This window comes from Cheilinus undulatus, linkage group 6 (assembly GCF_018320785.1).
Source record: "Cheilinus undulatus linkage group 6, ASM1832078v1, whole genome shotgun sequence".
NCBI classification, from domain to species: Eukaryota; Metazoa; Chordata; class Actinopteri; order Labriformes; family Labridae; genus Cheilinus; species Cheilinus undulatus.
This window is the reverse complement of record NC_054870.1, coordinates 889,732-961,820: the sequence shown is the minus strand read 5'-3', so window position 1 is coordinate 961,820 and position 72,089 is coordinate 889,732. Positions and strand designations below refer to the sequence as shown.

General features: G+C 43.5%; 1 protein-coding gene across 1 annotated transcript; it reads right to left on the bottom strand.

Moving 5' to 3' along the window:
• Positions 1–35,084: 35,084 nt before the first annotated feature.
• Positions 35,085–37,246, bottom strand: LOC121511160 (leucine-rich repeat extensin-like protein 3). Its single transcript, XM_041789749.1, has 6 exons — positions 37,111–37,246; positions 36,858–36,934; positions 36,693–36,802; positions 35,657–36,483; positions 35,305–35,469; positions 35,085–35,194 (listed from the first exon to the last, which is right to left on the bottom strand). Exons 1-6 carry the CDS (start codon positions 37,244–37,246, stop codon positions 35,085–35,087), a joined length of 1,425 nt encoding a protein of 474 aa, XP_041645683.1.
• Between the last annotated feature and the right edge of the window lie 34,843 nt (positions 37,247–72,089).

Sequence of the window (72,089 nt, the reverse complement as noted above, 5' to 3'; positions counted from 1 at the left end):
AGTTACATTTTTATCAAAGTAATCAGTTATTAGTTACATTTTCATTAAAGTAATCAGTTATGAGTTACATTTTCATCAAAGTAATCAGTTATTAGTTACATTTTCATTAAAGTAATCAGTTTTTAGTTACAATTTCATTAAAGTAATCATTTATTAGTTACATTTTCATCAAAGTTATCAGTTATGAGTTACATTTTCATCAAAGTAATCAGTTATGAGTTACTTTTTCTTTAAAGCAATCAGTTTTTAGTTACATTTTCAATAAAGTAATCAGTTATTAGTTACATTTTCATTAAAGTAATCAGTTATAAGTTACATTTTCATTAAAGTAATCAGTTATTAGTTACATTTTCATTAAAGTAATCAGTTTTTAGTTACAATTTCATTAAAGTAATCAGTTATTAGTTACATTTTCATCAAAGTTATCAGTTATGAGTTACTTTTTCTTTAAAGCAATCAGTTATTAGTTACATTTTCATTAACGCAATCAGTTATTCGTTAAATTTTCATTAAAGTAATCAGTTATTAGTTACATTTTCATTAAAGTAATCAGTTATTAGTTACATTTTCATTAAAGTAATCAGTTATTAGTTACAATTTCATTAAAGTAATCAGTTATTAGTTACATTTTAATTAAAGTTATCAGTTATTTGTTACATTTTCATCAACATAATCGGTTATTAGTTACATTTTAATGAAAGCAATCAGTTTTTAGTCATTAGTTACATTTTCTTTAAAGTAATCAGTTATTAGTTACATTTTCATTAACGCAATCAGTTATTCGTTACATTTTCATTAAAGTTATCAGTTATTTGTTACATTTTCATTAACGCAATCAGTTATTCGTTACATTTTCATTAAAGTAATCAGTTATTAGTTACATTTTCATTAAAGCAATCAGTTATTCGTTACATTTTCATTAGAGTAATCAGTTTTTAGTTACATTTTCATTAACGCAATCAGTTATTCGTTAAATTTTCATTAAAGTAATCAGTTATTAGTTACATTTTCATTAACGCAATCAGTTATTCGTTACATTTTCATTAAAGTAATCAGTTATTAGTTACATTTTCATTAAAGTAATCAGTTATTAGTTACAATTTCATTAAAGTAATCAGTTATTAGTTACATTTTAATTAAAGTTATCAGTTATTTGTTACATTTTCATCAACATAATCGGTTATTAGTTACATTTTAATGAAAGCAATCAGTTTTTAGTCATTAGTTACATTTTCTTTAAAGCAATCAGTTATTAGTTACATTTTCATTAAAGTAATCAGTTATTAGTTACATTTTCATTAAAGTAATAAGTTATTAGTTACATTTTCATTAAAGTAATCAGTTATTAGTTACATTTTCATTAACGCAATCAGTTATTCGTTACATTTTCATTAAAGTAATAAGTTATTAGTTACATTTTCATTAAAGTAATCAGTTATTAGTTACATTTTCATTAACGCAATCAGTTATTCGTTACATTTTCATTAACGCAATCAGTTATTAGTTACATTTTCATTAAAGTAATAAGTTATTAGTTACATTTTCATTAAAGTAATCAGTTATTAGTTACATTTTCATTAACGCAATCAGTTATTCGTTACATTTTCATTAAAGTAATCAGTTATTAGTTACATTTTCATTAAAGTAATCAGTTATGAGTTACATTTTCATCAAAGTAATCGGTTATTAGTTACATTTTCATCAAAGTTATCAGTTATGAGTTACATTTTCATCATAGTAATCAGTTATTAGTTACTTTTTCATTAAAGTAATCAGTTATTAGTTACATTTTCAATAAAGTAATCAGTTATTAGTTACATTTTCATTAAAGTAATCAGTTATAAGTTACATTTTCTTTAAGGTTATCAGTTATAAGTTACATTGTCATTAAAGTAATCAGTTATAAGTTACATTTTCAATAAAGTAATCAGTTATTAGTTACATTTTCAATAAAGTAATCAGTTATTAGTTACATTTTCATTAAAGTAATCAGTTATAAGTTACATTTTCTTTAAGGTTATCAGTTATAAGTTACATTTTCATTAAAGTAATCAGTTATAAGTTACATTTTCATTAAAGTAATCAGTTATAAGTTACATTTTCATTAAAGCAATCAGGTAATGTTTACATTTTCATTAAAGTAATCAGTTATTAGTTACATTTTTATCAAAATTATCAGTTTTAAATCACATTTTCATTAAAGTTATCACATATTAGTTACATTTTCATGAAAGCAATCAGTTTTTAGTCATTAGTTATATTTTAATCAAAGTAATCAGTTTTTAGTTACATTTTCATTAAAGCAATCAGGTATTGTTTACATTTTTCATTAAAGTAATCAGTTATTAGTTACAATTTCATTAAAGTAATCAGTTATTAGTTACAATTTCATCAACATAATCAGTTATTAGTTACATTTTAATGAAAGCAATCAGTTTTTAGTCATTAGTTACATTTTCTTTAAAGCAATCAGTTATTAGTTACATTTTCATCAAAGTAATCAGTTATTAGTTACATTTTCATTAAAGCAATCAGTTATTAGTCACATTTTAATTAAAGAGATCAGTTATTAGTTACATTTTCATTAACGCAATCAGTTATTAGTTACAATTTCATTAAAGTAATCAGTTATTAGTTACATTTTCATCAAAGTTATCAGTTATTAGTTACATTTTCATTAAAGCAATCAGTTATTAGTCACATTTTAATTAAAGTCATCAGTTATTAGTTACATTTTCACCAATTTTATCGGTGATCAGTTACATTTTCATTAACGCAATCAGTTATTAGTTACATTTTCATTAAAGTAATCAGTAATTAGTTACATTTTCATTAAAGTAATCAGTTATTAGTTACATTTTAATTAAAGTTATCAGTTATTTGTTACATTTTCATCAACATAATCGGTTATTAGTTACATTTTAATGAAAGCAATCAGTTTTTAGTCATTAGTTACATTTTCATTAAAGTAATCAGTTATTAGTTACATTTTCATTAAAGTAATCAGTAATTAGTTACATTTTCATTAAAGTAATCAGTTATTAGTTACATTTTCATTAAAGTAATCAGTTATTAGTTACAATTTCATTAAAGTAGTCAGTTATTAGTCACATTTTAATTAAAGTTATCAGTTATTTGTTACATTTTCATCAACATAATCGGTTATTAGTTACATTTTAATGAAAGCAATCAGTTTTTAGTCATTAGTTACATTTTCTTTAAAGCAATCAGTTATTAGTTACATTTTCATTAAAGTAATCAGTAATTAGTTACATTTTCATTAAAGTAATCAGTTATTAGTTACATTTTCATTAAAGTAATCAGTTATTAGTTACAATTTCATTAAAGTAGTCAGTTATTAGTCACATTTTAATTAAAGTTATCAGTTATTTGTTACATTTTCATCAACATAATCGGTTATTAGTTACATTTTAATGAAAGCAATCAGTTTTTAGTCATTAGTTACATTTTCTTTAAAGCAATCAGTTATTAGTTACATTTTCATTAAAGTAATCAGTTATTAGTTACATTTTCATTAAAGTAATAAGTTATTAGTTACATTTTCATTAAAGTAATCAGTTATTAGTTACATTTTCATTAAAGTAATCAGTTATTAGTTACATTTTCATTAAAGCAATCAGGTAATGTTTACATTTTCATTAAAGTAATCAGTTATTAGTTACATTTTTATCAAAATTATCAGTTTTAAATCACATTTTCATTAAAGTTATCACATATTAGTTACATTTTCATGAAAGCAATCAGTTTTTAGTCATTAGTTATATTTTAATCAAAGTAATCAGTTTTTAGTTACATTTTCATTAAAGCAATCAGGTATTGTTTACATTTTTCATTAAAGTAATCAGTTATTAGTTACAATTTCATTAAAGTAATCAGTTATTAGTTACAATTTCATCAACATAATCAGTTATTAGTTACATTTTAATGAAAGCAATCAGTTTTTAGTCATTAGTTACATTTTCTTTAAAGCAATCAGTTATTAGTTACATTTTCATCAAAGTAATCAGTTATTAGTTACATTTTCATTAAAGTAATCAGTTATTAGTTACATTTTCACCAATTTTATCAGTGATCAGTTACATTTTCATTAACGCAATCAGTTATTAGTTACAATTTCATTAAAGTAATCAGTTATTAGTTACATTTTCATCAAAGTTATCAGTTATTAGTTACATTTTCATTAAAGCAATCAGTTATTAGTCACATTTTAATTAAAGTCATCAGTTATTAGTTACATTTTCACCAATTTTATCAGTGATCAGTTACATTTTCATTAACGCAATCAGTTATTAGTTACATTTTCATTAAAGTAATCAGTTATTAGTTACAATTTCATTAAAGTAATCAGTTATTAGTCACATTTTAATTAAAGTTATCAGTTATTTGTTACATTTTCATCAACATAATCGGTTATTAGTTACATTTTAATGAAAGCAATCAGTTTTTAGTCATTAGTTACATTTTCATTAAAGTAATCAGTTATTAGTTACATTTTCATTAAAGTAATCAGTTATTAGTTACATTTTCATTAAAGTAATCAGTTATTAGTTACATTTTCATTAAAGTAATCAGTTATTAGTTACAATTTCATTAAAGTAATCAGTTATTAGTCACATTTTAATTAAAGTTATCAGTTATTTGTTACATTTTCATCAACATAATCGGTTATTAGTTACATTTTAATGAAAGCAATCAGTTTTTAGTCATTAGTTACATTTTCTTTAAAGCAATCAGTTATTAGTTACATTTTCATTAAAGTAATCAGTTATTAGTTACATTTTCATTAAAGTAATCAGTTATTAGTTACATTTTCATTAAAGTAATCAGTTATTAGTTACATTTTCATTAAAGTAATCAGTTATTAGTTACATTTTCATTAAAGTAATCAGTTATTAGTTACATTTTCATTAAAGTAATCAGTTATTAGTTACATTTTCATTAAAGTAATCAGTTATTAGTTACATTTTCATTAAAGTAATCAGTTATTAGTTACATTTTCATCAAAGTAATCGGTTATTAGTTACATTTTCATTAAAGTAACCAGTTTTAAGTTACAATTTCATTAAAGTAATCAGGTATTAGTTACATTTTCATCAAAGTTATCAGTTATGAGTTACATTTTCATCATAGTAATCAGTTATTAGTTACTTTTTCATTAAAGTAATCAGTTATTAGTTACATTTTCAATAAAGTAATCAGTTATTAGTTACATTTTCATTAAAGTAATCAGTTATAAGTTACATTTTCTTTAAGGTTATCAGTTATAAGTTACATTTTCATTAAAGTAATCAGTTATAAGTTACATTTTCTTTAAAGCAATCAGTTATTAGTTACATTTTCTTTAAGGTTATCAGTTATAAGTTACATTTTCATTAAAGCAATCAGGTAATGTTTACATTTTCATTAAAGTAATCAGTTATTAGTTACATTTTTATCAAAATTATCAGTTTTAAATCACATTTTCATTAAAGTTATCACATATTAGTTACATTTTCATGAAAGCAATCAGTTTTTAGTCATTAGTTATATTTAAATCAAAGTAATCAGTTTTTAGTTACATTTTCATTAAAGCAATCAGGTATTGTTTACATTTTTCATTAAAGAAAGTTATTAGTCACATTTTAATTAAAGTTATCAGTTATTTGTTACATTTTCATCAACATAATCAGTTATTAGTTACATTTTTATCAAAATTATCAGTTTTTAGTCATTAGTTACATTTTCATCAAAGTACTCAGTTATTAGTTACATTTTCACCAATTTTATCAGTGATCAGTTACATTTTCATTAACGCAATCAGTTATTAGTTACAATTTCATTAAAGTAATCAGTTATTAGTTACATTTTCATCAAAGTTATCAGTTATTAGTTACATTTTCATCAAAGTACTCAGTTATTAGTTACAATTTCATTAAAGTAATCAGTTATTAGTTACATTTTCATCAAAGTTATCAGTTATTAGTTACATTTTCATCAAAGTAATCAGTTATTAGTTACATTTTCACCAATTTTATCAGTGATCAGTTACATTTTCATTAACGCAATCAGTTATTAGTTACATTTTCATTAAAGCAATCAGTTTTTAGTCATTAGTTACATTTTAATCAAAGTAATCAGTTATAAGTTACATTTTCATCAAAGTTATCAGTTATTAGTTACATTTTAATTAAAGTCATCAGTTATTAGTTACATTTTCACCAATTTTATCAGTGATCAGTTACATTTTCATTAACGCAATCAGTTATTAGTTACATTTTCATTAAAGTAATCAGGTATTAGTTACATTTTCATTAAAGTAATCAGTTATTAATTACATTTTTATTAAAGCAATCAGTTATTAGTCACATTTTAATTAAAGTCATCAGTTATTAGTTACATTTTCATTAAAGTAATCAGGTATTAGTTACATTTTCATTAAAGTAATCAGTTATTAATTACATTTTTATTAAAGTAATCAGGTATTAGTTACATTTTCATTAAAGTAATCAGTTATTAGTTACATTTTCATGAAAGCAATCAGTTTTTAGTCATTAGTTACATTTTAATCAAAGTAATCAGTTATAAGTTACATTTTCATCAAAGTTATCACGTATAAGTTACATTTTCATTAAAGTAATCAGTTATTAGTTACATTTTCTTTAAAGTAAGCAGTTATTAGTTACTGTTTCATTAACACAATCAGTTATTAGTTACATTTTCATTAAAGTAATCAGGTACTGGTCTCATTTTCATTAAAGTTATCAGTTATTAGTTACATTTTGATTAAAGCAATCAGTTATGAGTTACTTTTTCATTAAAGTAATCAGTTATTAGTTACATTTTCATTAAAGTAATCAGTTATTAATTACATTTTCATCAAAGTAATCAGTTATTAGTTACATTTTCATCAAAGTTATCACTTTTTAGTTATATTTTCATTAAAGTAATCAGTTATTAGTTACATTTTCATTAAAGTAATCAGTTATTAGTTACATTTTCATTAAAGTAATCAGTTATTAGTTACATTTTCATTAAAGCAATCAGTTATTAGTTACATTTTCATCAACATAATCAGTTATTAGTTACATTTTAATGAAAGCAATCAGTTTTTGGTCATTAGTTACATTTTCTTTAAAGCAATCAGTTATTCGTTACATTGTCATCAAAGTTATCAGTTATTAGTTACATTTTCATTAAAGTAATCAGTTATTAGTTACATTTTCATCAAAGTTATCAGTTATGAGTTACATTTTCATTAAAGTAATCAGTTATTAGTTACATTTTAATGAAAGCAATCAGTTTTTGGTCATTAGTTACATTGTCTTTAAAGCAATCAGTTATTAGTTACATTTTCATCAAAGTAATCAGTTATTAGTTACATTTTCATCAAAGTTATCAGTTATGAGTTACATTTTCATTAAAGTAATCAGTTATTAGTTACATTTTCATCAAAGTTATCAGTTATTAGTTACATTTTCATTAAAGCAATCAGTTATTAGTTACATTTTCATCAAAGTTATCAGTTATTAGTTACATTTTCATTAAAGCAATCAGTTATTCGTTACATTTTTATTAAAGTAATCAGTTATTAGTTACATTTTCATTAAAGTAATCAGTTATTAGTTACATTGTCATCAAAGTTATCAGTTATTAGTTACATTTTCATTAAAGTAATCAGTTATTAGTTACATTGTCATCAAAGTTATCAGTTATTAGTTACATTTTCATCAAAGTTATCAGTTATTAGTTACATTGTCATCAACATAATCAGTTATTAGTTACATTTTAATGAAAGCATTCAGTTTTTAGTCATTAGTTACATTTTCTTTAAAGCAATCAGTTATTCGTTACATTTTCATCAAAGTTATCAGTTATTAGTTACATTTTCATCAAAGTCATCAGTTATTAGTTACATTTTCATTAAAGTAATCAGTTATTCGTTACATTGTCATCAAAGTTATCAGTTATTAGTTACATTTTCATTAAAGTCATCAGTTATTAGTTACATTTTCATCAACATAATCAGTTATTAGTTACATTTTAATGAAAGCAATCAGTTTTTAGTCATTAGTTACATTTTCTTTAAAGCAATCAGTTATTCGTTACATTGTCATCAAAGTTATCAGTTATTAGTTACATTTTCATCAACGTAATCAGTTATTAGTTACATTTTCATCAAAGTTATCACTTTTTAGTTATATTTTCATTAAAGTAATCAGTTATTAGTTACATTTTCATTAAAGTAATCAGTTATTAGTTACATTTTCATTAAAGTAATCAGTAATTAGTTACATTTTCATCAACGTAATCAGTTATTAGTTACATTTTCATCAACGTAATCCAATCCTGACAGAGAAATCATTGTTCTGTGATCGGTAAGGATCTTTTTGCAAAGGCTGAGTCCTGAACATCTTGTCTAGTTTGAGTCTGATTTATGCAACAAATAAAAACATCTTCAGCAACATTACCAGGGTGTGTTAGTCTGACTGCAAAGTCCCATTCACAGCATCATCTGAATTTGTAATATTAATGTTTTTGCGTTGATTTGTCTTCACTGTGAATGTTGTAGCTCATTCATAATGCTGACAGCAAATATCCCAGCACTGCAGTATTAGCATGAACATATCAGGGTGTAATGATGGTGGAGCTTCATGAAGGTGATGCTGTAGAAATGTACTCCAAAAACACCTGGGGGAATTCCATTTTGTACGCTTTCAGACTGACCAACAGGCCACAACTCCCTTGTAAAAGAGATTTTTGTATCTCAATGGGAATAAATCCTGGTTAAATAAAAGTTAAATCAAATAATAAGTAAAAGTTCGTTGTTTGAATGCAATGATTCAACTTTCCAACATGCATGTGACTGCACTGTCACAGGTTTGCAAAAACTCAAAGCAGAGGACCCAAATGCAGGTAAACTAGAAAATGATTTAATAAAACAAAGGAACTTACTGAAAACTAAAACACTGGAATCAAAGTCAGTGAAACAACACAAAACCCACAGGAGCACGAGGAAAGCACGAGGAGTAACACGGGGAATGACATCTACAACTTGACAGTTTCCTCAAGCGGAAATAGCGAGAGGGGCTCGGGGGCGGTGCCGGTTTCATCACAAGGCCATTTATGACAATAGCCCGACTTGTCATTACAAGGTCATGTCCAAGTCCAAGCTGAAGCAGCATGTAGCTGGACAATGACACGGTGAAATGGTTGAGAAACACTGTACATGACAGGAGACTTCATTCATGTGTTTTAGTCATGTGGCCTGATTAGCTGATGCTGATCACCTGGCAACTGAGCCTCAGCTGTTTTCTTGACATACCTGGTGGTGTTGACCCTCCCTATGAAATAGAGTCCTTTATTTGAATTTTATACAGACATGCAGTTCCTGTCAAGGTCTTGATGAGAGCAGGTGCAGAAGAGATGAACTTTGTTATTTCCAGCTCCATTTGAACACACACACACACATTGCTTGTGAACACAGTCTCTTTCTCCTCTCCGTGTGCGAAAACCGTAAATGGTATCATCAAACGGATTTCGGCGTGAGCATCTGCAGGCTTGGAACTAGCTGTGATGTAATTTTGGTGTTGATTGTGCAAGAAATGAGGCCAGGAGGGCGATCTAAAAATGGGCATCTTTTTGACTTTGAAATGAAATGGATCCGATTCGGTAACATTGCAGCAGATGGCCGAGATGTCCATTTTCTTGGGACAGTTGGTCCTCTCACGCCAAAACTGCACATGATATGGCTTTGGTTCTTGGTTCCACAGTAGCGGGACAAGATTTCCTCCATTTTGATATATTTTTTATGTGTGTGGTGTTAGATTTGTGGCCGTAGTCACAAGTTGTTTGCAAAAGTCTCAGTTGATGTGTTGGCTCTCTCACACTCTGGGGTGATGACATCACCCACTCTAGCAGGGTGATTTTTCATGATTTTCACTCAACGCACAGGAGATTTGAAGACTTGCCTATCAAAAACCGTAAACCTCATCATCATAACAAAGACATTCCTGAAGACAGGACAAAAATACCTGCGTTTTAAAGTTTGAATGATCTCTGTAGGTGAAAGTATGGCGAAGCAGTAGGGGTGGTAAAAAACCCTATTTTGGGGGGTTCATTGTCTCTCTCCCCATTCATTTCAGATGGGACATTCTTCGCAGTTTTTTGCAAATAACTTTGCGAAAAACTGGGGAATCTCTTAGAAAAGTCATATCACACCGATCGGGAACAAACCACACGTTTTGATGTATAATTTGCAGGGGTTTTCTCAAAGCCCTAGGAGGAGTAGCGCGGCGAATTTTTGTCCGTAAGATGAAAACGGAAGAACAATAGTGGCTCGTGGCTATACCACGAGCCACTCTCCTCCCATAGCTTTTCTATGAGGAGGAGAGTGGCTGGTGTCGTTGCCCAGAGCCCCTAATGAACTGACACAGACACAGGGAGACACAGAGACTAAATACACTGGGAGTGATTGCGCTGTGGGAGACAGGTGTGGATAATGAGACACAGGTGAAACTGGTGAGGATCATCAAAGTGGAGGGAAACTCAGGCAGGAAGCAAAACTGGAATCACACACAAGGGAAGGCAACTACAAAGTAAAACATGGAACCTAACACTAGAAGCACACGAGGACTGAATGACAAAACTAAACACTAGAAGCTGAACAAAGGAAACATAGGAGGATACAAAGAACCAAACACAAGGAGGGAAACTAAAACACAGGGAGGAAAACTGAACATGAAACACAGGGAATAAATCTAAACATGGAATAACTAAACAAGAAGCACAGGGAATAAACTACACAAGAAACACAGGGAGTAAAACTAAACATGAGACACAGGAATTAACTAAAGATGAAACACAGGGAATGTAAAACTAACAGGAAGCAGGGAATTACTAAACATGAAACACAGGGAGTAAAACTAGACATGAAACAAGGAATAAACTAGACATGAAATACAAGGAGTAACTAAACATAAAACACAGGGAATAAACTAAACATGGAAATCACAGAACAAGGAAAACACGAGGACTCAAGAACTAAACTTAACTATACTGAATAAACCCAGGAAAAACACTAGAAACAGAACAGAGATCATGACATGCACTGAGTGAGCCGAAGCCTTTCTGCTGTTTTTTATAAAGATGAACATGTAGAAGATATTTGCAAAATTAAAAATAGCAAAAGGACAAAAAGTCACCAAATATTATTTCCCTCTATATTGTTTAAAAATGTGTGTTTAATTTAAACTATCAGACAAATGTGTCTCTTAAATAAACCCACTGAAACTGCAGTGAATACCAACACTACATGTGACCGTAACAGTCGTGACAAACTCTTTACTCTGGCCATATTCCAGCACAAAGAAATGTTCTAAAACTGAACTTTATCCACGCAGACATCATTATACACCAGTTTGCAGCCCTCTGTGTCAGTATTCAGTGTTCAGAGAAACTCCCCCAGCTGCTTTACTCAGGAGAAGTCAGCTGAGGTAGCAGAGAGATGGATTACGGCTCAGATCAGTGTGGCTGCATGGATTTGACAAAAAAATGCAGGATTTTCCCTCAGGGGGCGGGGCTCTGCTCCTGGGTAGAAAAAAGGTAATTATGAGTTATTATTTTTTACAAACACGCCATTGTATTCCCTGAAAAAAAACAAAAAACAAAAAACAAAAAAACCAAACATGTTACAACTGTTTGGCATTAAAAAACAAAAATGGAAAAAAGTTTTGAAAACCATTTATATAAAAAAAGACCTCCCAAAACTAAACAGCTCATGGCCCATATGGATGATAACCAACTACAGATTTCTTTCATTGTAAAAGCCATATGTCATGTTACCTGGTTAAAAAAATAATCTTCCCCAACACTGCACACAAGCAAGGGTCCAGTGACCTTGAAATTTGACCTTTCACCTCCACAATCTTATTACTTCATCACCAAGTCCGTGTGGATATTTCTGCAAAGTTTGAAGCAAATCCCTAAAAAGGTTCTCATGTTCACAAACATGACAGAGGCACAGAACCCCGTCAGTCTGACCTCCAGAGTCTGGTTAGTTCATCCTTCTGTCAGAGGGCACATTTGTGCCAAACTGAAGACAGAGACATCTTGAGAAATCACTTATACTACTACTGTGAGACTACTGTGAGGCGCGATGACCTTGACCTTTGACCTTCAAATAGAGTGAGATCATCCTTTTGCCAGAGTGGACAAGGTTCACTCAAATCCTAAAAAATGCTGTTGACGTATCACATGAACAAAGTAGGGGTGCACATTAGGCCCGGGGTACCTTGACCTTTGACCTTTGGTTATAATGGTTTCATCCGTCAGTTAAAGTCTGAAGTCTGAAGAAAAGCACTCAAACTTTTTTGAGCTATTGCATTTGCAAGCAAGAGCACATGAGGCCCAGTGACCTTAACCTTTGACCTTTCATGAGTCATCTTTGCAAAGTCCACAGGACATACGGGCAAGAAAATCATCTTCCAAATAACATTGAAGAGGTGTTCAGGGATAGGATAGGAGGATAGTATTGAAGAGGAAAATCACATCTAAAACAGCGTACTTTATCATGTAAAGTGAAAATAAATCTGCATTTAGGTTAAGTATGACAGCTCACTGTGTTGTGAACCTCCAGGTCGAATTTCAGTCAAATCAAACGTCTCTAAGTTTATAAAATTAAAATCAAAATCTTGAAAAATGAGGCAGTTAAATCTGCTCCAGGATGGTGTGGGCGTGTCTGTTGAATGAGCTGAAGCCACACCCACTGAGGAGAAATATGATCCTCTCAGATTTAAAAAAACACTACAACCAGATTAGAGGAAAGCACACTGTAAAAAATGTCCATAGAAAATACGGCAAAAGACTGTCAAATAGCAACAGTAAAAGACCGTAAAACAAATAAACATATATTACTGTATAAAATACACAGAATTGCTGTAAATCAAGCAACGGTATGAAACATAAATTTTTACAATTAAAGTACGTAAAAATTACAAAATTGTACCGTTTAAACGAAAGAAGATTGTGAAAATAAAGGAAAAATACTGTAATCTTCAAGACGGGCAATTACTCTAAAAATTACAGTAGTATTTTGTTAAAATTAAAGACTTTTCTCTCATGTACATTTAAATTCACAGTAAAAATCTGTGAAAAAAATTGCAATCACATACCGTAATTTTAGCAGGGACAAGAGGTTAAAAATCCTGCATGATCAGGAAAGTTCTGTAGAAAATACAGTAAAAACCTGTCAACCTGCAAAACCTGTGAACAAGCACCAATTTGTTGTTATGTTCACATTTGTTTCTCAGTGCTACACCACATGATGCTGCCTTGTGAAATAAACGGACAGTTACAGTTAATATGAAAACCTTATTGAAACAAGAATGGTACCAAAAATCATTTGTTTGTTCTTAATTTGATGGATGAAAGTGGTCAATTATTTTAGTTTAACTGATTTATTGGAAAAGATTGATGTTAATTGCTCTCACAAAGGATGCCATTGCATTTGTAAAGCCATTCCACTTCCTTTAATGCATCTAACACAAAATACATTGATGTACTTTAATGTTTCAGTCAATCTTTCAGAACTGAAATTGGATGACACATATTACCGATAGGAAATATAACAAGAACTATTTTATATATACATAAAGAGAGAGAGATACATACTGTATATATAATATGTATATAATACAGTTGAATATATAGTATATACATTATATAAATACAATAGTTATTTTTACTGGTTAAATAACTTAAACATGAATGCAAATAGAATGACAAGAAACCCTCCATAATCAGTTTTAAAAATGAATGGGAACTGTACATATAGTCTATCAAATTGATTTCTAAGGGAAAAAAAATTCTTAAAAAAAAAAAAACAATATGAAACCATGGTTTAGTTTCTGAAATTTTAATTTACTTCTCATACCTTATGTAATTTAATCTAAACTTCTCTTTACCTGTATGTGGGGTTATTTATGTCTAGTAAATACGTTTTGTTTCATGTGCCAATGCTGTATTAACTATTGGAATCTGTTCAATAAAGTTGTATAAATATAAAAAAATAAATATATAAAAATAATTTTGAAAAACTGTTTCTCGTCGCCATTCAACCCTGTCTACACAGGAACGATTTCTATTCTGTCTGTACTAGAACAGCGATTTGGGTGTTTAAAATGGAACAATTTGGAAACGAGCTCCAGAGTGAACAGTTTTCAGTCACCTCCCTCCATGTACACTAACAGTGCTGCTTTCTCAAAATGCGTTTGCGCACTGTGGTTGCAGTCAATTGCCATGCGCGAATACGGTTTCGCGCAGGCGCGGGGAAAGAAGGACCTTATACGCATGCGTGTGTGGTTCGTTGGAAAATCAAACCGCCAACGGCTGCCTGGTAAACTACAGCGTTTTCGTGTCTTCTGTGGTCTCGTGTGCGCGGAAATATTTCATAAAGTTGCTGTCTGCTCGCAGAACGAGCTGCAAACGAAGATGGAATACAAAGCAGGACATTGGCGTGTATTAATTCGACGTCACCGGGCATCAGCCTACGAGCTATTGGTAAGGTATGTAGAGCTTCTTTTGTCGTAGTGTCAAATGTTTCTGGAGTTCTTTTCATTCAGTAACACCACGTGTTTATAGGTAGAAGTTAAATGGGTCAGGAGGCATTTTGTTTCAGTTCTAGACCAGCCAACATTGCTGTTTGATTTGTATTTTTTGCTGTCATTTTAGCGTGGAGAACGTTTAACACTTGCTGTGTTGGGGACCATAAGTGAACCCCAAGCTCAGAGCTAACTCCGCCCACTTCAGACTTTTGAAAAATGCACAAAAAATGGGCGGTTGGGTACTGGGAACACTGGGAAGAGGGTAAGAAAAAGGACGGAGTTTTCCAGATGAGGTGGGAGTGACCGTGAGGACCGTGATGTCCCCTAGCCAAAAAGTGAGAGTCCCGCCGCAGGACTGATGCTTCAGATGAAGGATTTTTCCCCTTCAGAGTCACATTCATATCTGTGTTCAGAGTCACATTCATATCTGTGTTCAGAGTCTCATTCATATCTGTGTTCAGAGTCATTCATATCTGTGTTCAGAGTCACATTCATATCTGTGTTCAGAGTCACATTCATATCTGTGTTCAGAGTCTCATTCATATCTGTGTTCAGAGTCATTCATATCTGTGTTCAGAGTCACATTCATATCTGTGTTCAGAGTCACATTCATATCTGTGTTCAGAGTCACATTCATATCTGTGTTCAGAGTCACATTCATATCTGTGTTCAGAGTCACATTCATATCTGTGTTCAGAGTCATTCATATCTGTGTTCAGAGTCATTCATATCTGTGTTCAGAGTCACATTCATATCTGTGTTCAGAGTCACATTCATATCTGTGTTCAGAGTCACATTCATATCTGTGTTCAGAGTCACATTCATATCTGTGTTCAGAGTCACATTCATATCTGTGTTCAGAGTCATTCATATCTGTGTTCAGAGTCACATTCATATCTGTGTTCAGAGTCACATTCATATCTGTGTTCAGAGTCACATTCATATCTGTGTTCAGAGTCATTCATATCTGTGTTCAGAGTCATTCATATCTGTGTTCAGAGTCACATTCATATCTGTGTTCAGAGTCACATTCATATCTGTGTTCAGAGTCACATTCATATCTGTGTTCAGAGTCACATTCATATCTGTGTTCAGAGTCACATTCATATCTGTGTTCAGAGTCACATTCATATCTGTGTTCAGAGTCACATTCATATCTGTGTTCAGAGTCACATTCATATCTGTGTTCAGAGTCACATTCATATCTGTGTTCAGAGTCATATTCATATCTGTGTTAAGAGTCCCCTGAGGCAGGCTTTCCAGCTTATTCCTACCCCTCCATGAATATGGGCAACTTCCTCCGTTCTATCTAAATGGGACTTTGGAGATGCTAAAACTATTAAAGCAATTTTAATACCAAACTACATAAACTTAGACTGCTTCACCTCAGGCGGGATAATATTATTTCTCTAGCCTCTACCGGAGAGTTCAGTATAAAAGATACATTTCTAGTTTGTGGAGTTGAAACTAATCCCTCTTAAATATATAAAATTATCCATGACTCAAGTTGCCAGCTCTTCATTTTGGTAAATGTCAAGTTTTGTATTAAGAATTAATGATAAATTAATACTAAAAGAATCACATCCCCGATGCACTTAGACAGTGGACAGCATGTTGTGAGAGACATATTTAACTTTGTCATAATATTAGTACCATGAACATAGCAGCAGGTACTGAGCATTACTGAAAATATGATTAAAACATTTCAGCTCATTGATTTAACAAAAATGAAGCAGTGTTTATTACAGCAAATATTTATTTATTTCAGAACAACCACTGTTGACACTAAATCACTTTAGTAAGCCTTTGGAAAAATCATGTTTTTGCTATTATTGTTACTGTACTGGAAGTTCCACTTCCATTCATAGCTTAGACCCCAGGAATAATGTGGTATCCTCCTTATTTACTTATCTACAGCTTATAATACAAACAATGTGAACATGTGATAACAAAAATATAAATATTTACAAATTCCAGAAAGATTCCTATTGAAACAACTGTGGTTCTTTGTTAGCGTCTATAGTTAGCTGCTGTACTAGAATACATGTATTTAATGTAGCCTACTTCCGTTTTGGCACCGGAAGTTTCACCCATATTCACATTTACAGTAGCGGCCCCAGGAATAAGGGGGATAGTGTGGTGTGGACTGTGGTGGTCCTGGGCACTACCTGTTGGCTCCAGCACCTCCTAAATGCACAATGGGGATATGTGCACGTCAGTGTCATGGCACTAAAGATTTAATAGCTCACTTGATTTTTGCAGGATGCCACAAAGCTCAAGATTCAGAGAGGACAGTTGGAGGGCTGCTCAGAGGACATAAAGGGTATGGTGTTTTTCTCTCCTGTTTCGACAAAAAGAAGACAACCTCTTTTGCCTTGTTGAAACATTCTTGCCAGATGGGGTACCAGTGGAAAGCCTGCCCCATGTATTGTTGTTTGTAGTAAGTGGATCTCAGAAACACTTTAAAGACTCATTTGGATGGTAATGGATGATTTGCTTGTAATTCTTTTCTACTTTTATCATCCTCCCAGGAGCCTCTTGCTAGGCTTCAAGGCAGCTCATGCTATGCATTGACCAGCAATGGGATCCACTCAGGAGTTCCTACAGAGGTAATAATTTTTCCTCTTTAGAGGTAGTTATGTGGTATAGTGTAATGCTGGCAATATGTTTTATTTCCTTCCAGCTGTGCCTCATCTGATACAATATCAGTTATTTGTATAACTGTGTTATTGTCACCTGTAACAACTGCTATCCTGAGGAAGACGGTTCAGGACAATAAGAGCCAAAACTAACAGACTGAAAAACAGCACATATCCCAGAGCAGTTGCAATAATAAACTAGAAAAGCACTCAGAGGCGCAGACCTCCGCCATTAGCCCTATCTCCCAATAGTGAAGAGTCCTTTAAAAATTCCTAGATCCAGACGATGATCTGGATCAGTCCCAAAATCAAATCAGTTCTTCCTTTTGCCATTTCTGACATTCCCTGGAAATTTCATCAGAATCTATCCATAACTTTTTGGGTTATGTTGCCAACAAACAAACTAACAAACTAACGAACCCTGCCGATCACATAACCTCCTTGGCAGAGGTAATAATAATTGCACTGAATGGAACTGTGCAAAATTTCGTTGTACTTGTGTACAATGACAATAAAGATTCTGGTTCAGATTTTTAGGTTTGATAGTATCCAAATTTTCAAATTTAAAAAACAAAAAAGAAATAGATGTGCAGCATTTTTTTTCTAAACCAAAACTGTTGTGAGCAGAAAAAGCGCAAGGGCAAGCAAGATGACTTACAGAGCTGTGGGATCAACACACACTCTAAGTGGAGAGGGTAGCACCAGTCACAGCTTAGTGTTGATTTTAGAAGAACATATAAACACAGCAACACCCGTCTGATAACTGCTTAACAGCTGGATCACTCTACATGTATGTCTGCATTTTGTGTCTGCTGTAGCTTCTGCCACAAAACACAAGGGATGTGACAAGACATTCAGCTCACGGGACAAGAAGAGATTGGGTCCACTCTTTTTTGAGTGAATTCAAAAATTGGATAGTACTTTGCAATCAGTGCATACATAAGTGTTTAAAACTTCTAAGTTGACATGATTTGGTGCTTTACCTTGTCTTTCTATTTTTCCTTACTGTTTTTTAAGGTCCTGTTTCTTCTGCTAGTGGTGACTAGGACTCCATTACTTTATACTGTCTCCGGTATTCCACTCTTCTAAAAAGACGCCAGTTATCAAGGAAAAATAATGGTAAGCCTTGCACAGCATTTGTACATACCTCAATAAATTCTTTAGATTAATCTTTCTTTAAGCAACATGAAGCCATTTTATGTTTATTTTATGTAGTTTACACCAAGCACTGCATTAATCTGGTCATGTAGAAATACCCAGAATACTGCCATGCCACTGCTTTGTCCAGCTTGTTCTCAGTGTTCTGATGATCACACCATATGGGGGCCAATACAGTTTTCTGTGTGAGTCATATGTTTTCATTATGATTGATTTAAAATTCAGCGCCCATCATCTTTGTTACAGCAAAATCCTTTTGTACCCCAAAGCATTTAGGGTAAGTGTACCCATTAGGCCCACAAAATCTAAGTTCACGTATTTTCATAGATACTAAGATGGTTTATAAACATGATCATTTGTTAGAATGAAGGATTAATCCCTCATTTGAAGGTATATTTATTTACTTATGCATATTTTAGAGAACAAATTAAAGAAATGTTATGAATAAAGTCAAAAGTCTGGCATGGGCTTAATTGGTACCTAAGTACCATTTAAGCCCACGTGTGTTCCAAATAAGCCCACAACCACGTTTATTGACAGAAATTTAAAAAATTATTACATTTTTCAAGTAGTAAACATATATTAATTCAGTAACATGTTATACATGTTAAACACAATTTATTTTTTGAACTTGGCTTTAATGTTTGGCTTGTAACAATGGACCACCACAAACATGACTAAGTAGGCCTACAACTAATTTTCATTGGCTTCAGTATTTAACATTTCATTGAACATTTTATTTAATATTGACAAAATTTGATTCAATATTGACAAAATAAAAAAATGTGTTTGTTTTTAAAAGTATTAAATGACATTACAGTGAATCAACAATATCTTATTGAACTTGGATTTAATGTTTGGCTGTAACAATGATGATTTTAGGACAGTTGCTGTAATTCCTCTTTTTTGTTGGCATTTTTCTCACTATAAACAAATGATTATGCAAAATTAACTGACATAACAATTCTTCTGGTCAGTGTGATCTGTGATGTACTCGTGTTAATGAAGTTAGTATAACAACATCCAACACAGGATTACAGCGAAAAGCTATCAAACCTCAAAATTTCATTTTTTTCTATTGAAACACATAAGATGGGCTTAAATGGAACACACTGGGCTTAAATGGTACTACAGTGACTACCAGGAAATGAAGATAATATGTTCTCACCAAAATTAAACAAATGTTTAAAGAAATGCCTGTAGCCTAAATATGCTGTAAAACTTGCCATCACAGTTATCCTCTTCTTCCAAACTTTCTGAATTATCAAGGAATTCTTGTTCAAAGTTTTATGTAAGATTTATGTAAAATGAATCAGAAAACACTTAGTTTGTGTACTTATCATTTTTAATCATTAAGCAGTGTATCTATCAGTAGGGCTACATGTATTGACTAGTGATTAGCTTGCTACGCTAGCTAGCATGACTCATCTTTTCACATAAAACTAAATAGTAAGAAATTACAAAAAACTACCTGTTTATACACAAAAAAAACAAATCAATAATCTCTCAAATTACATAATATGAATGTACTTAACAAGTCAGTGGCTGAAAATGGTTGAAAAGAGGTTCTTTCTGAGGGGTCCCAAAACACCAAAGTTTTGAGGCGACTTTATCTGAGCCTCCTAGAGACTGCACAAATGTAGGCGGGCCTTATTCAATATCTACAAATGTGATTGGTGTCAAACAAAAACTGACATATAATTAAGAAATTGTGTGATTGGACAAAATAATGTATAGCATTAGACAGGCCCCTCTTTTTTTTTTTTTTAAATTGACTTCAAAGTCGCAAGTGGGCTTAAATGGTGCCTGGGCTTAATGGGTAGGCTTACCCTAATACAATACAATAATAACTTTATTCATCCCTGAAGGGAAATTATATAGAAATTATATATAAAATTATATATTATATTTACATGTAAAAGCAAATTCTATATTTATTTGGGTGGTCTTACAAGTAAATATATAAATAAAGAGCATAGTTTGCAAATATTTATCTTGTGGTTCAACTACCTAAAATCACAATATAACCCTTATGAATGGTTCATACCAAGGTCTTTTGCTAACACTTGTGGTTTGGGCTATTGTGTGTAGCTTTTAATCAGTGTTAATTTCGTCGACTAAAACTATGACTAAAAATGTTCGACAGCTTTGTTTTCCATGACAAAAACTAGACTGAGACTAACAAAAATAGATCTGTGATGACAAAAACTGACAAAAACTAAGTTTAGTTTTTGACTAGAATGTAATGTAGTTTTCGTCAGACATTCAAAATCCATGATATCTCTCCACTGTGGGTAATTCTGTCAAAAAACAATGCAGCTGTAGCTCTTCTGTCTCTCAGCTGTAGAAAGCAGGGACCCCAGGTTTGGCAGGGTGCAGAGAACATCCCACTATGACTTGGTACCAGATTTAAGCAAGACAATAAATGCTTGGACTAAAAGTAAAACCTAAAATGTGAGGACTTTTTATGGACTAAAACTAAATGGACAGAAATTACTAAAATGTGACTGAAACTAAAATTCATTTCACTTAAAGACTAAAACTAAGACTAAAATTAAAAATATCTGCCAAAATTAAAACTGCTTTAAATAATGACATCAATTCAAATTTATGTTTAGTTTTTACAGCAATAGCTATGTCACTGTTTTGTGTGGGTCCATATCTTCTTGGATATGTGAAGGAGGGGGGAGCTCAGTGGATACAAGCCTGGGCACCACAGCTCTAAACTATAAAGGAAAAGCAAATTGCAATTAATATGTCATAACTGTCTCATTATAATCAATAACGGAAAAAGTAATTGGCTGTTATTAGGTGATTGCTGACTTAATAGCTGGCACTTGTGGGTACATTTGCGTTTCTTCACCATATTCTATTATAGAAATGATCTGTATGTACTGTACACACTGTTTATTTTATTCTGTTGTGCTGATTGTAAGCATGGCTTATTAGAGCCTAGTTTTCTCAAATTTACATCTGTGTAGGCATTAAACTGAAGCACTGAATCACTCTAACTTTGCTTTGTATATGTACTTCCTGCAGAGAGGATGGAGCCAGTCCAAAGTAGAACACCTGATGAACTGTGCTCGAGTCTTCAAGAAGATGAAGTTTCTTGGCCATGTGAAGCTTCCCAAGTGGAAGGCCTTCTTCAGTCAAGACTGGACTCATTACTCTTGAATCATTTAGGGGCAAGTGACTTTGTTTCATCTTCATGCATTACACCAAGGACTACCTGTCATACATATGGACACAAGCTTTTTTCCAAGATCTAAACTGCTTTGTGAGTATACAGACAAGTTATCAGATGTGTTGAAAGGTTTTTTATTGCAAACATATAACTGCAGAGTTTCTTACTGTTTATCAGAGAGCTTGAATCTTTTGTTAAAAGTAGGAGTATTAGGGCACTACTGCAAAAATCTAGCAAATTAACTGAAATTTCACATGTTTTGTACTGTATTTTTTACAGTAAATTTCTGGCAACCACAGCTGCTGGTAATTTACCGTAAAATTTAAAGTAAGGCAGTATTAAGCTACTACTGTAAAATCTGCAAACATCAGCTGTAATTTCTCATGTTTTGTCCTGTATTTTTTACAGTAAATTTCTGGTAACCACAGCTGCCAGTAATTTACTGTAAAATTTAAAGTTGGGCAGTATTTTGCTACTACCGTAAAATCTGCAAATATCAGCTGTAATTTCTCATGTTTTGTACTGTATTTTTTACGGTAAATTTCTGGTAACCACAGCTGCCAGTAATTTACTGTAATATTTAAGTAGTTATAATAAAATACCGTTTAACATTATACGGGTCTACTGTTTTTATTACTGAGATAGATTGTATTTAGGTTTACAGGATTTCTGGTGTTTTTACAGTAATTTACCGTAAACAGGTTTGTTTCATTATCTTTATTTTTACAGCCAATCCCTGTAGAAAATGTTGTAATAGAGCTGTAACTTCTACATCAAATTACAGTAAGTTGTACAGCAAATTACCGTAAATATGGTTACAGTATAACTGTTATTTTTACAGCAAATCCTTGTATAAACGGTTACAATATTGTATTTTTTTAACAGAAATTTACAGTTAAAAAAAAACAGGTTTGAACTGTAATATTTACAGTTGTAGAATGAAAACACTGTTTTTTCTCATACATTCTCACCGTAATTTTTACAGTAAATCTCTGGTAACCACAGCTGCCAGCGTTTTACCGTAAATTTAACGGAATTTTTTTTACAGTGCACTCACACCAATATCCCGCCCCCGACCTTATGTTGACCTTATGATCAGCTGTCTGGCTCTGATTCAGAGAAGAGACAAAGTCTATTTTCTGTCTCCAATCTCTGTTCTGATGCTTTCAATGATCTGCAGACCACTGAGGCTGATAGATTTGGTAAATTTACCTCACGATGAAGAAAAAAACAGCATTTAACTGACTGTAACTTTAATAAAGGCAGAGCCATCAGCTAACAACAGACTGGACTGAGATGAACTGCTCTGGGATTTTAGATTGGAGTGTTAGAGGGGTGGGGCCATTCCCTACTTTGGGCCCGTGACATCACCAGTCCACATATTTGCCCCGCCCACACTGAACCCAGCCAGAGGTGAAAAACTTTCTAACAGTCTAAATCCAGAATTCAGTCACATGTAGATCTCAGAGTTTTCACCAGATTCCAACATTTCTAGAGTGTTTAGACACAAACTTTATTTTTATGACTTTAACGTCATTCTTTGGCCATGAGTGCTATTTTAGCTGTTTAAAATAAAAAAGAACTCAAACTGAAAGTTTTAAGAAACTTCCTCAGGTCTTCTTGAAATATTGCAATTGCAAAAAGGTGTAAGCATGATGTGATGACCTTGAACTTTGACCTTCAAAATCTTATCAGCAAATTTAGAAGAAAATTACTCGTAGCATTCTTGATATATTGTATTGGCAAACAAGGGAACATTGAGCCAAACGATGCTAAACTCTGACCTCTCACTAGTTCATCCTCAGGTCAGAGACATCTGTGCCAAGTCTGAAAAAGAGAAGTCAAAGTGTTGGTGAGAGATCATTTACATGAGGGACCTGGACACTTACTCCCTGATTCAGAGCAGACATTTGATGAAAGTCCTTTAATGACATAACATGTACGTTAGGCCCAGTTACCTTGACCTTTGACCTCCAAATAGAACAGTTCATCCATCAGTTAGAGTGGACATTGGTGCAAAGTCTGACAAATATCACTGAAAGAATTCTTGAGACATTGCACAAGCATGGAAACATGATGTCAATGACCTCTTCTGAGATACTGCATTCACCAAACTGGCCTGGATGGACGGATAGATCAGCTGAACACACAGCGCCTCCAGACCTGACTATGCTGACACAGATTCATAAAAATTAATGGGACTCTTTTCTCAGAATCAAGGCTCTGTAAGAAAATGCCTCCCACTGTTAAACTCCATTTTTTACTCTTTCTTATCTGTAAACTATACAAAGTCCCAGATGTTCTTTGTTAATGACAGGCCAGGATACAGAGGGGATGGATGTAGTGACTCATTCAGCTCTCTTCTTTCAGAATTCACTGATGAACCAGGAATGTCACCCTTGGCACTTTTGCAGGTTTTGTTGAATGAACTTGTGTCTCTTTGCTTCAGCACTAGCTTGGAGCCGCATATTGAGCTTCAGAAAGCTCTCTCTCTCCACATGCCGCACATGCCTTTCCTCACTATGAGTATCTCTTAAAAAGATAACACTGCTATGCAGTAACCAGAATGACGATGTCTGAGCCCTCCCGCATGCATGCAGCCTCTACAGAGCGGCTGCAGAGCTTCTCTGATTAGAGGAAGAGCAGCTATGACGGGAATGCTGTTGACTGACTGGACACCAAACAACCTCTGCAGCAAAGCCTACAACATAGTAGTTAAGATGACTGATGCAAACACAACAGTGGTGCTGTTGTAACAGGTGTGGGTGCCTGTGTACATCTTTGTCTTACAGACCCCCGCCTGCTCCACGCTCCACAGGTATTCATTAAAAGGCACAAGTTTAGACCTGATTTCAAGGCAGCAAATGAAACATGAATCGAGGAGGACTTTTTTTTCTTTCTGGAAAAAAGCAGCCCACAGCTACCAGACATGTATAAACAAAATCCCCTCCAACCCTTCGTTCCTAATGTATAGTTACTTTCAGGTCATTTGACAGTAAATCTGAAGCGTCCTGTGTGTTCCTACATTTAAGACTGTTAAATCTGAAACCAATCCTTTTTCTCCACTGATGTCAGAATGAAAAACACCTCTGCTTATGTTTATTTGAGCTTTCTGTGAATTGACACGTCTGATTTCAAGTAAAGCTGAATGCAGAATTTAGTAAGACAGCTTTTTAGAGATCAAATTCAATCAATCATTAAATTAATCTACGTATCTTAAACGACATGGTGCCAACTCAAACAAATGTTATCTTCACACACCAACACTCACAATATCCTATCTACAACATAAAACATGAACTAGGATCAAGCCTGAGAACCCGGGTCACGGCTATACAAACCTCACCACAGATGTTTTTGGATCTGGTTTCACATTTGCAGAGCTTACACCATCTGACTCTGTTAAAAAGTCTTTAAGCAGCGCTGATGTGCAAAGCAAAGTGCAATCAGAAAATAGTCAGAGCCCCTTCACTTTTTCAGTTTTGTTCTGTCTCAGCCGTTTAAATTCATGTTTTCTCAGTAATCTACATTCAGTACCCCATAATGACAAAATACAAACAGAAATTCTGAAAATTTTGCAAAACCATCACAAAAACCCCCAACCTCTGAATTCTCACATTGACAGATGTATTCAGGCCCTTTATAAAAACGATTGTAGTTTAGCCCAGGTTCCTCCATGTCTCTGTCTCTGCTGAGATGTTTCTACGCCTTGACTGGAGTCCACCTTTGCTAAATTAACCTGATTGGACATGATTCTAAAGCCCCGCCCCTCTCTATAGAAGGCCTCCCAGCTGACGATGATATCAGAGCAGAAACCAAGGGTCAAAGGTCAAAGGAACTGCAGAGCTCAGAGACAGGATTATTGGCAGGCACAGATCTGGGGAAGACAGAAACATTTCTGCTGCTCTGAAGGTTCCAGAGAGAACAGTGGCCTCCAGATTTGTCACATGAAGAAGTCTGGACCAACCAGGACTCTTCTAGAGCTGGTCACCATCAGGAGAGAAGGACCTTAGTGAGAGAGGAGACCAAGAACCTGATGGTCCCTCTGACTGAGCTCCAGAGATCCTGAAGGAGATGGGACAAAGTTCTAGAAGGACAACCATCACTGCAGCCCTCCACTAATCTGGGCTTTATGGGGGAGTGGCTAGACAGAAGCCTGTCAGTGCAAAACACAAAAAGCCCACCTGGAGTTTGCAAAAAGGCCCCTGAAGGACTCAGACTGAGATAAACAAGATTCTCCTGCCTGATGAAACCAAGATTGAACTGTTTGGCCTTGATTCTAAATGCTATGTCTATGTCTCATCACCTGCCAAATACCATCCTTACAGTGAAGCATGGGGGTGGCAGCATCATGCTGGGGGTGTTTCTCAGCAGAGGGGACTGGTCAGGGTTGAAAGAAAGCTGAACAGAGTAAAGTACAGAGATCTCCTTAATGCAAACCTGTTCCACAGCACTCAGGACCTCAGACCGGGCTGAAGGTTCCCCTTCCAACAGGACAATGACCCTAAGACCACAGCCAAGACAACACAGGAGCGGCTTAGGGACAACTCTGTGAATGACCTAGAGGGGCCCAGAACCCTGACCTGAACCCTATCCAGCATCTCTGGAGAGACCTGAAAATGGCTGTTCACCGAAGGTCCTCATCCAGCCGGACTGAGCCTGACAGAAGAAGAATGGCAGAAAGTTCCCCAGTCCAGGTGTGGAAAGACCCCTCATCGTTATCAACTACACAGTTTTCACCAACCATTACTGCACCACATTACCGCGTGCTGGGTCGTTCACAAAGAGCTGGGCCTAAAACTTCAAGAATAGTGGGACATTGCAAGCCAACTGTAGTTGGGAAAGTCATTCTATCAGAGGTGATGCAAAAGTCATGTGTACACAAACGGCCACCGCCAGCAGAAAATGACTGAAATGATCCATGGACTGTTACTTACATCAGAGGGGCCAAACTGAAGGCTGTCACTGTGGTGTTAATGCATAGTGTTAATATGTATACTGTGTTAATATAACCACAGACAGGTCATCAGCAGATCAGTGTATTTTACAAACTCAGAGCAAACATCAGATAGAAGTTAAACACTTAATCCACAAGAAAAGAAGTGCAGCATGGATTAAAACTTAGAATACAAGGCCGAAAGATGTGAAACATGGCTGAGCTACAGTGTTTTTCTGTTGCTGTGGTGGTAAATGGCTAGGATATCTCAGTGTGAAGATTTTATCTTGATTTGGCTCCTACAAAATAGTTAATCTTGACAATCTGCATTTCGTAGTTGCATTCTTCTTCTCTGAGCAAAAGATATCTGCCTGGGGGATGGGGAGGCAGAAACTGGGAGCATGAACTGCTCTGATTCATTTACCTATCAAAAGTTAGGTGGTCAAACAAAACCCATACCACTACAACCAGTAAGACTCTTCCACAGCTCCGCACCCACACCCACACCACTACAACCAGTAAGACTCTTCCACAGCTCCGCACCCACACCACTACAACCAGAGGAGCAGGGTGAGAAAAAGACAGAAGCTCCATTAGCATATGGATAAACCCCCAAAGAACCTCCAGATGTTTCTGGGGTGAACTACATGTGAGAACACAAATGGCTGAGCCCGCCAGAGTTTTCTGAACTCATTCTTGGTGAACTCAGCAGGAAATATTCAGTAAAATTTCACAGCGTTCTAGCAGGAGGGGGAGATGACTTTAATGTCTGACTGATACCGAGCAGGCAGTGCCATCTCTCTGCATGATCATTCTCTCTCATCGTGGTTTTTGTTCACCAGGATGTCATTCTCAGTTCTGTTGCTGAAACTGTGAATATGTCTGACGACACACAGCACTGACATGAAGGTAAATATTCTCCTCATAGAAGCTGTGATGGTCGCGTGCATACAGTCAGAGCCAGTCACATTATACAAACCTTACTGCCCCATGTTCTTACCATGTTCTGCAGAATTTCTGGAAAGATTTGGGTTTTTTGCCTTTATTTTGGTAGAGCATCTGTAGAGACAGGAAATATGGGGGGAGAGAGTGTGTAAGACCTGCACCTGCTGCAGGATTGATTGTGTTTTATAGCTTTAAACTGCTTTTTAAATGAAAGTTAATTGTTATTACTATCATTTATCCATGGAGCAATCACAATGCAAGAATCAATGCACAATCTTAGATGTGGTTTTAAAATGTATTATCTGAGACATTAAATCTGCATGTCCGAAAATCAGACACCAACAACCAGCCTGTAAAAGCGTCTCAGTTATGCTTCATGTGCAGACTGAACTACTCCACACTGAAGTTTAATATCTATGATCATCCTGTCAGACATGACCTGTTGGTTCCAGGAACTTCTGTTTTTAAATGTTTATTTCATGATGCTTTTACTCAGCAGAGACTTACGGTTTTAACAGCAGCTGATCATGTGACTCAGCCACACAGCTAGATACAGCTGTCTGACCTCCTTATACTGGTGGAGGACCTGCGGAGGACCTATTGACCTCGTGGAGGACCCTTGGAGGACCCCTGGAGGACCTGTAGAGGACCCGTGGAGGACCTATGGAGGACTCGTGGAGGACCTATGGAGGACCCATAGAGGACCTGTGGAGGACCCTTGGAGGACCCCTGGAGGACCTGTAGAGGACCCGTGGAGGACCTGTGGAGGATCCGTGGAGGACCTGTAGAGGACCTGTGGAGGACCCGTGGAGGAACTGTGGAAGACCTGTGGGGGACCCATGGAGGACCCGTGGAGGACCCGTGGAGGACCCGTAGAGGACCCGTGGAGGACCTGTGGAGGACCCTTAGAGGACACATGGAGGACCCTTGGAGGACCTGTGGAGAACCTATGGAGGACCTGTGGAGGACCAGTGGAGGATCCGTAGAGGACACATGGAGGACCCTTGGAGGACCTGTGGAGAACCTATGGAGGACCTGTGGAGGACCAGTGGAGGACCCATGGAGGACCCTTGGAGGACCTGTGGAGAACCTATGGAGGACCTGTGGAAGACCAGTGGAGGACCTGTGGAGGACCTGTGGAGGACCCGTAGAGGACCTGTGGAAGACCTGTGGAGGACCCGTGGAGGACCTGTGGAGGACCCGTTGAGGACCTATGGAGGACCCGTAGAGGACCTGTGGAGGACCCTTGGAGGACCTGTGGAGAACCTATGGAGGACCAGTGGAGGACACGTGGAAGAACTGTGGGGGACCGGTGGAGGACCAGTGGGGGACCAGTGGAAGACCTGTGGAGGACCCGTGGAGGACCCCTGGAGGACCTGTGGAGGACCCGTGGAGGACCCTTGGAGGACCCTTGGAGGACCTATGGAAGACCTGTGGAGGACCCCTGGAGGACCTGTGGAGGATCCGTGGAGGAACTGTAGAGGACCTGTGGAGGACCCTTGGAGGAACTGTGGAAATCCTGTGGGGGACCCATGGAGGACCCGTGGAGGACCCGTGGAGGACCTGTGGAGGACCTGTGGAGGACCTGTGGAGGACCCTTAGAGGACACATGGAGGACCCTTGGAGGACCTGTGGAGAACCTATGGAGGACCTGTGGAGGACCCTTAGAGGACACATGGAGGACCCTTGGAGGACCTGTGGAGAACCTATGGAGGACCTGTGGAGGACCAGTGGAGGACCCGTAGAGGACACATGGAGGACCCTTGGAGGACCTGTGGAGAACCTATGGAGGACCTGTGGAGGACCAGTGGAGGACCCATGGAGGACCCTTGGAGGACCTGTGGAGAACCTGTGGAGGACCTGTGGAGGACCCTTGGAGGACCCCTGGAGGACCTGTAGAGGACCCGTGGAGGACCTATGGAGGACTCGTGGAGGACCTATGGAGGACCCATAGAGGACCTGTGGAGGACCCTTGGAGGACCCCTGGAGGACCTGTAGAGGACCCGTGGAGGACCTGTGGAGGATCCGTGGAGGACCTGTAGAGGACCTGTGGAGGACCCGTGGAGGAACTGTGGAAGACCTGTGGGGGACCCATGGAGGACCCGTGGAGGACCCGTGGAGGACCCGTGGAGGACCCGTGGAGGACCTGTGGAGGACCCTTAGAGGACACATGGAGGACCCTTGGAGGACCTGTGGAGAACCTATGGAGGACCTGTGGAGGACCAGTGGAGGATCCGTAGAGGACACATGGAGGACCCTTGGAGGACCTGTGGAGAACCTATGGAGGACCTGTGGAGGACCAGTGGAGGACCCATGGAGGACCCTTGGAGGACCTGTGGAGAACCTATGGAGGACCTGTGGAAGACCAGTGGAGGACCTGTGGAGGACCTGTGGAGGACCCGTAGAGGACCTGTGGAAGACCTGTGGAGGACCCGTGGAGGACCTGTGGAGGACCCGTAGAGGACCTATGGAGGACCCGTAGAGGACCTGTGGAGGACCCTTGGAGGACCTGTGGAGAACCTATGGAGGACCAGTGGAGGACACGTAGAAGAACTGTGGGGGACCGGTGGAGGACCAGTGGGGGACCTGTGGAAGACCTGTGGAGGACCCGTGGAGGACCTGTGGAGGACCTGTGGATGACCCGTGGAGGACCAATGGAGGACCCCTGGAAGACCTGTGGGTGACCCGTGGAGGACCCCTGGAGGACCTGTGGAGGATCCGTGGAGGAACTGTAGAGGACCTGTGGAGGACCCGTGGAGGAACTGTGGAAATCCTGTGGGGGACCCATGGAGGACCCGTGGAGGACCCGTGGAGGACCTGTGGAGGACCTGTGGAGGACCTGTGGAGGACCCTTAGAGGACACATGGAGGACCCTTGGAGGACCTGTGGAGAACCTATGGAGGACCTGTGGAGGACCCTTAGAGGACACATGGAGGACCCTTGGAGGACCTGTGGAGAACCTATGGAGGAGCTGTGGAGGACCAGTGGAGGACCCATGGAGGACCCTTGGAGGACCTGTGGAGAACCTATGGAGGACCTGTGGAAGACCAGTGGAGGACCCGTGGAGGACCTGTGGAAGACCTGTGGAGGACCCGTGGAGGACCTGTGGAGGACCCGTGGAGGACCTGTGGAGGACCCGTAGAGGACCTATGGAGGACCCGTAGAGGACCTGTGGAGGACCCTTGGAGGACCTGTGGAGAACCTATGGAGGACCAGTGGAGGACATGTAGAAGAACTGTGGGGGACCGGTGGAGGACAAGTGGGGGACCCGTGGAAGAACTGTGGAGGACCCGTGGAGGACCTGTGGAGGACCTGTGGATGACCCGTGGAGGACCAATGGAGGACCCCTGGAAGACCTGTGGGTGACCCGTGGAGGACCCCTGGTGAACCTGTGGAGAACCCGTGGAGGACCCTTGGAGGACCCTTGGAGGACCTGTGGAAGACCTGTGGAGGACCCGTGGAGGACTTATGGAGGACCCGTAGAGGACCTGTGGAGGACCTGTGGAGGACCCTTAGAGGACCCATGGAGGACCATTGGAGGACCCGTGGAAGACCTGTGGAGGACCCGTGGAGGACCTGTGGAGGACCTGTGGGGGACCCGTGGAGGACCCCTGGAGGAGCTGTGGAGGACCCTTGGAGGACCCCTGGAGGACCTGTGGAGGACCCGTGGAGGACTTATGGAGGACCCGTAGAGGACCTGTGGAGGACCCGTGGAGGACCTGAAGGGGGACCCTTAGAGGACCCATTGAGGACCTTTGGAGGACCTGTGGAGAACCTATGGAGGACCGGTGGAGGACCCGTGGAAGACCTGTGGAGGACCCGTGGAGGACTTATGGAGGACCCGTAGAGGACCTGTGAATGACCCGTGGAGGACCTATAGAGGTCCCTGCACAAAGTCCTTCAATGTTTCATGCTCCAATGTGATGGATTGGAGCATTGTCAGACTAAAAGTCTGGAGGATGAGCTGCAACGTGCAGGCAGAAACTACTTGTCAGTCTGAGAGGTTAAACTGGAGATTTGTAACAAATCAACGTTTCTTTTTCATTTATTCTAGTCGGTAATAAGAGCTACCAGCCTGTGGGTCATGTGACTCCTCTAGACAGTGTTCGGAAGAAGGGCTGAGAATGCATTTAACTTTGAGTCAGAGTGGACATGCTGCCAAATTTGACTAAAACCCCAAAGGGTATTCTAGAGGTAAGGGGATCTAGCAGGGGTGAATATGAGGCTCATTGACCCTGACCTTTGACCTCCAATATGTAATAGAATATTTTGTGAATTAGAGTGGACACTAGTGCAAAGTTTGAAGAAAAGCCTTCTCTGGTTCTTGAGATTCACAAGCAGAGGTAGTTTTACCTTCAGGCTGAGCTGCCTGGAGCCTCACGATCCAAGGGGCCTGAAGATGAGCCTCGGTTTAGAGGACTGTCCAAAATTTGTGGTTAGGAGATGTATGTGCTTAAAACAAGGGGCCAAGAGAGAATAGAAGTTTCTGATTCCCCAGAAAACTCCCAGTGGGGGACACATGGAAGACCCGTTGAGGACCAGTGGGGGATCCGTGGAGGAACTGTGGAAGCCCTGTGGGGGACCCGTGGAGGAACTGTGGAAGACCTGTGGGGGACCCATGGAGGATCCCTGGAGGACCTGTAGAGGACCTGTGGAGGACCCGTGGAGGAACTGTGGAAGACCTGTGGGGGACCCATGGAAGACCCCTGGAGGACGTGTGGAGGACCCGTGGAGGACCTGTGGAGGACCCGTGGAGGACCTGTGGAGGACCTGTGGAAGACCTGTGGAGGACCCGTAGAGGACCTGTGGAGAACCCGTGGAGGATCTGTGGAGGACCCGTGGAAAACCTGTGGGGGACCCGTGGAGGACCCCTGGAAAACCTGTGGAGGACCCGTGGAGGACCTGTGGAGGACCTGTGGAGGACCAGTGGAGGACCTGTGGAGGACCTGTGGGGGACCCGTGGAGGACCTGTTGGGGACCCGTGGAGGACCTGTGGAGGACCCGTGGAGGACCTGTGGAGGACCCATGGAGGACCTATGGAGGACCCTTGGAGGACCCCTGGAGGACCTGTGGAGGACCCGTGGAGGACCTGTGGAGGACCCGTGGAGGACCTGTAGAGGACCGGTGGAGGACAAGTGGAGTACCATTTGGAGGACCTGTGGGAGACCCATGGAGGACCTGTGGAGGACTCGTGGAGGACCTATGGAGGACCCATAGAGGACCTGTGGAGGACCCTTGGAGGACCCCTGGAGGACCTGTAGAGGACCCGTGGAGGACCTGTAGAGGACCTGTGGAGGACCCGTGGAGGAACTGTGAAAGACCTGTGGGGGACCCATGGAGGACCCGTGGAGGACCTGTGGAGGACCCGTGGAGGACCCGTGGGGGACCTGTGGAGGATCCCTGGAGGACCTGTGGAGGACCCGTAGAGGACACGTGGAAGAACTGTGGGGGACCCGTGGAAGACCTGTGGAGGACCCGTGGAGGACCTGTGGAGGACCTGTGGATGACCGGTGGGGGACCCGTGGAGGAACTGTGGAAGACCTGTGGGGGACCCATGGAGGATCTATGGAGGACCTGTAGAGGACCTGTGGAGGACCCTTGGAAAACCTGTGGGGGACCCGTGGAGGACCCCTGGAAAACCTGTAGAGGACCGGTGGAGGACAAGTGGAGTACCCTTTGGAGGACCTGTGGGAGACCTGTGGGAGACCCATGGAGGACCTGTGGAGGACTCGTGGAGGACCTATGGAGGACCCATAGAGGACCTGTGGAGGACCCTTGGAGGACCCCTGGAGGACCTGTAGAGGACCCGTGGAGGACCTGTAGAGGACCTGTGGAGGACCCGTGGAGGAACTGTGGAAGACCCGTGGAGGAACTGTGGAAGACCTGTGGGGGACCCATGGAGGACCCGTGGAGGACCTGTGGAGGACCCGTGGAGGACCCGTGGGGGACCTGTGGAGGACCTGTGGAGGACCTGTGGAGGACCCGTAGAGGACACATGGAGGACCCTTGGAGGACCTGTGGAGAACCTATGGAGGACCTGTGGAGGACCAGTGGAGGACCCGTGGAGGACCCTTGGAGGACCCTTGGAGGACCTGTGGAGAACCTATGGAGGACCAGTGGAGGACACGTGGAAGAACTGTGGGGGACCGGTGGAGGACCAGTGGGGGACCCGTGGAAGACCTGTGGAGGACCCGTGGAGGACCTGTGGAGGACCTGTGGAGGACCCATGGAGGACCTGTGGAGGACCCTTGGAGGACCTATGGAGGACCTGTAGAGGACCTGTGGAGGACCCTTGGAGGACCTGTGGAGAACCTATGGAGGACCAGTGGAGGACACGTGGAAGAACTGTGGGGGACCGGTGGAGGACCAGTGGGGGACCAGTGGAAGACCTGTGGAGGACCCGTGGAGGACCCGTGGAGGACCAGTGGGGGACCAGTGGAAGACCTGTGGAGGACCCGTGGAGGACCCCTGGAGGACCTGTGGAGGACCCGTGGAGGACCCTTGGAGGACCCTTGGAGGACCTATGGAAGACCTGTGGAGGACCGGTGGAGGACTTATGGAGGACCCGTAGAGGACCTGTGGAGGACCCGTGGAGGACCCGTGGAGGACCTGTGGAGGACCTGTGGATGACATGTGGATGACCTGTGGAGGACCCATGGAGGACCCTTGGAGGACCTGTGGAGGACCTGTGGAGGACCTGTGGGGGACCCATGGAGGACCCCTGGAGGAGCTATGGAGGTCCCGTGGAGGACCCTTGGAGGACCCCTGGAGGACCTGTGGAGGACCCGTGGAGGACTTATGGAGGACCCGTAGAGGACCTGTGGAGGACCCGTGGAGGACCCCTGGAGGACCTGTGGAGGACCCCTGGAGGAGCTGTGGAGGTCCCGTGGAGGACCCTTGGAGGACCCTTGGAGGACCCCTGGAGGACCTGTGGAGGACCCGTGGAGGACTTATGGAGGACCCGTAGAGGACCTGTGGAGGACCTGTGGAGGACCTGAAGGTGGACCCTTAGAGGACCCATTGAGGACCCTTGGAGAACCTGTGGAGAACCTATGGAGGACCAGTGGAGGACCCGTGGAAGACCTGTGGGGGACCCGTGGAGGACCCCTGGAAAACCTGTGAAGGACACATGGAGGACCTGTGGAGGACCTGTGGATGACATGTGGATGACCTGTGGAGGACCCATGGAGGACCCTTGGAGGACCTGTGGAGGACCGGTGGAGGACCTATGGAGGACTTGTGGAGGACCCGTGAAAGACCCGTGGAGGACAAGTGGAGGACCTGTGGAAGACCTGTGGGGGACCTGTGAAGGACACATGGAGGACCCATGGAGGACCTGTGGAGAACCTATGGAGGACCAGTCGAGGACCTGTGGAGGACCCGTGAAGGACCTGTGGAGGACCCGTGGGGGACCTGTGGAGGACCTGTGGACGACCTGTGGGGGACCCGTGGAGGACCTGTGGAGGACCTGTGGAGGACCCATGGAGGACCTGTGGAGGACCCTTGGAGGACCTATGGAGGACCTGTGGAGGACCCATGGAGGACCTGTGGAGGACCCTTGGAGGACCTATGGAGGACCTGTAGAGGACCTGTGGAGGACCCTTGGAGGACCTGTGGAGAACCTATGGAGGACCAGTGGAGGACACGTGGAAGAACTGTGGGGGACCGGTGGAGGACCAGTGGGGGACCCGTGGAAGACCTGTGGAGGACCCGTGGAGGACCTGTGGAGGACCTGTGGATGACCCGTGGAGGACCAATGGAGGACCCCTGGAAGACCTGTGGGTGACCCGTGGAGGACCCCTGGTGGACCTGTGGAGGACCCGTGGAGGACCCCTGGAGGACCTGTGGAGGACCCGTGGAGGACCCTTGGAGGACCCTTGGAGGACCTATGGAAGACCTGTGGAGGACCGGTGGAGGACTTATGGAGGACCCGTAGAGGACCTGTGGAGGACCCGTGGAGGACCCTTAGAGGACCCATGGAGGACCATTGGAGGACCCGTGGAAGACCTGTGGAGGACCCGTGGAGGATCCCTGGAGGACCTGTGGAGGACCCGTGGAGGACCTGTGGAGGACCTGTGGAGGACCTGTGGGGGACCCATGGAGGACCCCTGGAGGAGCTATGGAGGTCCCGTGGAGGACCCTTGGAGGACCCTTGGAGGACCCCTGGAGGACCTGTGGAGGACCCGTGGAGGACCTGTGGAGGACCCGTGGAGGACCTGTAGAGGACCGGTGGAGGACAAGTGGAGTACCATTTGGAGGACCTGTGGAGGACTCGTGGAGGACCTATGGAGGACCCATAGAGGACCTGTGGAGGACCCTTGGAGGACCCCTGGAGGACCTGTAGAGGACCCGTGGAGGACCTGTAGAGGACCTGTGGAGGACCCGTGGAGGAACTGTGAAAGACCTGTGGGGGACCCATGGAGGACCCGTGGAGGACCTGTGGAGGACCCGTGGAGGACCCGTGGGGGACCTGTGGAGGACCTGTGGAGGACCTGTGGAGGACCCGTAGAGGACACGTGGAAGAACTGTGGAGGACCGGTGGAGGACCAGTGGGGGACCCGTGGAAGACCTGTGGAGGACCCGTGGAGGACCTGTGGAGGACCTGTGGATGACCGGTGGGGGACCCGTGGAGGAACTGTGGAAGACCTGTGGGGGACCCATGGAGGATCTATGGAGGACCTGTAGAGGACCTGTGGAGGACCCTTGGAAAACCTGTGGGGGACCCGTGGAGGACCCCTGGAAAACCTGTAGAGGACCGGTGGAGGACAAGTGGAGTACCCTTTGGAGGACCTGTGGGAGACCTGTGGGAGACCCATGGAGGACCTGTGGAGGACTCGTGGAGGACCTATGGAGGACCCATAGAGGACCTGTGGAGGACCCTTGGAGGACCCCTGGAGGACCTGTAGAGGACCCGTGGAGGACCTGTAGAGGACCTGTGGAGGACCCGTGGAGGAACTGTGGAAGACCCGTGGAGGAACTGTGGAAGACCTGTGGGGGACCCATGGAGGACCCGTGGAGGACCTGTGGAGGACCCGTGGAGGACCCGTGGGGGACCTGTGGAGGACCTGTGGAGTACCTGTGGAGGACCCGTGGAGGACACATGGAGGACCCTTGGAGGACCTGTGGAGAACCTATGGAGGACCTGTGGAGGACCAGTGGAGGACCCGTGGAGGACCCGTGGAGGACCTGTGGAGGACCCTTGGAGGACCCTTGGAGGACCTGTGGAGAACCTATGGAGGACCAGTGGAGGACACGTGGAAGAACTGTGGGGGACCGGTGGAGGACCAGTGGGGGACCCGTGGAAGACCTGTGGAGGACCCGTGGAGGACGTGTGGAAGACCTGTGGAGGACCCGTGGAGGACCTGTGGAGGACCTGTGGAGGACCCATGGAGGACCTGTGGAGGACCCTTGGAGGACCTATGGAGGACCTGTAGAGGACCTGTGGAGGACCCTTGGAGGACCTGTGGAGAACCTATGGAGGACCAGTGGAGGACACGTGGAAGAACTGTGGGGGACCGGTGGAGGACCAGTGGGGGACCCGTGGAGGACCTGTGGAGGACCCGTGGAGGACCTGTGGAGGACCTGTGGATGACCCGTGGAGGACCCCTGGTGGACCTGTGGAGGACCCGTGGAGGACCCCTGGAGGACCTGTGGAGGACCCGTGGAGGACCCTTGGAGGACCCTTGGAGGACCTATGGAAGACCTGTGGAGGACCGGTGGAGGACTTATGGAGGACCCGTAGAGGACCTGTGGAGGACCCGTGGAGGACCCTTAGAGGACCCATGGAGGACCATTGGAGGACCCGTGGAAGACCTGTGGAGGACCCGTGGAGGATCCCTGGAGGACCTGTGGAGGACCCGTGGAGGACCTGTGGAGGACCTGTGGGGGACCCATGGAGGACCCCTGGAGGAGCTATGGAGGTCCCGTGGAGGACCCTTGGAGGACCCTTGGAGGACCCCTGGAGGACTTATGGAGGACCCGTAGAGGACCTGTGGAGGACCCGTGGAGGACCCCTGGAGGACCTGTGGAGGACCCCTGGAGGAGCTGTGGAGGTCCCGTGGAGGACCCTTGGAGGACCCTTGGAGGACCCCTGGAGGACCTGTGGAGGACCCGTGGAGGACTTATGGAGGACCCGTAGAGGACCTGTGGAGGACCTGTGGAGGACCTGAAGGTGGACCCTTAGAGGACCCATTGAGGACCCTTGGAGAACCTGTGGAGAACCTATGGAGGACCAGTGGAGGACCCGTGGAAGACCTGTGGGGGACCCGTGGAGGACCCCTGGAAAACCTGTGAAGGACACATGGAGGACCTGTGGAGGACCTGTGGATGACATGTGGATGACCTGTGGAGGACCCATGGAGGACCCTTGGAGGACCTGTGGAGGACCTGTGGAGGACCTATGGAGGACTTGTGGAGGACCCGTGAAAGACCCGTGGAGGACAAGTGGAGGACCCGTGGAAGACCTGTGGGGGACCTGTGAAGGACCCATGGAGGACCCATGGAGGACCTGTGGAGAACCTATGGAGGACCAGTCGAGGACCTGTGGAGGACCCGTGAAGGACCTGTGGAGGACCCGTGGGGGACCTGTGGAGGACCTGTGGACGACCTGTGGGGGACCCGTGGAGGACCCCTGGTGGACCTGTGGAGGACCCGTGGAGGACCTGTGGAGGACCCATGGAGGACCCTTGGAGGACCTGTGGACGACCTGTGGAGGACCCGTGCAGGACTTATGGAGGATCCGTAGAGGACCTGTGAATGACCCGTGGAGGACCTGTAGAGGACCCTTAGAGGACCCTTGGAGGACCAGTGGAGGACCCGTGGAAGACCTGTGGAGGACCCGTGGAGGATCCCTGGAGGACCTGTGGAGGACCCGTGGAGGACCTGTGGAGGACCCTTGGATGACCCGGGGAGGACAAGTGGAGGACCCGTGGAAGACCTGTGGGGGACCCGTGGAGGACCCCTGGAGGACCTGTGGAGGACCCGTGGAGGACCTGTGGAGGACCTGTGGATGACATGTGGATGACCTGTGGAGGACCCATGGAGGACCTGTGGTGGACCTGTGGAGGCCGTGGAGGACCTGTAAAGGACATGTGGATGACCCGTGGAGGACCCCTGGAAAACCTGTGGAGGACCCGTGGAGGACCTGTGGAGGACCCTTGGAGGACCCCTGGAGGACCTGTGGAGGACCCGTGGAGGACTTATGGAGGACCCGTAGAGGACCTGTGGAGGACCCGTGGAGGACCCCTGGAGGACCTGTGGAGGACCCCTGGAGGAGCTGTGGAGGTCCCGTGGAGGACCCTTGGAGGACCCTTGGAGGACCCCTGGAGGACCTGTGGAGGACCCGTGGAGGACTTATGGAGGACCCGTAGAGGACCTGTGGAGGACCTGTGGAGGACCTGAAGGTGGACCCTTAGAGGACCCATTGAGGACCCTTGGAGAACCTGTGGAGAACCTATGGAGGACCAGTGGAGGACCCGTGGAAGACCTGTGGGGGACCCGTGGAGGACCCCTGGAAAACCTGTGAAGGACAAATGGAGGACCTGTGGAGGACCTGTGGATGACATGTGGATGACCTGTGGAGGACCCATGGAGGACCCTTGGAGGACCTGTGGAGGACCTGTGGAGGACCTATGGAGGACTTGTGGAGGACCCGTGAAAGACCCGTGGAGGACAAGTGGAGGACCCGTGGAAGACCTGTGGGGGACCTGTGAAGGACCCATGGAGGACCCATGGAGGACCTGTGGAGAACCTATGGAGGACCAGTCGAGGACCTGTGGAGGACCCGTGAAGGACCTGTGGAGGACCCGTGGGGGACCTGTGGAGGACCTGTGGACGACCTGTGGGGGACCCGTGGAGGACCCCTGGAGGACCTGTGGAGGACCCGTGGAGGACCTGTGGAGGACCTGTGGATGACATGTGGATGACCTGTGGAGGACCCATGGAGGACCTGTGGTGGACCTGTGGAGGCCGTGGAGGACCTGTAAAGGACATGTGGATGACCCGTGGAGGACCCCTGGAAAACCTGTGGAGGACCCGTGGAGGACCTGTGGAGGACCCTTGGAGGACCCGTGGAGGATCCCTGGAGGACCTGTGGAGGACCCGTGGAGGACCCCTGGTGGACCTGTGGAGGACCCGTGGAGGACCTGTGGAGGACCCATGGAGGACCCTTGGAGGACCTGTGGACGACCTGTGGAGGACCCGTGCAGGACTTATGGAGGATCCGTAGAGGACCTGTGAATGACCCGTGGAGGACCTGTAGAGGACCCTTAGAGGACCCTTGGAGGACCAGTGGAGGACCCGTGGAAGACCTGTGGAGGACCCGTGGAGGATCCCTGGAGGACCTGTGGAGGACCCGTGGAGGACCTGTGGAGGACCTGTGGATGACCCGGGGAGGACAAGTGGAGGACCCGTGGAAGACCTGTGGGGGACCCGTGGAGGACCCCTGGAGGACCTGTGGAGGACCCGTGGAGGACCTGTGGAGGACCTGTGGATGACATGTGGATGACCTGTGGAGGACCCATGGAGGACCTGTGGTGGACCTGTGGAGGCCGTGGAGGACCTGTAAAGGACATGTGGATGACCCGTGGAGGACCCCTGGAAAACCTGTGGAGGACCCGTGGAGGACCTGTGGAGGACCCTTGGAGGACCCGTGGAGGATCCCTGGAGGACCTGTGGAGGACCCGTGGAGGACCTGTGGAGGACCTGTGGATGACCCGGGGAGGACAAGTGGAGGACCCGTGGAAGACCTGTGGGGGACCCGTGGAGGACCCCTGGAGGACCTGTGGAGGACCCGTGGAGGACTTATGGAGATCCAGTGGAAGACCTGTGGGGGACCCGTGGAAAACCTGTGGAGGACCCGTGGAGGACCTGTGGAGGACCTGTGGATGACATGTGGATGACCTGTGGAGGACCCATGGAGGACCTGTGGTGGACCCCTGGAAGACCTGTGGGTGACCCGTGGAGGACCCCTGGTGGACCTGTGGAGGACCCATGGAGGACCCTTAGAGGATGCATGGAGGACCCGTGAAAGACCCGTGGAGGACAAGTGGAGGACCCGTGGAAGACCTGTGGGGGACCTGTGAAGGACACATGGAGGACCCATGGAGGACCTGTGGAGAACCTATGGAGGACCAGTCGAGGACCTGTGGAGGACCCGTGAAGGACCTGTGGAGGACCCGTGGGGGACCTGTGGAGGACCTGTGGACGACCTGTGGGGGACCCGTGGAGGACCCCTGGTGGACCTGTGGAGGACCCGTGGAGGACCTGTGGAGGACCCATGGAGGACCCTTGGAGGACCTGTGGACGACCTGTGGAGGACCCGTGCAGGACTTATGGAGGATCCCTAGAGGACCTGTGAATGACCCGTGGAGGACCTGTAGAGGACCCTTAGAGGACCCGTTGAGGACCAGTGGAGGACCCGTGGAAGACCTGTGGAGGACCCGTGGAGGATCCCTGGAGGACCTGTGGAGGACCCGTGGAGGACCTGTGGAGGACCTGTGGATGACCCGGGGAGGACAAGTGGAGGACCCGTGGAAGACCTGTGGGGGACCCGTGGAGGACCCCTGGAGGACCTGTGGAGGACCCGTGGAGGACCTGTGGAGGACCTGTGGATGACATGTGGATGACCTGTGGAGGACCCATGGAGGACCTGTGGTGGACCCCTGGAAGACCTGTGGGTGACCCGTGGAGGACCCCTGGTGGACCTGTGGAGGACCCATGGAGGACCCTTAGAGGATGCATGGAGGACCCGTGAAAGACCCCTGGAGGACAAGTGGAGGACCCTTGGACGACCTGTGGGGGACCCGTGAAGGACGCATGTAGGACCTGTGGAGGACCTGTAGAGCACCATGAGAGGACCCATGGAAGACCCTTGGAGGACCTGTGGAGAACCTATGGAGGACCAGTTGAGGACCTGTGGAGGCCGTGGAGGACCTGTAAAGGACATGTGGATGACCCGTGGAGGACCCCTGGAAAACCTGTGGAGGACCCGTGGAGGACCTGTGGAGGACCCTTGGAGGACCCGTGGAGGATCCCTGGAGGACCTGTGGAGGACCCGTGGAGGACCTGTGGAGGACCTGTGGATGACCCGGGGAGGACAAGTGGAGGACCCGTGGAAGACCTGTGGGGGACCCGTGGAGGACCCCTGGAGGACCTGTGGAGGACCCGTGGAGGACTTATGGAGATCCAGTGGAAGACCTGTGGGGGACCCGTGGAAAACCTGTGGAGGACCCGTGGAGGACCTGTGGAGGACCTGTGGATGACATGTGGATGACCTGTGGAGGACCCATGGAGGACCTGTGGTGGACCCCTGGAAGACCTGTGGGTGACCCGTGGAGCACCCCTGGTGGACCTGTGGAGGACCCATGGAGGACCCTTAGAGGATGCATGGAGGACCCGTGAAAGACCCCTGGAGGACAAGTGGAGGACCCTTGGAAGACCTGTGGGGGACCCGTGAAGGACGCATGGAGGACCTGTGAAGGACCTGTAGAGCACCATGAGAGGACCCATGGAAGACCCTTGGAGGACCTGTGGAGAACCTATGGAGGACCAGTCGAGGACCTGTGGAGGCCGTGGAGGACCTGTAAAGGACATGTGGATGACCCGATGAGGACCCCTGGAAAACCTGTGGAGGACCCGTGGAGGACCTGTGGAGGACCTGTGGATGACATGTGGATGACCTGTGGAGGACCCATGGAGGACCCGTGGAGGATCCCTGGAGGACCTGTGGATGACCCGTGGAGGACAAGTGGAGGACCCGTGGAAGACCTGTGGGTGACCCATGGAGGACCCCTGGAGGACCTGTGGAGGACCCGTGGAGGACTTATGGAGATCCCGTGGAAGACCTGTGGGGGACCTGTGGAGGACCCTGGAAAACCTGTAGAGGACCCGTGGAGGACCTGTGGAGGACCTGTGGATGACATGTGGATGACCTGTGGATGACCCATGGAGGACCCTTGGAGGACCTGTGGTGGACCGATGGAGGACCCTTAGAGGACGCATGGAGGACCCGTGAAAGACCCGTGGAGGACAAGTGGAGGACCCGTGGAAGACCTGTGGGGGACCCGTGAAGGACACATGGAGGACCCATGGAGGACCTGTAGAGGACCATGAGAGGACCCATGGAAGACCCTTGGAGGACCTGTGGAGAACCTATGGAGGACCAGTCGAGGACCTGTGGAGGACCTATGGAGGACTTGTGGAGGACCCGTGGAGGACCTGCTGAGGACCCGAGGAGAACCTATGGAGGACCTGTAGAGGACCTGTGGAGGACCCGTGGAGGACCTGTAGAGGACTGGTGGAGGACCCTTAGAGGACGGATGGAGGACCCATGGAGGACCCTTGGAGGACCTGAGGAAGACCCTTGGAGGACCTGTGGAGAACCTATGGAGGACCAGTCGAGGACCTGTGGAGGACCCGTGGAGGACCTGTAGAGGACATGTGGATGACCCGTGGAGGACCCCTGGAAAACCTGTGGAGGACCCGTGGAGCACCTGTGGAGGACCTGTGGAGGATCCCTGGAGGACCTGTGGATGACCCGTGGAGGACAAGTTGAGGACCCGTGGAAGACCTGTGGGGGACCCATGGAGGACCCCTGGAGGACCTGTGGAGGACCCGTGGAGGACTTATGGAGATCCCGTGGAAGACCTGTGGGGGACCTGTGGAGGACCCTGGAAAACCTGTGGAGGACCCGTGGAGGACCTGTGGAGGACCTGTGGATGACATGTTGGACCCATGGAGGACCTGTAGAGGACCATGAGAGGACCCATGGAAGACCCTTGGAGGACCTGTGGAGAACCTATGGAGGACCAGTCGAGGACCTGTGGAGGACTTGTGGAGGACCCGTGGAGGACCTGCTGAGGACCCGAGGAGAACCTATGGAGGACCTGTAGAGGACCTGTGGAGGACCCGTGGAGGACCTGTAGAGGACTGGTGGAGGACCCTTAGAGGACGGATGGAGGACCCATGGAGGACCCTTGGAGGACCTGAGGAAGACCCGTGGAGGACCTGTGGGAGACCTGTGGAGGACCCTTAGAGGACGCATGAAGGACCCGTGAAAGACCCGTGGAGGACCTGCTGAGGACCCGTGGAAGACCTGTGGGGGACCCGTGGGGGACCCGTGAAGGACGCATGGAGGACCCATGGCGGACCAGTAGAGGACCATGAGAGGACACATGGATGACATGTGGATTACCTGTGGAGAACCTATGGAGGACCCTTGGAGGACGCATGGAGGACCCGTGAAAGACCCGTGGAGGACAAGTGGAGGACCCGTGGAAGACCTGTGGGGGACCCATGGAGGACCTATGGAGGACCTGTAGAGGACCTGTGGAGGACCAGTAGAGGACTGGTGGAAGACCATTAGAGGACGGTTGGAGGACCCATGGAGGACCCTTGGAGGACCTGAGGAAGACCCGTGGAGGACCAGTGGAGGACCTGTGGGAGACCCGTGGAGGACGTGTGGAGGACTCGTGGAGGACCTGTGGAGGACCCATGGAGGACCCTGGCTGAGGACCTGTGGAGGACCTGTAGCGGACCTGTTGAGGACCCATGGAGGACCCGTAGAGGACCCATGGAAGACCCTTGGAGGACCTGTGGAGGACCAGTGGAAGACCTGAGGGAGACCTGTTGGAGACCTGTGGAGGACCCTTAAGGGACGCATGGAGGACCTGTGGAGGGCCTGTGGATGACCTATAGAGGACCCTTGGAGGACCTGTGGAGGTCCCGTGGAGGATCTGTGGGGATCCCGGCTGAGGACATGTGGGGGTCCTGTGGAGGACCCTTGGAGGACCCGTGGGGGTCCCGTGGAGGAACCTTGAAGGACCCTTGGAGGACCTGTGGAGGACCGGTGGAGGACCCTTTGGAGGACCTGTAGAGGACCCGTGAAGGCCCTGTAGAGGACCTGTGGAGGACCTGTGGAGGACCTGTGGAGGACCCGTGGAGGATCTGTGGAGGACCTGTAGAGGACCTGTTGAGGACCCATGGAGGACCCGTAGAGGACCTGTGGAGGACTTGTAGAGGACCTGTGGAGGTTCTGTGGAGGATCGTTGGAGGACTCGTGGAGGACCGGTGGAGGACCCTTAGAGGACCCATGGAGATCCCTTGGAGGACCTGTGGAGGACCTATGGAGGACCCTTGGAGGACCTGTGGAGGACCTGTTGAGGACCCATGGAGGACCCTTGGAGGACCTGTGTAGGGCCTGTGGAGGACCGGTGGAGGACCTGTGGAAGACCTGTGGAGGACCCTTAGAGGACCTTAGGAGGACCTGTGGTGGTCCCGTGGAGGACCTTCGAGGACCTGTGGATGACCTATAGAGGACCCTTGGAGGACCTGTGGAGGTCCCGTGGAGGATCTGTGGGGATCCGGGCTCAGGACCTGTGGGGGTCCCGTGGAGGACCCTTGGAGGACCCGTGGGGGTCCCGTGGAGGACCCTTGAAGGACCTTTGGAGGACCAGTCGAGGACCTGTGGAGGACCCGTGAAGGACCTTTGGAGGACCCGTGGGGGACCTGTGGAGGACCTGTGGACGACCTGTGGGGGACCTGTGGAGGACCCCTGGTGGACCTGTGGAGGACCCGTGGAGGACCTGTGGAGGAGCCATGGAGGACCCTTGGAGGACCTGTGGAGGGCCTGTGGAGGACCGGTGGAGGACCTGTGGAAGACCTGTGGAGGACCCTTAGAGGACCTTAGGAGGACCTGTGGTGGTCCCGTGGAGGACCTTCGAGGACCTGTGGATGACCTATAGAGGACCCTTGGAGGACCTGTGGAGGTCCCGTGGAGGATCTGTGGGGATCCGGGCTGAGGACCTGTGGGGGTCCCGTGGAGGACCCCTGGTGGACCTGTGGAGGACCCGTGGAGGACCTGTGGAGGACCCATGGAGGACCCTTGGAGGACCTGTGGAGGGCCTGTTGAGGACCCATGGAGGACCCTTGGAGGACCTGTGGAGGGCCTGTGGAGGACCGGTGGAGGACCTGTGGAAGACCTGTGGAGGACCCTTAGAGGACCTTAGGAGGACCTGTGGTGGTCCCGTGGAGGACCCTTGGAGGACCCTTGGAGGACCCCTGGAGGACTTGTGGAGGACCCGTGGAGGACTTATGGAGGACCCGTAGAGGACCTGTGGAGGACCCGTGGAGGACCCCTGGAGGACCTGTGGAGGACCCCTGGAGGAGCTGTGGAGGTCCCGTGGAGGACCCTTGGAGGACCCTTGGAGGACCCCTGGAGGACCTGTGGAGGACCCGTGGAGGACTTATGGAGGACCCGTAGAGGACCTGTGGAGGACCTGTGGAGGACCTGAAGGTGGACCCTTAGAGGACCCATTGAGGACCCTTGGAGAACCTGTGGAGAACCTATGGAGGACCAGTGGAGGACCCGTGGAAGACCTGTGGGGGACCTGTGGAGGACCCCTGGAAAACCTGTGAAGGACACATGGAGGACCTGTGGAGGACCTGTGGATGACATGTGGAGGACCATCAGAGGACCTTAGGAGGACCTGTGGTGGTCCCGTGGAGGACCTTCGAGGACCTGTGGATGACCTATAGAGGACCCTTGGAGGACCTGTGGAGGTCCCGTGGAGGACTTTGAGGACCTGTGGATGACCTATAGAGGACCCTTGGAGGACCTGTGGAGGTCCCGTGGAGGATCTGTGGGGATCCGGGCTGAGGACCTGTGGGGGTCCCGTGGAGGACCCCTGGTGGACCTGTGGAGGACCCGTGGAGGACCTGTGGAGGACCCATGGAGGACCTGTGGAGGACCCATGGAGGACCCTTGGAGGACCTGTGGAGGGCCTGTGGAGGACCGGTGGAGGACCTGTGGAAGACCTGTGGAGGACCCTTAGAGGACCTTAGGAGGACCTGTGGTGGTCCCGTGGAGGACCTTCGAGGACCTGTGGATGACCTATAGAGGACCCTTGGAGGACCTGTGGAGGACCCATGGAGGACCAGTGGGGGACCCGTGGAAGACCTGTGGAGGACCCGTGGAGGACCTGTGGAGGACCTGTGGATGACCGGTGGGGGACCCGTGGAGGAACTGTGGAAGACCTGTGGGGGACCCATGGAGGATCTATGGAGGACCTGTAGAGGACCTGTGGAGGACCCTTGGAAAACCTGTGGGGGACCCGTGGAGGACCCCTGGAAAACCTGTAGAGGACCGGTGGAGGACAAGTGAGTACCCTTTGGAGGACCTGTGGGAGACCTGTGGGAGACCCATGGAGGACCTGTGGAGGACTCGTGGAGGACCTATGGAGGACCCATAGAGGACCTGTGGAGGACCCTTGGAGGACCCCTGGAGGACCTGTAGAGGACCCGTGGAGGACCTGTAGAGGACCTGTGGAGGACCCGTGGAGGAACTGTGGAAGACCTGTGGAGGACCCTTAGAGGACCTTAGGAGGACCTGTGGTGGACTGATGGAGGACCCTTAGAGGACGCATGGAGGACCCGTGAAAGACCCGTGGAGGACAAGTGGAGGACCCGTGGAAGACCTGTGGGGGACCCGTGAAGGACACATGGAGGACCCATGGAGGACCTGTAGAGGACCATGAGAGGACCCATGGAAGACCCTTGGAGGACCTGTGGAGAACCTATGGAGGACCAGTCGAGGACCTGTGGAGGACCTATGGAGGACTTGTGGAGGACCCGTGGAGGACCTGCTGAGGACCCGAGGAGAACCTATGGAGGACCTGTAGAGGACCTGTGGAGGACCCGTGGAGGACCTGTAGAGGACTGGTGGAGGACCCTTAGAGGACGGATGGAGGACCCATGGAGGACCCTTGGAGGACCTGAGGAAGACCCGTGGAGGACCTGTGGGAGACCTGTGGAGGACCCTTAGAGGACGCATGAAGGACCCGTGAAAGACCCGTGGAGGACCTGCTGAGGACCCGTGGAGGACCTGTCGAGGTCCCGTGGAGGATCTGTGGGGATCCTGGCTGAGGACCTGTGGGGGTCCCGTGGAGGACCCTTGGAAGACCCATGGGGGTCCCGTGGAGGACCTTGAAGGACCCTTTGAGGACCTGTGGAGGACCGGTGGAGGACCTGTGGAGGACCTGTGGAGGACCTATGTTGGACCAGTGGATGACCTGTGAAGGACCCGTGGAGGACCCATGGAGGATCTGTAGAAGACCTGTGGAGGACCTATGGAGGACCTATGGATGACCTGTGGAGGACCCGTGGAGGACCTGTAGAGGACCTATGGAGGACCCTTGGATGACCTGTGGAGGACCCGTGGAGGACCTGTAGAGGACCTGTGGAGGACCCTTGGATGACCTGTGGATGACATGTGGAGGACCCCAGGAGGACCTATGGCCTATGGTCAGGGCAGTCTATGTGTTTTTATGAGTGAGGGGCTCCAGGGGACTAAGGCCGGGGACCTCTGATGCACATAATAGTTAGCTAGGTCCATGTAGAGATACTGAAACAATGACCCAGTGAATTTTGGAGCGGAGTAAATGATAAACAGAAGAAATATATATATTTTTGTAAATTTTGTTTATTTACTCCCAGACTACAGACGAGTTGAAACGTGATGATGTGGTTGAAAATACTTGAAAACTTGAAAATAAAATGCCTCTGACCTCCAGCTACCAATGAGGAGGAGACAAAAACACTTTGATAAAGTGTCTTGTAGCAGGAGACGACTTTAGATGAAAACCTGTAGTGGTGTCAAAGGGGGGTACCCTCTGGTCCCTTACAGGAGGAAAGACGTCTCTGCAGGGCCTCTCTGTGTGGATACTGCATGCAGGAGATTCTCTCTGCTCTGGCCCAAAGACATGCTGGCTGGGTTAATCACTGAGATTGTCTGTAGGCGTGAGCCTGACTGGTTGTTTGTACATCATCCCTTTGATTGACTGGTGACCAGTCCAGGTGTAAACCCGCCTCTCACCCAGTGACGGCTGGGATCGTCTCCAGCCCCACCCAGCATCCTAAATGCTCTGTAGATGGTGATGGACTGGAGCTTGTATAGCGCTTTTACTCATCTGACTACTCAAAGTTTACACCGCTGGTCACACCCATTTATCACACACTCATTCACCGATAGAGGTTGCTATGGAGACGTGGCCATCAGTATCAACTAATCCCATTCACTCGCTTCCATACCCATTTACATGCCACTGACGTAGCAGTGGGAGCAGACTGGGGTTTGAGTCTCTGCCTGAGGACTCATCATGTGACTGCAGGAGCTGGGGAGTTGATTCTTGACATCTAAAGGTTTTTCATTTGTTACATCCTGTGGAATACATGAGCTTTTTTTCCTTGATGCATCTTAATCTCACCTTTTTCTTTGTCCTATCCCTAACTCTCTTTCATTTATTTACTTCACTTGTAGCAGAGGTAGCATCTCTTCGTCTCCCTCCCAGATAAACGGCTTTAAACCAAAGAAACAAAAACCATCATTCTGAACAGTCAAAGCAGGACTCTCACCTGCTGCCTGCTTCAGCTCTTCATCTCCAGTTTCTATTGCTCATCGTTCAGCTATCGTCTCTCTTTGGTAACACCCTTCCAGTGTCTGCTGTCACAGTCATCACATTGTTTTAATTGGTCTGACGGGTTGGGTAGTGAGTCACACCGCTATCCTGGTATGCATCCTGGTAGGAAGAATGTTGAAGTAACATTATTGAGAAAATGATGATAAGCTTCACATCAGAAAGAATGTCTTCATCTCCAGGGTGATAGATTCATCACATCCTTAAATCAGCTCCTCTCTGCAGAGGTGGTCCATTATGAACTAAAGCTCAGTCAGAATGATTCCTCCACAGTCATTCTGTGATCTGTTACCTGTTGATCTTACTGTTTGTTACTCCCCTGTATGTTCTGGATGTTCTTGTTTTAAAGTTAGAAAGACATCGTAGGACCATTCTACTGAATTGGTTCAAATTCAGAGTTGGAATTTTTGTGAAATTTGTATGTTATTTGGGAAAAACTTTTACCATATTCATGTTGCACCAGGTCTAAGGGGCACATACACAGTAATTGAACAGTCAACTTTCACATTGTATTTTCTAACTTTTCCAAAATATCTTTCCTTTCCTAAAATTTGTCACTACCGAAACACAAAATTACATTCAAATAAAAATAATTATTAACCTATTCATATTTTTTTCAGTTCCCCACTGTACAGAGTATTTTTTAAAATTAATATATATGGTTTCTGCATCAAAATCAATTTAAATGAATTTTTAACAGAATTTAATTTTTTTTCTAAATGTACCAAAATTTAAATGCTATCTTTCCTTGTAAAATGTATAAAGTTGATCATATTGACTCCATAACTCATCACTGCTTAAAGTACACATACACTTAACCAATCATTATCATAAAATGTGGGTTGATGATTCAATACATTTTATTTTTGTTAAAACAGCTGTTTTTTCGGTAGTGACCATACTGTTGCTGTAGTTACAGTTGTACTTTGTTTGAGAGTGGCATCGTAATCACTTCACTCTTTTTGCTATATTTTAACTTTTGACATGTATTATAACCAATGAAACATATTAATTCATCATTAAATAAATAACAATGGTTTAAATTTTTATTGGAATGACAAACAATAATGTCTAATTATCAATGAAATAATTTTTTTGTGTGACAACCATTTACCAAAACCATGCTTTTAAAACTGCAGGGCTTCATTCATCACTTCATTAATTCTCTCTGAGTCTTTGTTCTTGGAGAACACTTCGACAGGTCTGGTGTCAACTTCCACCTCTGACATTGTTTTCTGTATTTTTCCTTCTTCTTCTTCATTTCTTTGAGCTTCATCTTTAACTTCTGTATTTCTCTGTAGTTGCATGTTCTTGCACTTTTCACCCTCTTTAGTGCTGAAGAGCTGCGCCCTGGTGTCTGATCTCCATCGCTAGAGGTGCTAGGTGGTGAGGAAGCCCGGCAAAACATCTCTCTACGTTTTTTCAGGGACATCCTATGGTCTTGCTGTCTTTTCCTCCATGCTCTTCTGACATGTCTTTGCTCTCTGATGGATAAGTCGTTGATAGATTTGAGCTTTCCTTCTTCCTTCCGTCTCTTATTTCTTTCTCTTTCCTTTACTAAATGTTCTTGGTATTTCACTGGGTCATTCTTAACTCTTTGCCTAAACTCTCTCAGTCTCTCTGCTTGACTTTTTGCCATTTTGGTGTTTTATCTCTTCCTAAATATGAAATAAAACAAAATTTAAATCAGAATTATCTATTTATGACATATGTATCCATGTATTATATTATGTAAGACTTACTTTAATCAAAAATGAACATCATATTGTCACTACCGAAACCATCATGTCACAACCAAAACCTTTTCATATGTGTTTGGTAGTGACAGTCCTTAAAACCACACACTGATTTTTAGACTTTGGAAGGCATGTACTCAAAAATGATGTAAGCTAACTACTCACCATGTGGCCATGGATGAACAGGAAGGTAATGTCTCTTCTTGGTGAAATTTCTGGGGGCGTGGCTAAAACCAAGCCCTGCCTACAGGCTGAAACTCTTTGTGTTTCGGTAGTGACATGAAAACTTGGGACAGGATTTTTTACATAACGAACAAATTTTAATTAAATAAAAATCTACAAAATCAATCTAAAAATTTCAACTTCCCTTTAAAAGAAATCAAAAAGATCTATGAAAATGAAATATTTAGGACATTTCCAAAAATCATTTAAATGTTATTTTCATGAATTGAAATTTAGGAGTTAGAGGTTGGGACAGCCACCTCCCAATAGAAAGTGACATATGAAAGAGAATTTTTTTATATATTAATGGTATCTCAATTAATGTCTTGTGATAAAATAGATCATAGCATGATATTAGTATGTATGCTAGGTCTGAACACTTCATTGTTTTTTAAAATATGATTTTCGTTGTGGGACAGCAATTTGAACCAATTCGGTAGAATGGCCCAGTAACAAGATCTCTAACATCTCTGAGAAACACGTTTTTAAACTTGAGTCAGGATGTTAATAAAAATGTTTCTACAAAACACTACAGCAGGGGCTCCTAGCGTTCTCCTTGTATCTAAGAGTGGTTCCACATTAGGAACCTGAGGCCTGATCTGAGTACACTGGAGAACAAAATACAGTTCATTGGGATCACAAGCAGACCGCACAGTAAAAAAGAAAACTTAAAATTGCTGGGCTTATAAAGACTTTTCAGTAAACTAAACATAAAATCTTTTGTTTTGCAGGGAGCTATTTCAAGCTATCTTGCTTTCAGTCTCTGTAGACCATCATTCGGTGCTTTCAGTCTCTGTAGACCATCATTCTGTGCTTTCAGTCTCTGTAGACCATCATTCTGTGCTTTCAGTCACTGTAGACCATCATTCTGTGCTTTCAGTCTCTGTAGACCATCATTCTGTGCTTTCAGTCACTGTAGACCATCATTCGGTGCTTTCGGTCTCTGTAGACCATCATTCGGTGCTTTCAGTCTCTGTAGACCATCATTCTGTGCTTTCAGTCTCTGTAGACCATCATTCTGTGCTTTCAGTCACTGTAGACCATCATTCGGTGCTTTCAGTCTCTGTAGACCATCATTCGGTGCTTTCAGTCTCTGTAGACCATCATTGGGTGCTTTCAGTCTCTGTAGACCATCATTCTGTGCTTTCAGTCACTGTAGACCATCATTCGGTGCTTTCAGTCTCTGTAGACCATCATTGGGTGCTTTCAGTCTCTGTAGACCATCATTCGGTGCTTTCGGTCTCTGTAGACCATCATTCGGTGCTTTCGGTCACTGTAGACCATCATTCGGTGCTTTCGGTCTCTGTAGACCATCATTCGGTGCTTTCGGTCACTGTAGACCATCATTCGGTGCTTTCGGTCACTGTAGACCATCATTCGGTGCTTTCGGTCACTGTAGACCATCATTCGGTGCTTTCGGTCTCTGTAGACCATCATTCGGTGCTTTCGGTCACTGTAGACCATCATTCGGTGCTTTCGGTCTCTGTAGACCATCATTCGGTGCTTTCAGTCTCTGTAGACCATCACTCGGTGCTTTCAGTCTCTGTAGACCATCATTCTGTGCTTTCGGTCTCTGTAGACCATCATTCGGTGCTTTCGGTCACTGTAGACCATCATTCGGTGCTTTCAGTCACTGTAGACCATCATTCGGTGCTTTCAGTCACTGTAGACCATCATTCGGTGCTTTCAGTCTCTGTAGACCATCATTCGGTGCTTTCAGTCTCTGTAGACCATCATTCGGTGCTTTCAGTCTCTGTAGACCAGAGATCATCAACATTTTAACAAGGGCCATCTTTTTACTGGAGGACTATCAAGAGGCCGGACTCGGTTAATTGACACATTTTATTCTGATTATTTTCTGGTTCCTCAAACATACAGATTATGTTTTGCCTTTAGCAGTGAGATCTTATCAGTCGCCTAAACTAAAACTACCACTAGGGGGAGACTGCCATTCTTTTGCTACATACTTCTAGGTCTTTATGTTGTCATCACTGGGTTTTACAATGGTTGTGATTGGTGGGGAAAATGGGCAGGAAAGTTGTCTGTTGTTGTGAGAGCAGACTAATGAGTACATGTTTGTTACACATCATAGGCAGTTCTAAAGGATGGGTTTCTGTAAAGGATCAGACATTAAGCCAACGTTTTAATGTCTATGGGCGTTTATCAAACCATAAACGTCCTGCACAAATCTGCAGGTTCTTTAAGACCCTTTATATTGCATCTCAGCACCCCTGAAAATAACACCTGTCAGTTTTTTGTAAATATCTTGTATTACGTTGTAGGAAAATGTCAAACTGGTTTGTCAAACTTGTGAACAAATTTTATGCCTGGGACCAGACTGGGGAGGCTAGAGCAGAGTTCTGATCCAACATGACGTTTAAAAACAGTCCAGTCTCTCAGTTTCCTGTCGCCTCAGACATTTTCTTCTGGTGTTCTAAAGTTTTCATGTGAAGATATCTGTCTGTGTGTCTGTTCTGGATCAATCATGCTGTCAAACGGATTATTTTCTTCGAGGTGAAACTCCTGATGACACATTTTTGTCTTCGACGCTGTCACAGGTCACTGACTGGAGCCGTCAGTGTTTTCATGGTTTGGTGACTCTTGCTGATAAAAGAAGTATTTCAGGGCAGAAGCAGTGAGCTGGGACACATTGATGTTTGAGATCACGTACTGAAGAACCTCTGATAAAAGACTCAGAGTGATGACTTAGACCAGACAGGTCTTCTCCTCTAACCTAAGGGGTAAGGTTTTGATATTGGTATGCACTACTTTCCTGGTTGGTGTAAATCGGTGTCAGACACCAGTCCACAGTCATGTGTTCTTGCATGTTTCATAAAATGAGAGAGTAGGTTAGGCGTGGTTACAGTCTGAATTCTAAAACTACTGTACCAGTAAACATAATTCTGACAGGATTGTTTTCCTCCTGAATATCTGCATTTTAAAGCAGTTTATAAATGCTTTATGAAGTCTCAGCTTTATAATGGGAGCTTTTTTTCTTTTAATTAACTTTTTATTAGGAAAATGTTGCGTACAAAGGTATAATCAACTCAGCATTGTTTACAACATTCATTTCCCACTTTTTGAAATACAGGAACATAAAAAACAAAAGAACCAAGGTGACTTACATAATATACATTCAGAGAGATGAAGGTTGTACAGATTCAGGTGTATTTACTAAAGTCCGTGTGTGTCAGGGGAATAAAATCAATCCATTTAGCCCAAATTTGGTCGAATTTAACTTTCTGAATTCTTAAACAATAGGTTAGCTTTTCCATTTTATATATCTCAAAAATGATTCCAAACCATTCCTCCAATGTGGGAGGTGAAGGATTCAACCACCTTCTGGTAATTGACTTTTTACTGGCTACTAAAAGAGCCTGTAGTAGCTTTACATCTTTCCTTCTATTCATTAGTTGAGTTTGACCAAAGTACAAAGTCTCAAAGTTCATAGGTAGGTGAGTTTTAAACACAACAATCAATGTTTTATGTATTTCCTTCCAGTGAGAAGTTAATGTGGGGCATCCCCAAAAAACATGAAAGTGATTTGCCTCCCTCGACCCACATTGTCTCCAGCAGGACATGTTAGTATTTTAATATTTTTCTTGGAGTGGAGTCTTAAAATATCTTATAACATGTTTCCAACAATGCTCCCTTCAAATCACTGCATTGGTTGAGGACCATTGGAAGTTCCAAATTTTTCCCCACGCTTCCCCCGATAGATTTAAATTTGCCTCTTTTTCCCTTTTTTCTTATATATATATAGTGTTTTCATTCTTTGCATAAAAAAGAGCATTGTATAATTTAGATATGGATTTACGTGTTATTGACTGGCTGGCTGCCTTCAGAATTTTGAAAAACTCAGATTCTGCTGTTGTTAAATCTGTGAGTTTACACTTCTGGCTAAAATATTGCCTCATCTGAAGATATCTGAAAAAATCATTTTTGTCCAGGCTGTGTTTGTTTTGTAGGTATTGAAAACTGTGTAGTGTGTTTTTCTCTGTGAATGACAGATATGTTGTGAGACCTTTTGTTGTCCAAGATTCAAATTTTTTGTCCTTTCTATTTGGAGAAAAGTCTGAATCGTATGCGCACCATCTGAAAAGTTTTAGCATATTATGAATTTCACTGTATTTAACTACTTTCTGACATATTTTTAATGTTGGATTTATCCACGGGTTCTTTAACTCTTCTAGCTGTTTTGACAGACCTCTGTCTGCAATTGCAGCCTGCAGAGGAAAACTGACATTTTGATCAAATTCCAATTCTTTCCATCTGGCCTCGTAATTTGAGTCACACCAATATAGTAAAGGAATTAGTTACGAGGCTAAAAAGTATTTCCTTAAGCATGGGAGTGCCATGCCTCCTCTTTCCTTCTCCAACTGTAGAATATTATATCTAATTCGTGGCCTTTTCCCTTGCCAAATAAATCGGGAAATCCTTTTGTCCCATTCCTTAAAACAATCTTCATTCACTTCCACTGGAAGAGTTCTGAAAATATATAACAAGTGGGGAGAGTATTCATTTTAATTATGTTTATTCTTAAACTTAAGTTAAGGAATGGGATGAGATTCCATCTATGAATGTCTGCTTTGATTTTTGAAGATAATGGTTCATAATTGGCGCTAGTTAATTTGGTAAGGTCCTTTGTTAAGATTATTCCTAGATATTTCAGAGATTCTGCTTCCCAATTGAGTTTATACCTTTTTCTTAACCCCTCTGAGACTGTACAGTGTTGGGTAATGACCTGTGTTTTTGATTTGTTGAGCTTATATCCTGATAGACTCCCATAATCTGAAAGTAGAGTCATTAGTCCCACAAATGATTTTTCTGGCTCTTCTAAAAAAACTAGGACGTCATCAGCAAACAGCGCCACCCTCTGTTCCAAACCTGCTACTGTGATACCTTTGATAAGGTTGCTCTGTCTTATCAGCTGGCCTAGGGGTTCGATAAACAAGACAAAAAGGAGAGGGGACAGCAGACAACCTTGCTGTGTCCCTCTCTCCAGAACAAAGGAGTTGGAGAGATCTCCATTGATCTTAATACGGGCGGTGGGTTTGTCATTTAATGACTGAATAGTTCTAATAAAATTATTTTGGAAACCAAATTTCTCCATCACTTTATATAGAAATCCCCACGCTACGTCTAACCCACTATCATAGGTCTAATTCGGTCTTTTGATGTCTGATTCAGGATATGTAATGTTCGTCTTATGTTGTCTAAAGTTTGTCTTTGGTGTATAAATCCTGTCTGATCTGAATTAATGATGTCAGGCAGTATGTTTTCTAATCTGTGAGCTAAGATTGATGTAAATAATTTATAATCTACATTAAGGACACTAATAGGGCGGTAATTGCCACAATCTTTTTTGTCTTTGTCCTCTTTAGGGATAACTGATATAATCGCCTCCTTCCATGATGGAGGAACTTCTCCTTTTTGCAGGATCCAGTTGAACGTGTGAAGCAGTAGTGGAGATAGCTGAGATTTTAAGGGTTTGTACCATTTGGCTGTAAAGCCGTCAGAGCCTGGTGATTTACCTGTTTTAAGTTTAGAGATTGCGGTGTCTATCTCTTTGATATTGGCTTCATTAGATCTTCATTTTGTGTACTGGTTAAATCGGGTAAATCTAAAGAGTTCAAGAAGGAATCGACCTTTGTGTCCTCTGGGACATGGTGTTGTGAATATAAGGTCCGGTAAAATGTCTCAAAACATTCTTGTATTTTCTCAGGTGTATGTTCAACCGTCCCTGTATTAGGGTCCCTAATTTTATTAATTGTTCTGTCTGCCTGTTGTCTGAAAATTTATATGCTAGGATTTTTGCTGATTTGGCTCCTACTTCATAATTTCTTTGTTTTAAAAATACATACCTTTTCTGAGTTTCCAGGGTGTGTATATCATCAATTTCTTTCTGTATTTTTTTAATTTCTACCCTCAGAGAAGTGTTATTATTATTGTGGCTGTCTTCTAACTGAAGTTTTTTCAATTTTCCCTTGAGATTAGTCATTCTTTGACCTTGGATTTTTTCCAAATGTGACGTTATTGAAATAATTTTCCCTCTCAATGCAGCTTTAAGCGTGTCCCATAAGATCGCTGGTGACACATCTCCTGAATCTTTAAGTTCTAGATAATCATTGATGTTGTCCTTTAGTTTCTTCATTACAAGTATGTTAGAGTTTAATTTCCATAATTATTTCTTCTTACTTCTCTCTAGGGTAATGGTTATAGAAATTGGGCTATGGTCTGATAGGTCAATTGTGGCTATGCTGTTATCTTTTATTTTGAATTTATCTTTGCTGAACATAAAAAGTAGTCTAACCTTGAATATACAGAGTGTGGGAATGAATAGTATGTATAATCCCTACTATTTGGATGGAATTCTCACCATGTATCTATACACCTACTTCGCTCATAAGTGATTTCATCTTTTTAATTAGAGGATTATTGTGTGTAACTGTTCCTGATGAGTCCAGTGTTGGGTTCAACCTGATATTGAAATCTCCCCCACAAATTACTGTGCCCTGAGAATTTGTCATCATGTCAAAAACACTTCCATAGAGTCCCCACTCACTGCCTGGGGGAGCATAAACATTAATTAACGTTATGTCCACCCCTTCAATTTTCCCTGTAATCTTAACAAACCTTCCATCTTTATCAATAATCTCAGATATGTGTTCATAATTAATGGAATTTGAAATTAAGGTAGCAACTCCCCTCTTATGGCCTGATGTACATGAAGAAGAAAATACATACTTGAAACCAAATCTTAACTTTGCATGCTCGGGTTGACTCGTGTGTTTCTTGTAGGAAAACTATTTGTGCTTTCTCTTTTTTCAGTTTTGATAGGACCTTGCACCTCTTAACTGGATTTAGGACCCCATTGACATTATAAGAAATTGTTCTCACAGAGAAACCTGACATCTTGTTTTACCTAAATTCTGTAAGCCTTTCTTCCCCTTAAAATAAGTAATAAGCCAAACCTTATCAACTAAAGAACAGAAACAAGGAACAGTGTTAACATAATTAACCATCTGAACATGAAATGTATCAAGTCTTTTCCAAACTTCCGATAAGGAGTATCCTCCCCTCACCTGCCTCCATCTTAAGGGATAGCCTCTGTTCCCTAAGATGGTCAGAGGGCCCTCTGCTGTGTTACCTGTCATGTAAATAGCTCCTTTCCCTTGTCCCACCCCAGCCAAAACTATTATTCAAAACTTACATACAGCTTTCTTGTTCATTTTTACATTCTCGGCTACCACCCCAGTCCAGGTGACCCTTCTCAATAAGTGATCAAGAGTTTAAGGTTGGTTTCCAACATCTGGGTCCCTCCTGAACACCCTCAGCCGCTCCTTGTAGCTGGTAGCCTCGCTTGACCTGTTTGTGCGTCGTCCTCGTGCCGGTTGCCATGACCACCGTTTGATTCTTTCCAGCAGGAAAGCCGGTTGTGTGATTACTTTCACAAGTAGTCCTCTGTCCGCCAGATCTTTCGTCGCATCTTCCACAGTCTCGTACACTTTAGTCCCATCTCCGTGAAAAACTCTCAAATGGGCTGGGAAGATGGTCTGGAATCTGATGTTCTCTTTTAAGACCTTCCGTGCCTCAGCGTATTCCCTCCGTTTGCTGAGGACCCCCAGTGCATAATCGTGGTCAATGCTCATCTTGGATTCCTCCCATGTGAACCCCTTTTTTTTCCAGGCTCGGTTAATCACCTCCTCTTTCACCAAGATAGAATTTAACCAGTTTAACCAAGATAGACCTGGGCTGGGCTCCGGTGGGGGGCTTCGGTGCTATGGCGCGATGGGCTCTCTCTATCTGTAGCTCCGTGGCATCAGAAAAATCCAGGTTCTCAATGAGCAGTTTCTCTACGAAGGGGATTACTTGCTTCGGCTCGCCCTCAGCTCCCTCTGGTACACTGATATACGGATGTTTTCTCTCCGTGAGCGACCCTCTTGGTCCGTTAGCTTTAGCTGAAGCTGCTCGTGTAACTTTAGCATTTCTGCCATGACTTCCTCCGTACTCTGCAGCCTCTCTTCACTCTCCGCGATTCTTTCTTCAGCTTCGTTCATTATCGAGTTTATTTTTTCAAGTTCCCCTTTGATATCTTGCCTGAAGTCATGTATTTCTTTCAAGATTGTGCCTAGACTTACGTCTCGTCTTTAGCTTTGCCGGCTTGGTTAGCCACTGAGGGGCTAACATTAGCATTCACTTGTCGCGGCGTATTGTTGAATTTTCCGAGAGGTTTGGGTGGTATTTTGCCTTTCCCTTTTTTCAGCCATCCTCACTCCTTCTATTAAATTGTCCGATTTGAGCAATTACTTATTTAGCGTTGGCTTCTGGAGCTCATTCTTGATAGTTTGGCTGGAGCCCTGCTCTTACGCTGCCATCTCCAGTGACCCCAATGGGAGCTATTTAATTAGCCACTTCATTAGGTATAGCTGTTCAACTGCTCATTGATGCAAATAAAGAACCAATCACAAGGCAGCATCAATGACTTCAAGCATGTAGACACGGTCTGATCTGGTGATCCTCTGAGCATTGGAATATGGAAAAAGGTGAAAAAAGTGACTATGAATGTGCCGTGTTGTGAGCCTTTCATTTACTGCAGATTTACTGAGATTTTCACTCACAACCACTACAGTTTACAAATTTTGCCTTTAAACTTTATCAGAAATAACAGGAAGTCTCAGACTTTCACTCTCGTAACTTCCCGTGACAAGAGAGTTACCCTCGGCCATGTGCCATGACTGCCATCAGGCCATCCACTGTTTGTCCCAAACCAAAAACAGTTCTGACCAATCAGTGTTGATTAAGGAGGACGAGGCGGTAGCTACACAGGGTTTGGTTGTAGTGTGAGCCAATAGCAATGGCCGCTTTGGTGAAGTGGTTAGCTCTAATGTTGGTATAGTGGCTGTTTAATCAGACCTCAACCACATTTTGTTATTTAAGATGGCAAAATAGCCATGCTGAAAGCGGTAGCCTGTATAGCTGAGGTTAGTACTAGAGGTGCATGTCTACTACCTCATTTTGTCTAGTCGCTCTGATTGGCCATCATGAATCTGACAGTCCAATCACCTTCTGAGAATTTTTTAGAGGTGCTTTAAAGTGTGCTTCCCAAGAACTTTGTATGGGAGGTATCCCAGAGAGGCGCTTTCATTTATCCACGTAACGGATAAATGAAACCGTCTAACAAGCTGACGAGCAGGAAATCCTAGACTGGCTGGCCAGTGCATTTTAACATGTTAAAACATGTTTATAGTGTTATTTCTTCCACCATGGTATGAAAATCAGTGGGTAGAGACGTGAAACATGGCAACCATGTCTGTTACAACCTCTGTTCAACTGTAGTGAGGTAATAAGTGCTAAAGAATGCATGCAAAATGACAATAGGTGCAATAAAAGTGAAGAATCTCTGCAACATGGTTGTCAACATGTACTAAAATGAAAAAAACAAGTGCTGAGACATTAGAACTATGAAACAGTACTCATTTTAAAGGTAACAGAAGGCAAAAACAGTGTCACTGCCCTTTAATTACTCAGCTAAAATGACAAATAACCCCAAAGTGTAGATGCTGTTGCTGGTTTATTGAACACAGTAGTGATAAAAGTGCCTCACATCAAAGAGAGAGATCTCGAACTGGAGGAGAAATGAAGTGTGAAGTGTTCGAGTGAGACATTGTTGCTGTCTTTGTGAACCTGGTTAGTCCTGTTAAGGAGTGGTGATCTCTCTCTTTTGCTTTCTAGTCAGGTTTCGGCTGCCAACAGGCCTGCAAAGTCTCTCTGCGACATAGTTTGGACTTGAGGCGTAGGTGTGTGTTGTCAGGGGAAAAGGGGGCACTATGAGAGGCGGTGCTGATGCGGCCTAACCTGTTCTCCTGGCTTTAAGCTTTTAGGCATTTAACTGGCTGATACATCACAGCGGGCCTGACAGAGCGGCAGTGATACACCGAGGACAAGACATCTAAGCCTGGACTTTTCTCAGCTGGACGGGTCAGAACCAGCAACCAACGGTGAGTCCACCACATCACAACTATGGCCTCCTTTGGCTGGTATCAGAAACCACAACAAGATTGTTTAGGACTGAAATGTCAGAAGTGACCTGATGGAAATCAGGCTGTTGGACACTTTAACTGACATTAATGAAGTTTGTGGATATCATTTCATCTAAACACTTATATCGAGGTTGCTGCACTTCAGTTAAGAGGATTTTAAAGGAAGAGTGATGACTTGATTTTTGTTCCAAATAACTTTATGACTTGTGATTGTGTAAGACTTCTGACTGGATTTTAAGGGATCCTAAAGCTGCAAATGCTTAAACTTTAAGGCTGACAATCTTAAACTGTATTAGAGTTTTATATTGTCTCGTGATTTCTAAATGTGATATGATATGTGAATGTAGAGTTTTTATGGCCTGATGGCAAAGCCAACCAGTCTCAGGAGCAGCAACGCCAGCACTGAGAGATGTTCTCTTTTTAGCATGAGAGCAGATAAACATGATGGATCACTAACTGCAGGTTAATCCACATATCTGAGGTTTGTTTCTGCCTCTTTTTGTGGATAAATACAGCTGTCAGTGAGACCTGCTGTGGTCTTGATTGGGACATACCAAACTCTGCTGTCATCTGGCTCACACCCTGCTGGTGCTGCCGCCCTCTTTGAGGGCATACACCCGTTACTATACCACTCTTAAAGACAACTTTGATTTCCTGCTGTTCTCTGCTTCAGGGCCTGACCTTATCATCATTTCTATGGAAATAAAAACGCCTCTGCTGTGGTTTGAGAAAGGTGTCTAAACTTTTCAGCTTTCACCACTGTGGTGCCATGTTATCTAACACTTTACATGATTCGTCCGTGAAGTTCTAACCGTCTGATTGTTTTTCTCCTTGAGGACATAATTTGCTTTTTTAAGGCAGTGCCTCTTGATGACTGTTGCATTGACGCTCATGGGTGTTGACTGATTAACATAACAAAGGTTTTAATTACATAAGAGCACAGCTGAGATTTGCAGCACTAAGCTCTCAGCACTGATCTGACTGTGTTTATGGGACTTTGCTGACAGTGTGTTACATTTTGCTATTATGTGATGATGTTGGGGTGTGGTTGAAGGCTCGGCTCGGAGAGTTGTACAGCCTGGCATGTTTGTCAGAAATCAACCAAACCAACTGGTTTAGAAGCATACATTCCCCTGAACAAACCTGGCAGAAGCTTTGAATTCCTGAAGAGTGAGAGTATTCGGTGTGTGGGCGTCGCTGCTTCTCTCTCAGAAAATGAAAGAGCTGCTGATGGCAGGTGGAGAACTCGCTGGACACGCAGGGGGGCGTGGGAATGACCCCCGCTAAGGTCTATCAGCAGCTACCTATAATGAACATGGTCTGCCAGTACCCAAATGATGCGTATTGCACTCATTTGAACACTTATTTGGGGCTTTTATGTCCTGTTCTAACTGGAGAACGGGGAATGACAGGAAAGGAGCCACAGGCCAGATTTGAGGACAACAGCCTGGGGCACTTCTCCATTAGACGATTAGTGCCCTGAGCTTATTTATGAGACAGTATACAGGGCTACGCTCATATATCTCACTGTTAGGATATTAAAGTTAAAACTAATCCAGAGTAGGTTTAGACACGCCATAAACGGCCACTTAGCGGCTGAAAAGGCAAATAGCCAATCATTTTGAGGATTTGGGGGAGGTTCATTAGATTTCAGGAGGCCCTGGTTGGTCCTGGCCACCGCCGGGTCTGCCCATGGTCAGAATGAGAACGATGCTCCGTGCAGCAGAGAGGGGATGCTGGCGGCTCATCTCCACGCTCAGACACATGCAGCTGCCAAATGTTATAGAGACGTTGGTGCTTGAAGATGATCAGCGTGATATTGTTTGTAAATCAGACCCTGAGCCGGAGCAGATGGTGGAGCAGAGCTACGGCTACTAGCTCCCGCTATCCATCAGGATGTTATAAATCAAGATATCCTCAAAGGTGTCCTTATTTAGCCACCAAAAAAACAAAACATTTAATTCTACTTGTCAAAATGTTTGTTTACAGAATTAGCATGGGCCACATTTGGCCCCCTGGCCAAAGTTTGGACACCACTGCTAAAGGACCTGTGTTCATCTGAGAACTATAGAGAATTTTAGTTGTTCTTTTGTACCATGTTGAATTATATCAGTTAAAAGAAGCCGTACGTTGACTCAGTCAGTGGTTCAAAGTTGAAATGTGAGGGAACAGTTCATCTGAATCAGGAGGGACTGAGCTGCTGAACCATCCTCCTTCATTTTGAACTCTTAGCTCTTAACTGTGAAAACAAACAAAGAAGACATAACCAAATCCTTTACAGAGGAGGGAGGACTAAAATCTGAGTGCCTGTGTACAGGTCTTAGCTGTGAGTACTGCTGGTTCTCTAGGGTTCTGTCAAAACATTTAGATCTTTTCTGTCCAGAAGAAGATCTCTAAAGATCTGAGGGGCTTTTCAGCCCCGCCAAAATAAAACACGTGTTTATAAAATCATGGTCACAGACATAACAGAGACGTGTGTGTTGGCCTTTTCTATTTGGATTTTTTCAGTAAAAGGCTCACATTGATGTTGAATTGTTCCCTGGGGTTTCGGAGCTTTCTTTAAACCGTCGGCCTCAGGTACAGATGTTAGTAATGTCACATGGAGTGGGAGTTTGTGTATCAGGGTTCATTTTAAGTCAAAATTAGATTTAGTCCTGCTCTGTAGATTTAGTCCCATTTGAGTGACCTTTAAATTTTCAGTCCAGTTTTATTGAGGAAAACTTGAAAATATTTTATTCGGTACATTGGCGTCCTCACTGTTCGTCACATTGACTCTCTGTGAACTAATCAGTCTGCCAGTTTCTAAAACTGATGTCAATGTAAAACACTCAAATTCAACACTTTCCTGATGAAATAAGGCCATACTTTACACACAGTGGAGAAATGTCACTGAATTTAATGCCCAGGGGTCCAGCATTTAGATTGTAGTCTCTTTGCTGAAAAGTAAACTGACTTTTTATCAGTTTTATCACCAGAAGCCTTTTTAAAGCTCGCCTCATTCTTGTCTTCCTCATGGAAAAGTCGTCGGCTCACTTTAACTGGACCAAATGAACCCTGCTGATGTAAAATGATTCCTCTCCTGTTTTTCAGATCTCTTAGTGGCGACTGGAGCTTCGTTCTGTTCTCTGGTATAAAGTTTGGGATATGTGGATGTAAATAAACCAAAGCAACAATGGTGAGTATGAATAATGTTAAATATTTATCCTTATTAGGACCATAGCTCCATATTGATCCATGTGATCCACGTGAGTTTGAACAGATTAAGACATAAGACAGCTGACTCTCGGTAGGTTTGACACTGGGCTACTTCCTGTTTGAAAAAACTAAAACTACTCTTTTATTCGTATCAAATTGATCTGATTATTTGATAAAATTGGCCTCAGTGAAGGAATAAAGACAATGATACAGTAGGTTGGATGAATATCTCCAAATCTACAAAAACGTGTTAAAATTGTTGAAAGTACTCCCGCTGTCTGACACTAGTGATGTTTTCACTAACTACACTTCTCTGCAAACATCACTTTAGTTCACTGAAACTAAATAAAAACGGAGCTTTACAACAAAACCCTGAAAACTGACTAAAATGGTATTATGTGCTAACAAAACTAACAGAAATAAATGAAATTAGGGACAAAGTCTGCTTGTTTTTCACTGACTGACGTGGACGTTCAAGGCTGGGAGAGTTAGACGGTCTGAGTGAAGAAGGCTGCACATGGGTTCATTTTATATTTCAGCTGTTTTTATTGACTTTACATTAAATCAGTCACATTCACATCGCTCATCACAGATGTTCATGTAAAAACATAAGGAACCAGCTCAGAAGTCAGACAAGCATCAGAGGTTTTAAAGGCAGTATTTCCAAGTCACTATCAACAACTACTGTTATCATGAACACCTCAAACAAAACTACACCTAGCTAGGTGGTGGTGGTGGTGGTGGTGGTGGTGGTGGTGGTGGTGGTGGGGGGGGGGGGGGGGGTCAGGCCTCAGCTGGAAACGTTGGGTTGCCATATCTGACGCTATTGTAATAGAGCCCTTGTTCCAGAAGCTCAGTGGTTCTCAGATGGTGGCAGTGCACACTAGTGAGCCTTAAGGGTGAACAATATGTGATTACTACAGTTTATGGCAAGTACTGTAACCAGGCCTGCCCCCAGATCTGGGTGGCCCCCGAAAAACCCCAGAGAATGGGACGTCCCAGTTGTGATTTATTGATGATGTCAGTGTGTGAGTGTTGGATCAGTAGCATTGGTGCTAGCATCCTGGCTAACAGTTCCCTCATTAAGAGCTGAAAAGCATGGCAAGCTATTATTGGGTTTAAATTGGTGTTAAAATTAATACTTCATGCTATTTTTAACCAAGTTACCAAATCTTTCTACCCATTTTTGCCACTTCTTTTAACAACTTAAACCATTTTGCTTCTTTTCAAGCATTTTCACCACATCTCATTGCTACTTTTGACCCATTTTTGTAACTTTTTTGTAACTTTTTGCCACATTTAACTCATTTTTGCTACCTTTTTGCCACTTTTCACCCAATTTTGCTATTGTTTGGCAATTTTTTTGCCATTTTTTCCCATCACTTTTAACCCTTTTTACCACGTCTTTGCAACTTTAACCCTTTTTTGCCACATTTCTGCCACTTGTGATCTATTTTGCCACCTTTTTGCCAATTTTTGCCCACTTTTGCCTTTGTTTGAGCACTTTTAGTCCAATTTTGCCCTTTTTGATCACTTTTAACCCATTTTACCACCTTTTTACAACATTTAAGCCTTTAAGCCTCTAGTAAGCCATTTTGCCACTATTTTGACACTTTGAACAAGTTTTTGCCAGTTTCAGCCCATTGTTTGGCCACTTTACCTATTTCTGACATTGTTTTGCCCCTTTTTGCCCATGGCCATGTTTTTCATCATTTTAACCCACTTTTGGCATCTCCATGATCCCCCAGTTGTCTGGGCCCCAGAAAGCTCTCCCCCGCCACCTTGACCGTAACATTATTTAAAAAGTTTATTTTGTTTTGATTAAATTTGGTGTGCCTTGAGGTTTTGGCTTAACCGTAGGTGTACCTTGGGCTAATAAAGTTTGAAAACTACTGTCTTAGCTCCCCCAACTTTAAATTCGCTGTTACATCTCTGACCCACCGGGCGTGATGGCGAGCCTGGTCCTTCTGTTTTAGAAGAATGAGTCGGCGGGCCAAATGCTAGGGAGTTTGAACTTTTGGAAGGGATGTCCCCTCTGGAGCCACGCCAAATAAAACAGTTATAGGATTAGGTGGTAGAGTGCAGGAACACATTAGTGAGAAAGTTTTAAATACAAGATGCCAAAATGGGGCGATTGACCTGCAGGACAAAAACGTGTGATGTAAAGTAGCAGCTCTGGCAGGTTAATGGATTTCAGAGTAAAACCTGGCCAGTTTTGTTCTACATAGATTCAAACGGTGGAACACCTTCAATTAAGTAGACCAAAATGAAGATTTATTTATGTTTTCTGTTGCTAAGTGCCCAGTCCTACTCCATATTTTCCCTAATTTCTCCTCCCACACTCCTTTAAGGCGGTTAAGAGAAAGGCTAGAGACATGCACATCGCTTCATTTTAGCTTTACATTTATTTAAATGTCAAATAAATAAATAAACTGAGAAATGAAGAAAGGACTATTTGAATGAATTCTAATGTTAACATTGTAAAGTATCCCTTATTGCTGAAAAAAATCTAAACCTAAGACAAACCCAGCTAAAAGGAAGCATGTTTCCAAACTAACGACTAGATTAAGTTAGTAAAGCAGCAGTAAAGAGGAATAAAAACTAAACTGAAATCTAAAGCAGAAAGTGAAATAAAACTGATGATAAACAGAACTATTATAACCTCGCCTGCAGACCAACTGTTAAACAGATGCAGAGCATTCTCCCAGGATCAAGATCTCACATTCCCTCTCCCTCTCTCTTTATGTGATCAAAAAACAAACATAATTCACATTTATCCTCAAAAGGAGATAATTTTCCTGCATAGAAGTTAAAGCACAGTCTCCTTAGAGGGCAGAAAATGAACACAATCATAATTTTGGATTAGGCAGTGAGAACGGCATGTTTTACTCGCACTAAGACTGACTCTGGGCTAAATGTTTCAAATAGGGCTGTCACGATATACCCATATTGACAGTAATCATGGTATTAAAAAATACAATTTTAATATCGTGTTAAAAACATGTATATGATAATATCGTGTAAATGATCCAGTGCCACTTGAACACAGTTTGTTTCCTACATCCGCCCGTTTTCTTCCGCCCTGCTTCGTCTCCCTCCTGTAGCACCCCAACAACCCCTCCCCCTTAGACAGGCGTTTAGAGTATAATTCATCTGCCAAAAGAGAGAACACAACATAAATAAAGTTAAAGAGAAATCTGATTCATTGTCCCACTATTATTTAATTTTTTAAATTGAAATCGTGATAATATCGTTATCGTGACATTTTTTGCCCACGATAATCATGAAATGAAAATCTGATATCGTGACAGCCCTAGTTTCAAACATCTCTCAGCATTTTATTTTTTAAAAAGTCTAAAATTGATTAAAAGTCTATCAGAAAGGTTCAAACCATTGGTAGGTGCAGAAAAAGCTGTAATCCTGGATCTGCGCCACGTCCTTCCTTATTTCCCCTGGTCAGTGTGAGAAGCTGTGCGTGACTACCGGACCGTAGATGAGCACAAAAATCTGGAGTTCTGGTCATGTGTCATAAATGTTGAAGTCGTACAGTGAATGCTGACATTAGACCACTGTAACAGAGTTCTAGACAGCTGGAGCAGAGGCTGCTCAAAAGCGAGCGCGGCTCGCGGCTCTCAAACAGAGGAGGCGAGGCTAAGCTAGGCTAAGTTGTGGTAAAAGAGGAAAGGGAGGCTCAGAGAAAAGCAGCTAAACCGTGAGGCTGCTTGTAGTTAAGTATGTGTACACCTAAACACACCACAGCTATAGAACAGTATTGATTAGTAGTGGAACCACACAAACAGGAAGTGATGTAATACACTCACCATATGTCAGACGTATTGGTGGATGGAGACATGACGGGAAAAACAGAAGCCAAAAACAGCACTTTAATTTAGAATTTTATAGAAAATCTAGACATACTTATTATTTTGTTTGTGGTCCAGCTGCTCGCTTACGTCACAACTCCGACAGAAGGTACTGCCCCTCGTCACTGATTGGTCCTGTCACTTTCTAACCGGGCCCAAACGGTTCACACGGGAGCTTTGTGAGATGGATTCACCAGTGAGAAACATGGAAACGGGCGAATCCATCTGCTTCTAAAGCTTATGTTTCAGATGCATTAATATACAAACTAGCTTCAATTCACCACCTCACCGTGGGCGTCGACACTGTCCCTCTGCCCAAGTACGTTCATACGCATGGGTCAGATTTGGCTTACAGGGGTGCACGTTTAACCGTCAGCTCTGTTTTTTATAGATCACATGCCTTACCTGGAAAGTGATGCCGACTTCAGGCCCTGTTTTGTGCGTTCGCAACGTTTATAAATGAGTCCCCCGGTGCGTTTCTGACAGAGAAGCACATATGAAAGTGGCCTGAATCTGAAATGAAAGATCAGATTTAACGTGACTCCAGCTTTCTACACTGTTAGGAAAATCAGAAGAGCGTAGTTGGAGGGAGAACGTACTGAGATGTAGACTGAGATGAGTACAATCTGATAGATGGGAAGAAGAGCAATGCAGCCAGATGTCATCAGTACCCAGAGTTCATTGCACCAAAACACCAACCTACACGTGAATGTAGGTCTGAATGTGTATTCAGACCCCCTTCACTTTTTTCTTTGTCTTATGTTGCAGCCTGAATCTACATTTCAAATATTCAGATTAATCTACACCCAGTAGGAAAACTGCCCCACTAAAAACTGAATTCTAGACATTTTTGAAAAAAAAATCCTTGAAATATCACAATGACATCAGTTTTCAGCATATTTCCAACACCTCTGTAAATGTAGCTCAGGTTCCTCCATGTCTCTGTCTCTGCTGAGATGTTTCTACACCTGACCACCAAGGATCTAATAATCAAATTCATTTTATCCTGTTTAATCAAAGAAAAACTGGATCCTAATAAACCTTTGAGGATGATCAAATCCAGATTTCCAGAATTTAACAGACACAGGGGTGCTAAAATTAAAAGTATGTAGCCTTAGGTATGTCTGCTAAATTGTGATAAAATCATCGTCATGCTTATCTTAACTGACATTGAGATCATAATTATTAAACAGGATTACTCATTGATCCACCTGTGCTAAATTGACCTGATTGGACATGATTCCAAAGCCCCGCCCCTCTCTATAGAAAGCCGCCCAGCTGACAATGATAACAGAGCAGAAACCAAGGGTCAAAGGTCAGAGAAGCTGCAGAGACAGGATTGTTGACAGACACAGATCTGAATACTGATGTAAATGTGATATTTCAGTTTTTCATTTTTAATAAATGTGTAAACATTTCTACAACTAGAGAAGCACCCGGAGAGCGCCGACCTCCACCATTAGCCCTATCTCCCAATAGTAACAAATCCTTTCAAAAATTCCTGGATCCAGATGGTGATCCGGATCACCCCCAAAATCTGAACAGTTCTTCCTTATGCTATTTCTGACATTTCCTGAAAATGTCATCAAAATCCGTCCACAACTTTTTGAGTTATGTTGCTAACAAACAAACTAACCTGCTGATCACATGACCTCCTTGGTGGAGGTAAAAAATCCTTTTAGGAAGTTTATTCAGTGATGTGGTATCTACTTCTGTAATCGCTACCCTACATACCCCAGAGCATTAGTATTCTCTGCAATCATCAGTGAGCTAGATTGGCAAGTATGGTCGTCTAAAGACTTCAAGAAGAAATGTTTCAAAATTAGCGCCTGATTTTCGAACCAGGATGAAAAATACTCCCTGAATTTGCTGTAGAAACTAAAGTAAAGAAAGTAAAGTCACTAAAAAGTCTCGGCCTGAGCTAAAGTCCGTCTGACTTGAGGTACTCCAGCAGTGGTTGCTGTGAGAAGGGGGTATTATTGGTGAGTAAGCTGACCAATCAGAGAGCCAGCTAAGGGTTTAATATTTGTGACGCGGTCTAACTTCTTTTATCGTTCCTATTGAACAGAGCTTGGAAGTGAAGAGAAATAGTATTTCAGACAGCCTGGTCCTGGACGACGCTGAAGGTGGAGTCGTCGTCACAGGAATCACAGACGACAAAACTGCTGCAAAGAGCGGCCTGCAACTGGGTAAGGAACCAACCGAGTAGAACAATGGTGCTGCTTTAGAGCGCCACCTTTGACCAGGTAATGCCACCAATGGCCAGATTATTACAGAGTAGGATATTCTGAGACATTAACACAGAATTAACACCAATTTAAGCAGGTCTTTAATGTGATGAACATAAAATGTAAGGTTATTTAACTTCCTTTCATTGCTGTTTTTCAGATTTATTCATTTATGCATTTAAATAAACTTTTACAGTCTTCAAATCTGCTTATTTCTCACATTAATCAAGGATAAAATATTTAGATTCTTCGAATGCGACAAAAAAAGATTTAAGTAGACTGCAGCTGATACAAAACAAGGCAGCATGCCTGGCTCTACAATGTCCATATGACACTAATATCAACAGCATGCACCGAGGTCTGGGCTGGCTAAAGGTGGAGGACAAGATGACCGCTTCGTTACTACTGGCAACATGGAAACTTTTGCAATTTAAAACACCTATTTATCATTATAGGAAACTAAAACTGAATTTAGAATCGTATAGATACAACACTAGACAGGCAACAAATCGACAGTTTTCACTACCAAAAGGAAACACTAACTTCCTAAAACATACAGTAGAGTACAGAGCAATGAAGGCATGGAATTCCTTACCTCTATTACTGACTAACACAAAAATTTGTTTTTAAAAGTCGTATTAAAAAACACCTTGCCACATCATATTTGTAGGACACTAGCCATAGACAGAGTGATTGTAGTTTTCTTAACCTAACCTTGGTATTAATGTTTTGTGGTTGACATTTGTTTTATCTTTGACAGAAATTATTGTATAATTTCAATGGACATTTTAAGTCTCTGGATTTCTGTGAACTTCGATTTTAATTCTCTTTCCTATATGTGATGGTTTGCACAGACTGTGCTGCTTTCTTGTAAAGTTAAATGTATATATGATATGCCTGTAAATGTTTGTTTTTAGCCTGGACCCCAGGGAGACTAGCTGTGCTCCAGGGTACAGCTAATGGGGATCCAAATTAAATAAACAAATAAACAAATAAACATAAATGTGGCCTTTTCAGTATTCTAGGTCAGTGGGTCTCAACCTTGGGGTCAGAACCCCCTTGGAACGAGACTCTGAGAGGGGTCTCCAGATGCCCTAAAAAACTACAAATGTTTATTGAACTGCACTGTTGCCACTTCACAATGATTTTGTCAAATTTTAAACCCTTTTTGTCAGTTATTTCCCACCACATTTTTGCCATGTAAAACCTATTTTTGTCAGTTTTAAACTCATTTTTTCTGCCTGTTTTTGGCGCTTCTAAACCAAATGAAGCCTAATGTTGCCTCCCATCCATTATTGCCTCTATTAACCCCATTTTAACACTTTTATGCCCAGCTTTTCCCATTTTGACCGCATTTTACTATCTGATATGCCCGTTTAACCAGTTTCTGCCAATATCTGCCCATTTTTTCTTTCTCAGTTAACCTTTTTTGCCAATTTATATCAGTTTCTCATCTCATTTCACCAGATTTGCAGCCACTTTATAACTCCCTTTCACCACTATTTATGCCCATTTTATCTAATTTTTGCCACTTCTGACCCATTTCTGCTACTTTTAAAATCCAATTTCACCACCTCTTCCACTAATTTTTGCCATTACTAACCCATTTTAGCAATTTTTAAACCATTTAAAAATTATTTAATTAACTTAATATTTTACTACACAAGTGATAAAAAAAGATATTTGTTTCACATTGATGAGTGGTTATTGTTCAGGTTAAATATAAAATAGGGATTCCACAGCTTAACTTTACACTAGACCATGATTTAGCTGACCTCCATGGTCCCCCAGTTTGGCTGGGCCCCAGAGAGCTCTCCCATATACCCCCCCCCTTATGCACGGCCTTGTCTGCACATGACTATTCTAGAAT

Coding starts and splice junctions, on each gene's coding strand:
- LOC121511160 (XM_041789749.1), bottom strand. CDS start 37,246: ATGGGTCCTCTAAGGGTCCTCCACGGGTCCTCCACAGGTCCTCTACGG. Junction 35,470..35,656: donor CCTCCACGGGTCCTCCACAG/GTCCTCCACGGG, acceptor GGTCCTCCACAG/GTCTTCCACGGGTCCTCCAA. Junction 35,195..35,304: donor CCTCCACGGGTCCTCCACAG/GTCCTCCAGGGG, acceptor GGTCATCCACAG/GTCCTCCACAGGTCCTCCAC.